Source organism: Bubalus kerabau, chromosome 8, assembly GCF_029407905.1.
Source record: "Bubalus kerabau isolate K-KA32 ecotype Philippines breed swamp buffalo chromosome 8, PCC_UOA_SB_1v2, whole genome shotgun sequence".
Classification (NCBI taxonomy): Eukaryota; Metazoa; Chordata; class Mammalia; order Artiodactyla; family Bovidae; genus Bubalus; species Bubalus kerabau.
The window spans coordinates 111,062,779-111,124,513 of NC_073631.1; the positions used below are offsets into that span (position 1 = coordinate 111,062,779).

A 61,735-nucleotide genomic window follows, 5' to 3' on the forward strand; every position below is an offset into this window, starting at 1 on the left:
AGGTTTCCCATTAGTCTTATGTAGTCTCCAGAAAATTAATACTATGTGCACACAGAGAAAATAAATGATAAGGCAAAATTGAAAAAACAATTTGGTAAAATCTATACAGTAGTATAGTTTATAGTCCCTGATACTTATCTGAAATTTTGGATTACTTCACATTAAAAAAAAAAAAAGGCGAAGAAACTTAGAAAAAACATCAGTAATGCAGGGATAAGCATACCAGCTTCCTCTTCATTCCTTTCAGATAAATAACTCCTATTTTCATTGTTATCCAGCTGTGACCTTACTGTCACACTTCACTCCTTGACAGACTGTCTTTAGGAATGGAGGGTAATCAATCATGGATTGCAGAATTCATCCTGGTAGGATTCCAACTCAATGAAGATTTGGAATTGGTCCTGTTTGGTACCTTCTCCCTGTTATATACCTTCAACCTGCTGGCGAATGGCATGATCTTGGGTCTCATCTGCCTCGACCCTAGACTGCACACCCCCATGTACTATTTCCTGTCTCATCTGGCCATCATTGACATATCCTATGCTTCTAGCAATTTGCCCAATTTGCTGGCAAATCTAGTGAAACACACAAAAAACATCTCCTTTGTCTTATGTACTTTGCAGATGATTTTTAATTTGACTTTTGCTTCAATAGAGTGTTTGATTTTGGTGGTGATGTCCTATGACAGGTTTGTGGCAATCTGCCATCCCCTGCAGTACACGGTCATCATGAACTGGAGGGTCTGCACGTTTCTGGCCATCGCTTGCTGGGCATGTGGATTTTCCCTGGCCATAGTACAAGTAAGTCTGTTTCTAAGGCTGCCTTTCTGTGGGCCCCAGAAGGTGAACCACTTTTTCTGTGAGATTCAATCTGTTCTCAAAGTGACCTGTGGTGACATCTGGATCAATGAAATGTTCCTCTTTGCTGAAGGTGTGTTTATTTTAGTTGGGCCCCTTTCCCTGATGTTGGTCTCCTATGTGCACATCCTCTGGGCAATCCTGAAGATCCAGTCAAAGGAGGGCCGCAAGAAAGCCTTCTCCACCTGCTCCTCCCACCTCTGTGTGGTTGGGTTCTACTTTGGCATAGCCATGATGGTGTACTTGGCCCCTGAGAGTAGCCACCGAGAGGAACAGAAGAAAATCCTTTTCCTGTTTTACACTCTATTCAACCCATTGCTGAACCCTCTTGTCTACAGTGTAAGGAATGCTCAAGTGAAGGCTGCCTTCCACAGAGTATTGCAGAAGAAAAGGACAGTGTGAGGGAGAGTATAGTTTTGGTTCAGTGCATGTTTCCCCCAGTGAGATGTGATTGCTGGTATAAAAAACTGAAGAAAATTTCCCAAGAAGATGCATGATTTCATGATGACAATTACTCAAGAGGAACATCAACATGATGGCTGAGTAAGATTCCCTAAGCCATTGCTCCTCCATGAAGATGGGAATATAGAGGCCATATTTCCTTTGTGAAAATAACAGAAGTCAGATAATAGGTGTCAGCACTCCAGACAAGCACAACGCCAAGAAGAGATACAGTAAGTGAAGTGTTTACGCAAATTGATGACACTTACCTCCCATAGCTACCTCCTCTTTCTACCACCATGTGTGCGGATCAGGAGAAAATTCCCAACTCCCATCTCTTCTTCAAGAGGGAAAAAGAAAAATGGACAATGGAGACTATTTTGTAGCTTTTCGGAGAGTGACCTGAAGTTAGTTGTCTCCCTTGTTTCAGAGCACTGATGGGAATGCCAATCTGGATTCCTTGTAGGGGCCACTGAGAAACATCGCAAACATTCCAACTATTTATAGCTATATAGAGATTGTAGCATGTCAGACAAACACCAGGTAGAGCAAGTCTGTACAGGCTTAAGGAAAAAAAAAATGGGCAAACCTCTTTAACTGAGAAAATACATAAACCAATTCAGAGAAGCTGCATCCACAGACAAGGCGAGGAGGTCCCTAGAGTCTCTAGGGGAGCTTGTTGCTGAAGATCTTCCCCTTCTCAAAGTCAGTCAATAGACTGGGAGAAGTAGCTGTTTTTCCAAACGCCCACATCTCAGCTAAAGTTCACAAGATATACAGTGAAACAGGGAAAACATGGACCAATTAAAGGAGCAAACTAAATCTCAAGAAACTATCCCTAATGAAATGTAGATATGAGTCACCTGGTGAAAATCCAAGATCATCATCTTAACAATATTGAATAATCTATAAAACATATAGACAACAAATAAAGCAAATGATACATGAACAAAATGAAAATACCACAAAGAGATAAAAACTATAAGAAGAATCAAACATAAATTCTTGGACTGGGTTGAAAAATTGATTAAAGGGCTTCAAGTGAGAAATTAGGAACTGGTTGGAGACTGATGAAAACAAGACACAACATGCCAAAAATGTGTGGCTGCAAAAACAGTACTACAGACTTCGTTTTCAGTAACATATCCTCATGCCTTTAAAAAGAGAAAAGATGGAAAATCAACACCCTCACTTTACATCTGAACTAGAAATAGAAGAAAAATCAACCCTAATATGGCATAAATAAGAAAGTAATAAATACTGGAATGTATATAAGCAAAGTAGAGAATAGAAAACAGCCAACTGGCAGAAAAAGAAGTCAATGAAACTAAGAAATGATATCCTGAGAAATTCAAAATATTGGCAAACCCTTATCTAAACTGAAATAAAAAGAGATATATGTAGGATATTCAGAGATACCTAGAAACATGAAGTAGAATAGTGGTTACAAGTGACTGGGAGACAAGAAAGAGAAGTTGTTTAATTGGTACAAAGTCTCAGTTTGAGGTGGGAAAGTTCTGGAGATGAATATTGATGATGGGTCCACACAGTGTTATTGACAATGTCATTGAAGTGTACATTTAAAAATTTTAGAAGACAAGTTCAAGACAGAAGAGTGGTAAGACCCTGAGTATATCTCCCATGAATATACTAAAGCTAAAACTACATATAAAAGAGCTCTCTTTGAGAACTAAAGTAGAACAACAACTTTTGTACAACCATGAATACAAAAGAACAAATAATTCCACACCAAACATGTAGGAGAGGGAGAGAAGCAATCTGGTTGGGACCCACACAGCCATTGAGCATCCTGGAAGGGGAGGAGGTTATCCCAAGACGGGCATCCTCCCCAAGGACCAAGGAGTTCAAGCACCATGTTGGGTACCCAAGCCCTGGGGCCCAGCACTAGCAAGACAAAATGCTTTTGCTGGTTTTGAAGCCAGTGAGGCTTATAACTGAGAGAGCCCAAGGGCTGTTAGAAGTCTAAATTTCCCTGTTAATGGGTGTACACATGGACTTGCTTCCTCCAAGGTCCTGTGCAGAAACAGCAAGATGAAAAGTACCTGCTGCTATGGCCAGCTTGCCAAGACCACCCCGGTGGGCCCCACCTCCCAGCCAGCATGGACTGTAGCTCTAGCCCCTCTGGCTCTGGCCATATATCCCACTAAGGCAGTGGCCACCAATACCCCTGCCCCCAGGAGAAGCAGCAGCTCTTCTCAGGCTCCAGCCCCAGCCACTCCATCTTTGGTCACACTCCCAGTCAAGGTAGTGGCCACAAGCACACACTGGTGGCTATCAGGTAATGGCTCCAATCTCTCTGGCTCCAGCTCTACAGCCACCAAAATGGTTATTTCACTGTGACCCAGGAGAAGCCTCAGCCCACAATGAATCCTAGGTCTAGTCCCCTGTATCAGCTCACTGCTCACTGAAGCAGGGCTCCCAATGTGCCCTCAAAAGGGCCTCAGCCCATGTCAGACTCTAGCTCTAGCCCCACCCAGCCCTGGCTCCAGTTCTGACCCCTACAAGTGGAGGTCCCAGCAGGCCCTAAAAAAAGCCTCAGCCCAGATTTGCATCACTTCCAGATCTTGCCCAAAGGCACTGGGCACATGTAGACTATATAAGGAGTCTCCCACACAAGACATGCCTTTAAGACTGAGATAGGAAATGATTCTGCCTAATTTGAAAGACAAAGTCGAACAAAATGAGAAGACAAAGAAATATGTTCCAAATGAGAGAACAAGATGAAAAACCAAAGGAAATCTTAATGACATGGAGATAAATACTTACCCCAAAAAAGAATTCAAACACTGGCTATAAAAATGGTCATTGAGCTCAGGAATAGAATAGAGGAACACTGTGAGAACTTACAAAAAAAAAAAAAAAAAAGAATAATATAAGAAATACAAATCAGAGCTGAAGAACACAATGCCTGAAATCAAAAATACACTAGGAGGAATCAACAGCACATTAGTAAATAGATTAGGTAATATAGATGCATAAGTGATCTGCAAGGTTGATTGAGAAATCACTCAACCAGAACAAAAACAAAGATAATTAAATCAGGATAGTTTAAGGGACCTGTGAAACAACAATAACCATACTAACATTTGCATTATAGGAGTCCCAGAAGGTGAAGAGAGAAAGGGGTAGAAAATGTACTTGATGACATAATGGCTAAAACATTCCCTAACCTAAAGGAACTAGATATACAGATCCAGGTACCACAGAGCAATATACACCAAGACATATCAATATTAAAATAGCAAAACTTAAAGAATCTCAAAGGCAACAAGAGAAAAACAAAGAGTCACATATAAAGGAAACTTCATAAGGCTATCAGTTGATTTTTCAGCAGAAAATTTGCAGGCCAGAAGGGAGTGGCATTATATAACGTGCTGAATAAAAACCTCTATGACCAAGGATCCTCTACCCAGCAAGGTTATCATTGATTTGAAGAAAAGAGTTTGTAGGATTGGGGGCAGGAGGAGAAGGGGACAACAGAGGATGAGATGGCTGGATTGTATCACCAACTTGATGGACATGAGTCTGAGTGAACTCTGCGAGTTGGTGGTAGACAGGGAGGCCTGGCGTGCCGTGATTCATGGGGTCGCAAAGAGTCGGACACGACTGAGCAACTGAACTGAACTGAACTGAACTGAACTGAGGCAAACAAAAACTGAGTTCATCACTACTGAACCAACCTTATAAGAAATGTTAAATGGCCTTCAAGTGAAAACAAAAAAACCATAACAAGAAATAAGAAAATACATGTATGAAAAATCTCCCTGATAGACGTAAATACACAGTAAAGACAGTGTATCAACCACTCAAACAAGGTAGTGTAAAACTCGAGAGACAAAAGCTATAAAATCAGCTGTACATATACACAATGGAGTATTACTCAGCCATTAAGAAGAATACATTTGAATCAGTTCTAATGAGGTGGATGAAACTGGAGCCTATTATACAGAGTGAAGTAAGCCAGAAAGAAAAACACCAATACAGTATACTAACGCATATATATGGAATTTAGAAAGCAAAAGAGACACTGATGTATAGAACAGTCTTTTGGACTCTGTGGGAGAGGGAGAGGGTGGGATGATTTGGGAGAATGGCATTGAAACATGTATAATATCGTATATGAAACGAGTCGCCAGTCCAGGTTCAATGCATGATACTGGATGCTTGGGGCTGGTGCACTGGGACGACCCAGAGGGATGGTACAGGGAGGGAGGAGGGTTCAGGATGGGGAACACGTGTATACCTGTGGCGGATTCATGTTGATATATAGCAAAACCAATACAATATTGTAAAGTTAAAAAATAAAAAAAAATAAAATCAACTATAATTAAAATAATCAATTAAGGGATGTGAAAAAACTTGTAAAATATGATACCAAAAGGCAAAACTTGTGGGAAAGGGAGTAAGTATGTAGAACCTTTAAAATGTTCAAACTTGAACAGCTATCAATATAAATATTGAAACATATTTTAAGCCCAAACATATATTTTGAGCCCAAAAAATAAAGTCTCTCACAGTTTCCATTGTTTCCCCATCTATTAGCCATATCTCCATAGTTTTACCTTTTCCGGAATGTCATATAGTTGAAATCATCCAATGTATATAGCATTTTCAATGTGACTTCTTTTACACAGCAATATTCATTTAAGGTTTCTCCATATTTTGGGGACTTAATAGGCCATTTCTTTTTATCACTGAATAATATGACTGATAAAATATTATTGTATTGGTGTACAGTTTGTTTATCCATTCACCTGTTGAAGGACATCATTGTTACTCCCAAGTTTGTTTGTTTGTTTTTTTAACTTTACAATATTGTATTGGTTTTGCCATACATCAACATGAATCTGCCACAGGTAAACACGTGTTCCCCATCCTGAACCCTCCCTCCCCGTACCATTCCTCTGGGTTGTCCCAGTGCACCAGCCCCAAGCATCCAGTATCGTGCATCGAACCTGGACTGCTGACTCGTTTCATATATGATATTATTAATTGTGAATAATGTTGCTATAAACATTTGTTTCTAGGGTTTGTGTGGACATATTTTCACCTCCTTTGAATGAATAAAAACCAAGTAGGGTGATTGGTAGTTCGTATAGTAAGAGTATGTTTAGTACTTTAAGAAACTATTAAACTGCCTTCCAAACTGACTCTACCAGGTTGCAGTGAATGAAAATGAATTCCCTTAGTAATGGATAAAGATTCCTGTTGGTCCACATCCTAAACAGTGTTTGATGTTGTCCATGTCTGGATTGTAGCCATTCTACTAAATCTATAGAGATGTCCCAGTCTTATTTCAATTTGCATTTCCGTGATGACATGGATGTGGAATATCATTTCATATGCTTATTTACCATCTGTATATTTTCTTTAAAGGAGTGTCTGTTAGGGACTTGACCCATTTCTAAATTGAGTTGTTCATTTTCTTATTGTGTTTTAGGGTTATTTGTGTATTTTGGAATCAAGTCATTTTTCCAACATGTGAACAGATTTTCTCATCTTTGGCTCAATGTTTAATATTTTTTCACAATGTCTTTCACAGAACAAAAGCTTTTTTTTTTATTTTAATGAAGTGCAGGTTATCAATTTTTTTAAATGATGAAGTGCTTTTCATTTTTTAGTTTCATTGCGTTTTAGCAAAGCTATATAGAATCAACTGTTATGTACTATGAATTGTGATATTTACCTCATGTTATAGCCTTTGAGATGTTTGAAAAATCTTCTTACAATCTGTGATAACATGTCTTCTCCTGACCTTCATTCGAATATTTCCTGCACAGACAGTCAAACACAGGCAATCTCTGTTTTCCTCCAGGGAGAATGTTCAGGAAAATGTTTTCTCTCAGGAAAGGTGTAATAATTAATGGGGCCCCTTGGAAAATCTAAATTCTCAAGAGAGTCATGAGAATTGTTTGTTTCAAACGGATGGTAAATACAAACTTTGGTAGATCTAAAACATTACATTTAGAATGGATAAGCAATAAAGTTCTACAATATAGCACAAGAGGAGAAGGCAATGGCAAGCCACTCCAGTACTCTTGCCTAGAAAATCCCATGGATGGAGGAACCTGGTGGGCTGCAGTCCATGGGGTCGCTAGAGTCAGACGCAACTGAGCGACTTCACTTTCACTTTTCACTTTCACACAATGGAGAAGGCAATGGCAACCTACTCCAGTGTTCTTGCATGGAGAATCCCAGGGACAGCAGAGCCTGGTGGGCTGCCGTCTGTGGGGTCGCACAGAGTCAGACACGACTGAAGCGACTTAGCAGCAGCAGCAGCAGCAGCAGCATATAGCACAAGGAACTGTATTCCATCCCCAGGGATAAACCATAATGGAAAGTAACATTTAAAAAAAGGATTTATGTGTCTGTAACTGAGTCACTTTGCTGTACAACAGAGATTGGCAAAATACTGTAAATCAGCTATCAGTTCAGTTCAGTTCAGTTGCTCAGTCGTGTCCGACTCTTTGCGACCCTATGAATCCCAGCACGCCAGGCCTCCCTGTCCATCACCAACTCCTGGAGTTCACCCAGACTCACGTCCATCTAGTCAGTGATGCCATCCAGCCATCTCATCCTCTGTCGTCCCCTTTTCCTCCTGCCCCCAATCCCTCCCAGCATCAGAGTCTTTTCCAATGAATCAACTCTTTGCATCAGGTGGCCAAAGTACTGGAGTTTCAGCTTTAGCATCATTCCTTCCAAAGAACACCCAGGACTGATCTCCTTTAGAATGACTGGTTGAATCCCCTTGCAGTCCAAGCCAAATCAACTATACTTCAGTTTAAAAAAAGAAAAAAAAAAAAAAAATACAGCCTTTGCTCCCAAAAGTGCAGACAGCAACATTTTTATTATTCTCTAACATCATCAGAAAGTGAAGTAAACATTTTTAACCCTGGAATTTATCACTACAGAAAGTGAAAGTGAAACCATTAGTTGCTCAGATCAGATCAGATGAGTCGCTCAGTCGTGTCCAATTCTTTGCCACCCCATGAATCGCAGCACGCCAGGCCTCCGTGTCCATCACCAACTCCCAGAGATCACGCAGACTCATGTCCATCGAGTCAGTGATGCCATCCAGCCATCTCATCCTCTGTCGTCCCCTTCTCCTCTTGCCCCCATCCCTCCCAGCATTAGAGTCTTTTCCAATGAGTCAACTCTTCGCATGAGGTGGCCAAAGTATTGGAGTTTCAGCTTTAGTATCATTCCTTCCAAAGAAATCCCAGGGCTGATCTCCTTCAGAATGGACTGATTGGATCTCCTTGCAGTCCAAGGGACTCTCAAGAGTCTTCTCCAACACCACAGTTCAAAAGCATCAATTCTTCGGCACTCAGCCGTCTTCACAGTCCAACTCTCACATCCATACATGACCACAGGAAAAACCATAGCCTTGACTAGACGGACCTTTGTTGGCAAAGTAATTTCTCTGCTTTTGAATATGCTATCTAGGTTAGTCATAACTTTCCTTCCAAGGAGTAAGCGTCTTTTAATTTCATGGCTGCAGTCACCATCTGCAGTGATTTTGGAGCCCAAAAAAATAAATTCTGACGCTGTTTCCACTGTTTCCCCATCTATCTCCCATGAAGTGATGGGACCAGATGCCATGATCTTTGTTTCCTGAATGTTGAACTTTAAGCCAACTTTTTCACTCTCCTCTTTCACTTTCATCAAGAGGCTCTGTAGTTCTTCTTTGCTTTCTGCCATAAGGGTGGTGTCATCTGCATATCTGAAGTTATTGGTATTTCTCCTGGCAATCTTGATTCCAGCTTGTGTTTCTTCCAGTCCAGCGTTTCTCATGATGTACTCTGCATAGAAGTTAAATAAACAGGGTGACAATATACAGCCTTGACGTACTCCTTTTCCTATTTGGAACCAGTCTGTTGTTCCATGTCCAGTTCTAACTGTTGCTTCCTGACCTGCATACAAATTTATCAAGAGGCAGATCAGGTGGTCTGGTATTCCCATATCTTTCAGAATGTTCCACAGTTTATTGTGATTCACACAGTAAAAGGCTTTGGCATAGTTAATAAAGCAGAAATAGATGTTTTTCTGGAACTCTCTTGCTTTTTCCATGATCCAGCGGATGTTGGCAATTTGATCTCTGGTTCCTCTGCCTTTTCTAAAACCAGCTTGAACATCAGGAAGTTCATGGTTCATATATTGCTGAAGCCTGGCTTGGAGAATTTTAAGCATTACTTTACTAGCATGTGAGATGAGTGCAATTGTGCGGTAGTTTGGGCATTCTTTGGCATTGCCTTTCTTTGGGATTGGAAGGAAAACTGACCTTTTCCAGTCCTGTGGCCACTGCTGAATTTTCCAAATTTCCTGGCATATCGAGTGCAGCACTTTCACAGCATCATCTTTCAGGATTTGTAATAGTTCAACTGGAATTCTATCACCTCCACTAGCTTTGTTCGTAGTGATGCTATCTAAGGCCCACTTGACTTCACATTCCAGGATGTCTGGCTCTAGGTCAGTGATCACACCATTGTGATTATCTGGGTCGTGAAGATCTTTTTTGTACAGTTCTCTGTGCATCAGTCCTGTCCAACTCTTTGTGACCTCATGGCAGATCCACCAGGGCTATTAGAAGAAGGAACAGTCTACCTTCTGTGGGATTGTCTCAAGGTTAAAGCAGACTATTAAGGTAACAGCCTACCCCTAACACCATCATGTGTAGCTGAGATCTGTCTGCCCTGATAAGTGGTTTGGGATAAGGATTATTGCATTAGGGTGAGGGCTATGGTGAGAGGAAGATTATGTCCTGGGTGTCTATCTTTCTGAGCCAGAGTTTGTATTCAGTGCAACTGGATTGGCAAATAAAGATGTTCTCATGGGGAGCTCTTCTTACCTGAGCTGTAAACATGACCCTCTTGGACCTGGTTCCCATCTTTCTCCACATTACTTCAATAATGTGATTAAGGATGGAGGCCAGAGCTGGCACTAATGAAAGGAGACAAAGAAAATGAGAGCCTCCTTGCCCAGGCTGTGACCTCTGCATGTGGCTCTCTGAACTCAGCCACAGAGGGAAAAGACTCTTTTAGGACTATGTTAAATACTTTTTACTTCCTTTATAAATGTGATTAAAATACTTGCTACATTCGGTTCAGTTCAGTTCAGTCACTCAGTCCTGTCTGACTCTTTGTGACCCCATGAACTGCAGCACACAGGCCTCCCTGTCCATCACCAACTCCTGGAGTTTACTCAGACTCATGTGCATTGAGTCAATGACGCCAACCATCTCATCCTCTGTCATCCCCTTCTCCTCCCACCTTCAATCTTTTCCAGCATCACAGTCTTTTCCAATGAGTCAGTTTTTCATATCAGGTGGCCAAACTATTGGAGTTTCAGCTTCAGCATCAGTCCTTCCAATGATTATTCAGGACTGATCTCCTTTAGGATTGACTGGTTGGATCTTCTTGCAGTCCAAGGGACTCTCAAGAGTCCTCTCCAACACTACAGTTCAAAAACATCAATTCTTCAGCTCTCAGCTTTCTTTATACTCCAACTCTCACATCCATACATGACTACTGGAAAAACCATAGCTTTGATTAGACGGACCTTTGTCGGCAAAGTAATGTCTCTGCTTTTTTTTTTTTTTTAATTTTATTTTATTTTTTAAACTTTACACTAGGAGGTTATGGTCACTGAAGAATTGACTGACTTTAACATAACTCATGACATAATCATGTTTAATGTGGATGTCAATTTGAACCTTTATAATGATGGATATTTCTTCTCAGGAAAAGAATTACCTATACCCATTACCCAAGATCCTCCAGTTTTACTTTCAAAAATGTGAGAAATGAATAAGAAATATCATGCTTCAATAAGCCTGGAGTCAGAGCTAATGCATTTCAATAATACTGAAGGGTATTTTCTAAAATTAGAATGTTGTTCAGTTGCTCAGTCATGTCTGACTCTGCATACAATGGACTGCAACAAGTATTCTCTGTCCTTCACCATCTCCCAAGTCAGTGATGCCATCTTGTCCTCTGTCATCCCCTTCTCCTCCTGCCTTCAATCTTTACCAGCATCAGGGTCTTTTCAATGAGTTGGCTCTTCAAATCAGGTGTCCAAAGTACTGGAGTTTCAGCTTCAGCATCAGTCCTTCCAATGAATATTCAGGACTGATTTCTTTTAGGATTGACTCCTTTGATCTCCTTGTAGTCCAAGGGACTCTCATCAACACTATAGTTCAAAAGCATCAGTTCTTCAACGCTCAGCCTTCTTTATGGTCCAACTCTCACATCCATACATAACTACTGGAAAAACCATAGCTTTGACTATACAGATCTTTTTCGGCAAAGTAATGTTCCTGCTTTTGAATACACTGTCTAGGTTCGTCATAACTTTTCTTCCAAGGAGAAAGCATCTTTTAATTTCATAGATGCAGTCACCATCTGCAGTGATTTTGGAGTCCAAGAAAATAAAGTCTGTCACTGTTTCTACTATTTCCCCATCTATTTCCCATGAAGTGATGGGGCCAGACGCCATGATCATAGTTTTTTAAATGTTGAGTTTTAAGGCAGCTTGTTCACTCTCCTTTCACTTTCATCAAAGGGTTCTTTAGTTCTTCTTGGCTTTCTGCCATAAGGGTGGTGTCATCTGCATATCTGTGGTTATTGATATTTCTCCCAGCAATCTTGATTCTGGCTTGTGCTTCACCCAGCCTGGCATTTTGCATGATGTACTCTTCATGTATGTTAAATAAACAGGATGACAATATACAGCCTTAAGGTACTCCTTTCCCAGTTTGGAACCAGTCCATTTTTCCATATCTGGTTCTAACTGTTGCTTCTTGACCTGCAACAGTTTTCTCAGGAGGCAGGTCAGGAGGCATTCCCATCTCTTGAAAAATTTCCCACAGTTTGTTGTGATCCACACAGTCAAAGGCATTAGCATAGACAATGAAGCAGAAGTAGATGTTTTTCTTGAATTCCCTTGCTTTTTCTGTAATCCAACAGATGTTGACAATTTGATCTCTGGTTCCTCTGCCACTTCTAAATCCAGGTTGTTCATCTGGATGTTCTCGGTTCACATACTGTTAAGGCCTAGCTTTAAGTATTTTGAGCATTACTTTGCAAGCATGTGAAATGAGCACAATTGTATGATAACTTGAACATGTCTACTTTGCATATGAGAACTTGTCACACCTGGCAATGTATTTTTGGCATGTTTATCATACATGGTGGAATTCTCCATGCAAGAATGCTGGAGTAGGTAGCCATTCCCTTCTCTAGGTGTTCTTCCCAACCCAGGGATTGAACCGTCATCTCCTGCATTGCAGGCAGTTTCTTTGCCATCTGAGCCACCTGGGAAGCCCAAATTTAGAAGAAATTGTGCCAAATAGGTCACAATTCTCATAATCAAATAGCAGTATCTACTAAGTAAACTTTCTCTTTCTTGCGCAGTGATCAGTAAGCAAATTCTGCTTTAAATTCTCATTTTTTAGTATTCCAAATGATACATTGAACTTTTGATCTTTCAACACATAATTACTCCAGAAATACACTTAATAAAAATATTTTACAATTGTCATTCTCCATGAATTACAATTCCAAGACTTTGATGACTTTCTGAAGATAGGTTCATCCTTGACTTGGATATTTATTTTATCAATTAAAAGCCACTAGTGGAGATTCCTTAAAAAACTGGAAATAGACATGCCTTATGATCCAGCAATCCCACTGCTGGGCATACACACTGAGAAAACCAGAAGGGAAAGAGACACGAGTACCCCAATGTTCATCGCAGCACTGTTTATAATAGCCAGGACATGGAAGCAACCTAGATGTCCATCAGCAGATGAATGGATAAGAAAGCTGTGGTACATATACACAATGGAGTATTATTCAGCCATTAAAAAGAATACATTTGAATCAGTTCTAATGAGGTGGATGAAACTGGAGCCTATTATACAGAGTGAAGTAAGCCAGAAAGAAAAACACCAATACAGTATACTAACGCATATATATGGAATTTAGAAAGATGGTAACAATAACCCTGTGTACGAGACAGCAGAAGAGACATTGATGTATAGAACAGTCTTATGGACTCTGTGGGAGAGGGAGAGGGTGGGAAGATTTGGGAGAATGGCATTGAAACATGTAAAATATCATGTATGAGATGAGTTGCCAGTCCAGGTTCGATGCACGATACTGGATGCTTGGGGCTGGTGCACTGGGACGACCCAGAGGGATGGAATGGGGAGGGAGGAGGGCGGAGGGTTCAGGATGGGGAACACATGTATACCTGTGGCAGATTCATTTTGATATTTGGCAAATCTAATACAGTTATGTTCAGTTTAAAAATAAAATAAAATTAAAAAAAAAAAAGCCACTAGTTATTTTTTTAAAAGCCACTAATTTGCAAACCAATTTTTAAGATAATTTGGGAGGTGTTTATATTATCAATGTGTTTATTTTTATTTATTCTACTTTCAAATGGAAATTATCTTCAAATCTCAGTGGACCTTCTTATAACCATAATAGTTATTGTTGCTGTTCAGTTGTAAGTTGAGTGCTACTCTTTGCGACCCCATGAACTGCAACGTCCCAGGCTTCCTGGTCCTTCACTATCTCCAGGAGTTTGCTCACACTCATGTCCATTGAGTCGATTATGCCATCCAACCATCTCATCCTCTGTCGCCCCCTTCTTCTCCTACCCTCAGTCTTTCCCAGCATCAGAATCTTAAGCTCAGTGATTATATAAAATGCCCAGTGCTGACAGATAATGTAAATATTTGAAAACATGTTTATTGTAATTAAAAGGTAACTATATTATGTATGTTATTTTCCTTTGTATGCATTTATGTTTTGTATATGGTAACTCTGATCACCTTTAGAAGTTGTCCATGCGTTAAAAGCTATGTCACCTTGATATGTAGAAAAAAATTATAATTTTGGAATGATACATTTCCCTATTTCCCCATCTATTTGCCATGAAGTGATGGGGTTCAGTATCATAAACATTTATATTTATTATTGTCTTAGTTAAATTTTAGTTAGTTAAATTTTTTAGTTAAATTTTTTACTTTTCATAATGGTCAAAAGAACATAGAAAACTATGTCCTAATCTGTTGTTTCCACAGTATTTTCATTTTTCTTTTATGTATTAGTTTCCTGATTTCCACATTTCTCCAGAGCAAATGAACACATAAACCATGTCATAATCTAGTGTTTTCACAATATTTGGGTTTTTATTTTATGTGTTGGCTTCCTGATTTCCACATTTCTGCAAGTCATCAAGAACATTAAAAGAAAGAAAGAAAAGTTCCAATATTTATGGATTGCCTAATATGCACCTGGAATTTCACACAAATAGGAGCCAGCTTTGGTATCCTCACATGTGTGTTACTTTTCACAGTAGGTCCGTAGAGCAGGAACACAGGTGGACACATTCTCAAAACTTGGTAACTGTGCCCACTTCACCCAAGTTTATGTCATGATCCTAGCAAGTTAGGAATCATGCTATGGTGCACTTATTAGTTCTTAAATTGCCTGATTGATTGATGTGAAATTTAAAAAATAGCATTTTAACTCCTTTATGTTCAGTAAAAGAATGCAGCAAAATACAAATAAATATGACAACATCTGAGATACAAAATATTCTCTAACTCCCAGAAGAGGCAGGAGATTGCTAAGGGAAGCTGTCTGGGGGAGGATCCTTTCCTCCACTCTTAGGGACTGGACTCTGAATGGAGATTAGAGATTCTCAGAAAATCCTCCCTTAGGTGGCATCTAATAAGTCCCTTGGGACACCTTGCCCCTTTGGACTCCTCAATCCATTCCCTGCCTCCATAACCAGCTCTCAGCAGCATCTCCACACCTTGATTTGTTACTTGGAATCAGCTGCTTTTTCAGGGTGCTTTTCCGCCCACCTCTCCTCAACACAAGGGACCCAGATTACACTGGGGAGAAGAGAAGCTGAACTACAGAGGTTAATGCCAGGAGCTTATTCCATGTCACACTGCTTCTGCTTCCTTATGGATTCAGCTGAACCATCTGGAGATTTGAGAACCACGGCAGTGCTGGGATTCATGAAATCCAAATAATGCCAAGTATTCAGGGACTGTAAGGAGTGCTGTTTTCTCAGGGGTGTGCCCTGGGGCTCTCTGTGTTTCCTAATCTTGTCCTGCTGGGGACGAGAAGGGAAACAGAAGAGGAGAGTGAGTTGCTCTGTCCCCCTCCCAGTGGAGGTGGTCATGCGCTACATGTCACAGCCACTCCTTCCAGTGAGCCCTCACGAGCTACAGCCAGGTTGAGCCCATCAGAGAATAAACCTCCTTTTCTTAGGATCTGGTCTCATTTCCAATCTGGAACAGAGGTGAGGGCTCTACAGCTCCCATAGAAGCTCGCCAAGGCAGGACCCCATCCAGCCTTCAGGTACTTTCCTCTTCTGAGGTCTTGAGTTCAAATGGGGGTGCTAACCAGGTTGCCTTATTTTATTTTACCATTTATTTCTCTTAGGTCTGCTATGGCATGTGGTTTTTTTTATTATTATTATTAGCTATCATTGTTACCACTACAAGTCTCAGAGAAATAAATATTCTCTGTTAATGCTAAAAATACATGCTCATCATTCATATTCTGTATGAGTAATTAGGTGCACATTTTATAAACCAAATATGCAAAGGTGTTTAGGATTTAGTTATTTTTGTGTTATTGGTGGAGAAATATCCATGCAATAAAGATTTACTTGAAAAGAAAGAAGTTTCTGTATTGTGGATTTAAATGGAACATTTGGAAATTTTCCAAGCCAAAGGAAACCATTGTAGGTATATTATGGAAAGGTGTTGCATTTCAGGATTATCAGCATATTAGTTATTGTATAAATTATGCACTTATATTATGGCAGGCATAGTCACAATATATACTAAATCTATGAGAACATATTTATTACAGTGTGTTATGAAGCCAAATGGACACTAAATCCATGTCTTATATTTATTTTTCATTAAGTGTAGCATTAAAAACTACCAGGCATCTAGAATGTACTCAATAAATATGAGTAACTTACATTTTCTGTAGGTTGGAGGATAAGTTTTTGTGATGGGGATGGAAAGAGTAAAGAAAGGAACCAAGATGTTAAGAAGTAGAATAGCAAGGAAGGAGAAGAATGAGATCATCAATAATTCTTTACCTTTTCTTTTTATAGGATGCTTCCATTTTATGTGCACATTTTTAATATATATCCCCACTCTTCCTCCTGAAGCATATTTTCAGTCATGTCTTCACAGAGCCCAGAACCATCAGCCTGCTTCACTATGTACTTCCACAGTATCTGGTATATCGGAAGCACTCAGTAGTATGATCAATTATTATTAACCTTTAACAGATTCTCAAATAGCCTTTCATTACAGGAAACTGACAGTCCTTTGTGCTCAGCAGTAGTTCTTATATCTGGGAAAAGTCACTTATCAGTCCTTACCCCATACAACAACTTTGCGAAGTCTTGGCTTAGCCCTACATAAGTATTAAGATGAATTAGCTTTCAGTTCATTCTTATTACGTGCAAGTGAACACCCTTACAGTTCAACTGAACTGTGGATAGACATGGGTGATCATCTTAGGAGTTCTTCTTCACACATGCCTACTACTTTAGAAAAGAAATTTCCAGCTCCCTATTGCCTCGAGATTTATTTTTTAGGATACAGATTTCATCAGGTTCTGATGTTTTATTTATATATGAAATGATTTCCTTCTTAAATATTTACTTTAGAACTTTAGAGTTGCCTGATTATTTATTAACCAGATAATAATTTGCCATTTTTTAACTCTGGAACCGTACATATATGAATTATAGACATCACTATGCTTATAAGGTATGCTTGGAACTATGATACTTCCCCTTTAACCGTACCAGCAGTTTAAGTTTAATCTGTTTGCATTCCATTTGACTGTTTTTAACTAATATTAGATATGTAGATAGTAAATAAAAATAAGAAAAAATAAAGAAGTCTATCCAAAATTTAATTACTTAAAACAATTTATAAATTCTTTAGTTATTCTTATTAACATTTTAAAATCCTATTTTAGTCCAAATCATCAGAGTGAAATTCTTTTGAATTTCTATACTTTGTTTGGGACTAATGAGCTGAACTTGAAATAGTCATAGTAGAACGTATTTTAAAAGACACCAGACCTGAGATAAGGACATCACAATGTAGATGTTTACTCATTTGTTTATTAACTGCCAGGGGTATAAAAATGAACAAGCCTATTGCTGTGCTTTAAAATAAATCAAATCTGAAATAAATATGGCTGCTGTGCTTTAAAGAATATACATGCATTCTGACCTTTTTCATCTGTCTTTCAATTTCACTAAAAAAATCATGATTTGTACTGTATTTCTTTTTCCATTTATATTTTCCTGTGAAGGAAAATTGGAAAAGGAAATTGCTGTTTTAGGAGGGGATGGATTCAAATATATTGTATATCTTTCACAGTCAAATATTCTTACATGTTTTATGTGCTTAAAAAATATAGAAACTTTGTTACGCATAGAAATATATAATATTAACATAAAGTCAAATAATCCCTGGTAATATATAACGACTTTTTATTGTATTAGTTAGATTACTTTTGTGTCCAGGCAATGTGACAACTTATGAATAATGTTTAGGAGGAAACAGACATCTCATCTGTTGTTGTTAGAAAGGGATCCATTTCTTTCCAAGTTTTGCTTTAGTGAGGTTACCTTCGTCTGGGGTCTAGTCCTCACTTTTTAGATCCAGCTTTGGAAAGTGTTCAGGAACTACATCACACTATGTAAACCACAATTGGATAATGCATAAACCAGAACATCTAAATGTTCATTCATTTAGAATTTGAAATGCAATTGCATAATAAGCAAACAACTTTGCTGATTGATGCCTTCATCTTATTCCCTGGTCAGCTGGTAAAGAATCCACCTGCAATGTGGAAGACCTGGGTTTGATCCCTGGCTTGGGAAGATCCCCTGGAGAAGGGAAAGGCTTCCCACTCCAGTATTCTGGCCTGGAGAATTCCATGGACTGAATTCCATGGGGTCCATGGGGTCATAAAGAGTCGGACACAACTGAGCATTCTCTTAAGTGTTAAGTTAAATGATGAATTGGTGAACACAAAATCAGAGCAGGAGGGCTAATCAGGGATCTTACTGACTAGCATTATTGAGTACTGGTTATCCAAACCATCCATCTAGACTGTGGACATAGAATTGCCTGATGCGTAGAATCCTGTGTGAACTGGTCAGGCTTCCCCTTCCCTGAAGGTCTTTAAGACGCACAGACAGTGCTGCCTCTCTGACCTTATATCTGTGCTCTGTACTGAGCAGCTCCTTTCTTTCACCCAGTCTTTCTCTAACACGTAACTCACTCAACTGAGTACATTTGGGTTCAAGCGCATCTTTCTGTCCTGTCTCCCTGATACTGTTTCAAAGCACCTTAGGTGGACTTCTGGATATTCCCAAAACTCTTAAGTCACGTGTTTCTTGATATTATCTTGTTTTTAACCTATGGGTTCTTATTCTCATCACTTCGGTTTATGTTTCCAAGTTTCTCTCTCAAAATTCAATTCTCTCTCTTACATCCATGTTGATATCTCCACAGGTATTGACGAAAGCTAAATTAGGCGTGGCCAAAAACAGCACCTTTTTCAACACTAATCCTAAAAGTGTAGCTAAACCTCAAGTTACTTGTTTTTGCAATGGCACTGGCAAATGTTTGCACTAGAAATAATGTTGAATTTTGACATACTGTATAGAGGAAACTATCATCCAAGATACAAGGTAGGAAAAAAAAGTTTAATTTACCAAACCACAAATTCATAGACTAGATACCTTACCACTAACATACTAATGCTGCCATTTGTCAAGAGGCAAGCTGAATTTATCATTGTTTCTGTTAGATACTTATAAAGTATGTATTAATCCTTACTGCTGATTTCAGTCACTATTTTTTTTGTTTAAATGGTAATATGTTTTGGATTTCAGATATAAAACATTTCCCAAATATGAAGGATTGAATCAATAGTAAGATGGGTCTAGTTCCTGATTCTAGGCTATGATCAATCTTATTCTCTTTTAAAAACTGTTTTCCAGTTTTATTGAGATATCATTAACATACAGTATTATCTAAATTTAAGGTATACACTGTAATGATTTGACTTGCAAATATTGTACAATGATAACCACAATAAATCTAGTAAATATCTATCATAGCATATAGCTAATTGGTACTCTAGCATAAATTTTGTTTTAATTTTAAAATTAAAAAATAAATTTAAAAATCCATCTCACATATTAATAACCATAAAAAGAGAAACTGCTTTTTTTTTCTTGTGGTTAGAAGTCATAGGGTCATTACTCTCTTGCACCTTTTAAATATACCATAGAGTAATGTTAATTATATTCATTATGTTAGCTATAGTCACTAGTACTTATTTACCTTATAACTAGAAGTTTGTCCCTTTTGAGTATGTTCATCTAGTTTCCGCTCCATACGTACCCTTCAATCCTTAACCACAAATTTAATTCCTGTCTATAAGTTTGGTGTTTGGTTTTTAGCTCCCACATATAAATGAGATCATGCAGTATTTGTCTTTCTCTGTCTCATTTATCTCACTAAGCAGAATGCCCTCCAGGTCCATTCATGTCACAAATGTCAGGACTCCCTTCTTTTTGTGGCTGAACACACACACACACTCTCTCTACTTCTTATCCTCTCGTCTGCTGGTGAACACTTAGGTGGTTTCCTTTTCTTGACTATTGTGAGTAATGCTGGTATGAACACGGGGGCACAGATAACTTTTTGAGTTAGTGTTTATTTTCCTTCAGATAAATGCCCAGGATAAATTGCTAGATCGTATGGTAATTCCATTTTTATTTTCAGGGAAAACTTCCATATTGTTTTTCACATTAACTGTAACAATTTTCACTTCCACCAACAGTGTAAAAGGGTTCCCTTTTCTTCACATCTTTGTCAACATTTGTCATCTCTTATCTTTTTGATCATAACCATTCTAACGGGCATGATGTGATATGTCACTGTGATATTGATTTGCATTTGTCTGATATTGAGTGATACTGAGTAACTTGTCAGGTGCCTTTGGTTATCTGTATGTATTCTTTGAGTAGATGTCCATTCAGATTGCTTATTCACATTTAGATTGGATTATTGGCAACAAAGGTCCATCTAGTCATGGCTTTGGTTTTTCCAGTAGTCATGTATGGATGTGAGAGTTGGACTATAAAGAAAGCTGAGTGCCGAAGAATTGATGCTTTTGAACTGTAGTATTGGAGAAGACTCTTAAGAGTCACTTGAACTTCAAGGAGATCCAACCAGTCCATCCTAGGAGATCAGTCCTGGGTGTTCATTGGAAGGACTGATGTTGAAGCTGAAACTCCAATACTTTGGCCACCTGATGTGAAGAGCTGACTCATTTGAGAAGACCCTGATGCTGGGAAAGATTGAGGGCAGGAGGAGAAGGGGATGACAGAGGATGAGATGGTTGGATGGCATCATCAACTCAATGGACATGAGTTTGGGTAGGCTCCTGAAGTTGGTGATGGACAGGGAGGCCTGGCATGTTGCAGTTCATGGGGTCACAAAGAGTTGGACATGACTGAGCAACTGAACTGATTGGCTTTTTTGCTGCTGAGTTGTATGGGTTTTTTAAAATATATATTTTGAATATTAACCTCTTGCTCAATATATATGGTTTACAAGTATCTTTTCCCATGCCTTATGTTGTCTTTTCATTGTGTTAATTTTTTTTATTTCTTTGCTGTGCAGAACCTTTTTAGTTGAGGTAGTTCCACTTATTTATTTTTTATTTTGTTAGATGTTATGTCAAAAAATTCATTTCCAAAAGCCAGGTCAAGGATCGTTTATTTTATGTTTTATTTATTTCTTTGTAGTTTCAGTTCTTTTGTTTAAGACTTTAATCCACTGTGTGCTAATTTTTGTGAGTGGTGTAAGATAGGAGTCTAATTTCATTCTTTTATATATGAATATCCAATGTGCACATTTACTGAAGAGACTGTCCTTTCCCCACTGAGTATTCTTGGCTCCCTTGTTAAATATTAGTTGAACATATTTGCAGGGATTTATTTCTGTGCCCTGAATCCTGTTTAATTGGCCTGTGTTTCTGTTTTTATGCCAGTAATGTATTGTTTTGACTACTGTAACTTTGTAATACAGCTTGAGATCTAGAAGTAGAAAGCCTGAAGCTTTGATCTTCTTTCTCAGGATTGCCTTGGCTCTTCTGGGATTTTGGTGATTCCTTAAAAATCTAGGATTATTTTTCTAGTTCTGTTAGAAATACCATGGGAATTTTGATAGGGGTTCCATTGAATCCATCTATGGCTTTTGGCAGCATGTACTAATTCTTCCAATCTGTGAACATGGGCTTTAAATACCAGTTACTTCTGATTCTTTCTACTACCAGGTGGTTCTCCCACTGATTTGGACATAAGCAGCTCTTAGACAATCCATATTCCATGATTGTTTTCTCGTAATCTGGTTTGATATTTCTTAATTTCAGGACAGTGTCAGTGGCTCTAAGTAAGTCTTTATTGATGACATATTTCTCCTCTGTAAAATTGAATATTAGATAGAAATTTAGTTTATTGAACACTTAACTTTATTTAGATAGACAAGTCTGTCTGTCTTTCTTTTTTGCTTCCTTCTTCCTTCCTTTCCCCTTCCCTAGCCTTTCTATTCTTTCTTTCCTTATTTATAATTCAATGAATTCTTAAAGATGTTTATTAATAGTTATCCATATACCAAAAATATATGAAGTATTAAATAAAATCGCTGTCACATAGCTGTCTGGTTCTCTCTTAATAGTGAAATGGAGAAAAATCAGATGATGGTTACAGAGTTCATCCTACTAGGGTTTTGTCTTGGTCCAAGGATCCGCTTATTCCCTTTTGGGCTCTTCTCCCTGTTCTATGTTCTCACCCTGCTAGGGAACGGGGTCATCCTGGGGCTCATCTCACTGGACTTCAGACTGCACACCCCCATGTCCTTCTTCCTGTCACACCTGGCCATCATTGACATGGCCTACGCCTGCAGCATGGTGCCCCAGATGCTGGTCAGCCTCCTGAGTCCAGCCAAGCCCATCTCCTTTGCTGGCTGCATCACACAGACCTTTCTCTTTTTGAGTTTCGCTCATACCGAATGTCTGCTCCTGGTGGTGATGTCCTATGATCGGTGTGTGGCCATCTGCCACCCACTCTGATATTCTGTCATTGTGAGCTGGAGAGTTGGCATCAGCCTGGTGGGGACTTCCTGGGCATGTGGCTTCCTCCTGGCCCTGGTCCACATGGGTCTTGTCCTGAGGCTGCCCTTCTGTGGGCCTCATGAAATCAACTACTTCTTCTGTGAAATCCTGTCTGTTCTCAAGCTGGCCTGTGCTGACACTAAGCTCAACCAACTTGTCATTTTTGCTGCTTCCGTGTTTGTCTTCGTCTGGCCCCTCTGCCTCCTGCTGGGCTCCTATGTGTGCATCCTGGCCACCATCCTGAGGATCCAGTCAGCTGAGGGCCCAGGAAGGCCTTCTCCACCTGCTCCTCCCACCTCTGCATGGTCGGGCTCTTCTTTGGCAGTGCCATCATCATGTCCATGACCCCCAAGTCCCTCCACCCTGAGAAGCAGCAGAAGACCCTTTTTCTGTTTTATAGTCTTCTCAACCCCATGATGAACCTGCTGATCTACAGCCTTAGGAACAAAGAGGTCAAGGGTGCCCTGGGAGAGCACTGTTCAAGGAGAGTCATTTCTAACTGGTGATATTTAAATCCAAAAAAGTTCTCTGCTCTCTTATGTACGCCTTGATGACACAAGAATAAAGCTTCTTTCTTCCTTTGAAGGAAAATTTTTAGCTATACTGCATTCATTGATTTGTCTTTCAGATGTGATTTTATTGTTATTGTTAAGTCACTAAGCATGTTCCATGAATTTCATGAACTGCACTCCAGGCTTCCCTGTCTTTCACTATCTCCCAGAGTTTGCTTAAGTTCATATTCATTGAGTCAGTGATGCTATCCCACCATCTCATCTCTGTCGCCCACTTCTCCTGTCCTCAGTCTTTCCCAGCATCAGAGTCTTCCAATGAGTCAGCTCTTCACATCAGGTGGCCAAAGTATTGGAGTTTCAACTTCAGCATCAGTGCTTCCAGTCAATATTCAAGGTTGATTTCCTTTGGGATTTACTGGTTTGATCTCCTTGCAGTCCAAGGGACTCTCCAGAGTTTTCTCCAACAACACACTACAAAAGCATTAGTTCTTTGGCACTCACCCGTCTTTATGGTCCAACTCTCATATCAGTACATGACTACTGGAAAATCCATAGCTTGGATTATACTATGATCTTTTTCTTTGATTGCTCTGAATTTAATATTTCTGAAATTAACATTTATTTAAATTGATTTCCTGAGTCTACACAGTTCAATACATTCTTTCTGCTTTCCTGCCCAATTGTATAGGTCACAAGATTTGAAAGAAAATAGAAAGTTATAAAGGGAAGTGATCTTCAAAAGCCTAGAAGCACACTTGTCCACTCTCAAAAATTGCACTCCCCCTGTTCAAGAGTAAGTCAGAGATGTCTAGCTGGTTGTGCTCCATAATGTTGAAAAATCTCATATGAAAATTGTTGAGTCATATTAGAGAGCAGGCTGATTGAAGGAACATAATTAATACAAGGTATTTTGGAGATCCAAACCAGTCAATCCAAAAGGAATTGGACTGCAAGGAGATCCAACTAGTCAATCCTAAAGGAAATCAGCCCTGAATATTCATTGGAAGGATTGATGCTGAAGCTAAAACTCCAATACTTTGGCTACCTGATGTGAAGAACTAACTCCTTGGGAAAGACCCTGATGCTGGGAAAGATTGAAGGCAGGAGAAAGAGACAACAGAGGATGAGATGGTTGGATTGCATCACCTACACGATGGACATGAGTTTGAGCAAGCTCTGGGAGTTAGTGATGGACAGGGAAGCCTGGAGTGCTGCAGTCCATGGGGTCACAAAGAGTCAAACATGACTGAGTGACTAAACTGAACTGAACTGATTTTGGAGAAAGCAGGGAAGATAAAGGAAAAGCTTGCTGATGGGGTGGAAATAGTATGTTGTTTATAGCTTTGGGGGTAAACTGATTAGCTCATGGCTACTAAAAGAATAAAACTAGGTGGAAAATGGGTACAAACAAATATTTTCTGTTGTTTTTTAGATTCCCAGAAAATTTTGTGTGTTGAATGTAAGTTATGTAGATGTACAGACTGTCTCTGTATATTATTTTCTAGTGTCTTTTCAACAGTAATTTCATAGGAAATTTTACCTGATAGTATAAGTGGCTAGTATGGTATGACTGGCTCTTCTGCCTTGTGGTAATTAATTCTGTTTTACAAACCCAATGGTCAGAGTTGAGTCCCATATGTTTGAAATAATTTTTTCAGAGTGTTACTTTTACATCCACTTTATAACTTGCCCTGAGACAAGGATGGCCACTTTCCTCCAGACTCTTCCTCAATTTCACAGTGACAGTGAACAGGAGGGTTGTTCAGTAGAATAAGGGTGTGTCCTTCATTTGGGGTTTAGTAACTTCTCAACCCTACTCTTAATCACTGTGAGTGGGCAACAGTGCTTACTGAATGTAGAAACAAAATGGGTTTTTACAAAAAGAGTTAAGGTTTGAATTAATCACTCAGTGCTGTACACTTCATATTTATATCGATCATTTACATGGATCATCTCATTCAGTCATCATAACATATCCCAGAAGAGGGTCCTATTATCGGTCTATTTTATGTATGCATGTACCAGAAAAACAGTGTCAGACTTTAACCTGGACAGTCTGACTCCCAAGCCTTGTGTACTTAACTATAACAATGTCATAGGTCAATATCATTGTAATTCAATAAAGAAGAAGTTTAAGGTATCTCAAGGAAGAATATGTTAACTGAAGAAGTATCTCTGCACTGTCTCACATATGCAAAGTGAGCTACTCTTTGCTCTCCAATGCCTGGAAGATCAGAGACCGTTTATGAGAGGTCGGTTGTTCTGGACAGTAAAACCTATGGACAGAGTTGCAAAAGGTATTGCACTTCTAGAGGAATAAAGACTATAAAGAAGGTAAGAATTAAGTCTACTCTCACTGAGATTGGTGATTTAGTTCAGCTAAGATCAAAAGCAGTTTTTCAAGCTGGTTTTAGAAAAGGCAGAGGAACCAGAGATCAAATTGCCAACATCCGCTGGATCATCAAAAAAGCAAGAGAGTTCCAGAAAAACATCTATTTCTGCTTTATTGACTATGCCAAAGCCTTTGACTGTGTGGATCACAATAAACTGTGGAAAATTCTGAAAGAGATGGAAATACCAGACCACCTGACCTGCCTCTTGAGAAACCTATATGTAGGTCAGGAAGCCACAGCTAGAACTGGACATGGAAAAACAGACTGGTTCCAAATAGGAAAAGGAGTACGTCAAGGCTGTATATTGTCACCCTGCTTATGCAACTTCTATGCAGAGTACCTCATGAGAAATGCTGGACTGGAAGAAGCACAAGCTGGAATCAAGATTGCAGGGAGAAATATCAATAACCTCAGATATGCAGATGACACCACCCTTATGGCAGAAAGTGAAGAGGAACTAAAAAGCCACTTGATGAAAGTGAAAGAGGAGAGTGAAAAAGTTGGCTTAAAGCTCAACATTCAGAAAACTAAGATCATGGCATTTGGTCCTATCACTTCATGGGAAATAGATGGGGAAACAGTGGAAACAGTGTCAGACTTTATCTTTTTGGGCTTCAAAATCACTGCAGATGGTGACTGCAGCCATGAAATTAAAAGACGCTTACTCCTTGGAAGAAAAGTTATGACCAACCAAGATAGCATATTGAAAAGCAGAGACATTACTTTGCCAACAAAGGTCCGTCTAGTCAAGGCTCTGGTTTTTCCAGTGGTCATTTATTGATGCGAGAGTTGGACTGTGAAGAAAGCTGAGTGCCGAAGAATTGATGCTTTTGAATTGTGGTGTTGGAGAAGACTCTTGAGAGTCCCTTGGACTGCAAGGAGATCCAACTAGTCCATTCTGAAGGAGATCAGCCCTGGGATTTCTTTGGAAGGAATCATGCTAAAGCTGAAACTCCAGTACTTTGGCCACCTCATACCAAGAGTTGACTCATTGGAAAAGACTCTGATGTTGGGAGGGATTGGGGGCAGGAGGAGAAGGTGACGACAGAGGATGAGATGGCTGGATGGCATCACCGACTCGATGGACGTGAGTTTGAGTGAACTCCAGGAGATGGTGACAGACAGGGAGGCCTGGCATGCTGCAATTCATGGGGTCGCAAAGAGTAGGACACAACTGAGTGACTGAACTGAACTGAAGATCAAAAATCATTACAAAGACATCAACACCCTCTGTCTTTCTCTCTCTCTATCTCCATCTCTGATTTTGTCTCTCTGTTTCTCTCACTACAGGCCAGGCACTGCACTTTACAAGAATTATTTCATTTCATCCTCAAAATAGCCCTTTGAGGCAAGAGACAATCCCCATTTTACACATAAGGAAATGGAGGCAGAGGGACTGAGTAACTCACCCAGTTCACAGCGAATGACAATCCAGTTCAGGATTGTACTAAGGCAGTGTGATTCTTGACCCTATAATCATTACCACTGGGTAATGGCCTCTTTAGAGCATACCTATGGGAGAAGGCAATGGCACCCCACTCCAGTACTCTTGCCTGGAAAATCCCATGGATGGAGGAGTCCTGTCTGACTGAGCAACTTCACTTTCACTTTTCACTTTCATGCATTGGAGAAGGAAATGGCAACCTACTCCAGTGTTCTTACCTGGAGAATCCCAGGGACAGGGGAGCCTGTTGGGCTGCCGTTTTCGGACGTGACTGACATGACTTAGCAGCAGCATGGGTAAAAATCAGGGAAATCGAGAGGCTGAATCAAAGCAAGTGACTCAAACCAGTGAGGGCACTGGGCTTTCGAAAGAAAGGACTTGCATTTGCTAGAGATAGCAGCTTGACTCCAAAGTGAGATGTGAACAGTGGGTGTAGTAACAAGGAAGAACTGTGGCTCCAAGGGTCAGAGAAGGAGGCGGTTCTCTGGAAATGAGCTGAGAAGTGAAAGAGAACCAGTGCAAGAGAAGACTGATGCCACAGTTTCTTACTGGTTCCTCACCAGCAGAGGACAGGCAGAATGGATGTTTGATAGTATTTTGTCTAAAAAGAGCCTTTTCCCAAGACAAAGGAATCCAGATTTCATTTGTGGCATTCCCAGTGGTTAAAAGGGTGGTATTTACAGAACCTTGCTCAGGTAGGTATCATGTTTCACCTGTAAGATGAAGAGCTCCCCAAGGGCAGGAACTGGACTCTGTTTATCACTTTTCACCAACACTAGCGCCCTGCCTAGCACAGAGTGAGTACTCTACAATCGCCGTTCATGTGAATTTATAAGCCTTATCAGTTAACGACTTACACATAATTTTCAGTGTTAAACTATCTTCTCATTTTTTTTTTTACATTTTAAAATTGTTCTCATTTGCAGAACATAGTATGTGGAAAATAATTATAGCTAAAATGTATTTAGTACTGCCTGTGTACCAAACACTATATTAAAATCTTTAGATTGTAATCATCACATCAAATTGTGAAGTAAGTACTAAGTGTATCTCAGTTATAAAAATTGAAGTTTAGAGAGTCAACACATTCATTGTCACTAAAAATCAAAACGTGAAATCAGAATTCAAATTGAGTCAATCTGATCTAGAGGAGGGGCACAGTGGTAAAGAATCTGTCTGCCAAGGCAGGAGATGCAAGTTCGATACCTGGGTTGGGAAGACCTCCTGGAGAAGGAAATGGCAACCCACTCCAGTCTTCTTGCCTGGAGAATCCCATGGGCAGATGAGCCTGGTGGGCTACAGTCCAGGAATTTGCAAAGTGCTGGACATGACTGAGCAACTGAGCACACACAATCTAGATTAATTGCAAACCATTCTTTTGTAAGGGACCTTCTGATATTTACATCTTCGATGGCTTTACCAGTCCTGTTCTATAGTAGACACTCAGGAAATGACTAAATAAAATATGATCATTTAGTCAAAACTCCTATCCAAAAAAAGGTAAGTACCTCCATAAAACATGTGCCTTAAATATGGCAACCATTAATCTTTCAAAGTTAGATATCTTACTGACCATTAAATAATTTTAGTTCCATATGCACTTTGTTCTTGCAAAAGTTTCTTATGGGAAGAATATGAATAATTACATCCCATTTGCCAGTGATTCAGAGCTATTGCCAATATATTAAGATTGCCTAATTTAAAAAGAGCTGTGTATATTCATTTCTATCATGTAGAACAAAGGTTATGTCCCTTTCAAAAAGAGCACGCCAAATAGCTAAACCAGGATGGTGCTTATACTATAGCACAGTAGATACACAGAATGTGTTAACCCTTCTGTGTCTTGTGTGATATGGTGAAGAATTAGGGGCTATAACTACTGCAGGTGATAGGGATGGGACGTGGGGTGGAAACAAGTTCAGAAGCCACTAGAAATTGGAAAGCCTTGGTGTCCTTGGCATATCACATGGGCACTGCCAACTACTGACCGATAGGACACTGTTCATTGCTAGGTATATAGATTTGTGCTTTTCTGGTGTCAATGTTGATACAAGTCATCTGTTGTGGTTCAGTTGCTCAGTCATGTCCAACACTTTGTGACCCCATGGAGTGCAGCATGCCAGGCTTCCTTGTCCTTCACCATCTCCCAGAGCTTGCTCACTCATGTCCATTAAGTTGGTGATGCCATCCAACCATCTCATCCTCTGTCATCCCCTTCTCCTCCTACCTTCAGTCTTTCCCAACATCAGCATCTTTTCAAATGAGTCAGTTCTTCACATCAGGTGGCCAAAGTATTGGAATTTCAGCTTCAGCATCAGTCCTTCCAATGAATATTCAGAGCTGATTTCCTTTGGAATTGACTGTTGGATCTCCCTGAAGTCCAAAGGACTGTCAAGAATCTTCTCCAACACCACAGTTAAAAAGCATCAGTTCTTCGGTGCTCACCCTTCTTTATGGTTGAACTCTTACATCAGTACATGACTACTAGAAAAACCATAACTTTGACTAGACAGACCTGTTCCAGCAAAATGTTTCTGTTTTTGAATATGATGTATAGGTTTGTCATAGCTTTTCTTCCAAGGAGAAAACCTCTTTTAATTTCATGGCTGCAGTCAGCATACACCATGATTTTGGAACCCAAGTATATAAAGTCTGTCACTGTTTCCATTGTTTCCCCATCTATTGCCATGAAATTATGGGACTGGATGGCATGGACTTAGTAATTTGAAAGTTGAGTTTTAAGCCAGCTTTTTCACTCTCTTCATCAAGAGGCTCTTTAGTTCCTCTTTGCTTTCTGCCATAAGGTTGGTGCCATCTGCATATCTGAGGTTACTCATATTTCTCCCTGCAATTTTGATTCCAGTTTTTGCTTCATCCAGCCCAGCATTTTGAACGATGTACCCTACATATAAGTTAAATATACAGCCTTGACATATACTCCTTGACAAGAAGTCTGAGCATCTTGAATAAATACTGGTTCTGATTCAGCAGGTGTGAATGTGATGGGCAGAGATTGCATTTCTGACAACTTCTCCTATCTTGCTGATGGTGCTGATCTACAGACCACTTTGAATATTTATGATATGGAGAAGCTTTGGTAAATCTATGGTTCCTAGGAGGAAGAGGGAGAAAAATGAAAGAAGAGATTGAAGATGGTCTCACAGGATGTTATGGTTGTGATGCTTTATCACAGATTACGGGAAGACATCATTTGCCTTGCTTTCTTGATGAACTTTGACGAGAGCTCTGGACTCACTTTGGTCTAGTTCATTTGTTTTATTTTTTGCTTGTTCTCTGTTGTTTGTTTTTAATTTGGGTAACCGTTTTAGGCCAGGGAGCAAGGTGCATCGTTGAGCATAGTCTGGTTTAGTCCTCAGAGGCCTGACTCACAGCCAGGACATCTAGCTTCTTATGCCGATTCTACCAGGCCACTGTGTGCCTTTCAGAAAGTCACTTAATTGCCGTGGACATCGGTTTCCCACTGTAAGATGAAATGTTGGACCAGATGACCTATAAGTTCCTCCCAGATCTCTAATTTTATGCCTTTCTGCTAGCTTTCTAGAATGAAGGGTTTTTTTTTTTTTCTTTTACATGAAAACAAAATAAAGTCAATTGTCTTGAGAATTGAATAAATTTAATTCCTGAGCCTTACACATAGTAGAAGTTCAAAAGTAACCACCAACTTAAGAATACTAATACATATCTAAGAACTATGAATGGCATAATGTGTGGAGAATTAAGATATAAGATATTCCACATGAACTGTCCTCCCTAAGAAAAAAAGGATTTTGATAGTCTGTTTACAAAGGATTAAAATATCATTTATTTGCAAAGCATCCCAGATCTCTAAGTCTGCTGATGTTGCATCACAAGTATTAATAGTTTGCATTTATTGGGTGCTTATTCCATATCAAGTACTGTTCTATGAGGACACAGCCATTAATACCAATCTAATCTTCACAACAATTGCCGGAGGAAGGTTTTACTACTATATTCAGTTTATACTTTGAAAAGAATCAAGGCACAGAGAAGTTCAGTACCCCTCAGGGATCACATGGTTACTGAGTGGCAGAGTAGGACTCGCCCAGATCCTCCAAAGGCAGTGACTGTGTCTGTAAAGTAAGAGACTGGGGGATGCAGCCATGTGCTGGCAGTTACATCCCAGAGACAACTGCATAAGGAAGAAACTCACACATCTTCTACTGTCTTAGTTAAGGGAAGTGCTGTGCTGTGCTGTGCTGTACTTAGTCATTCAGCCGTGTCCAACTCTGCAACCCCATGGACTGTGGCCCACCAGGCTCTGTCTGTGGGGATTCTCTAGGCAAGAATACTGGAGTGGGTTGCCATGCCCTCCTCCAGGGGATCTTCCCAACCCAGGTCTCCCATATTGCAGGTGGATTATTTACCATCTGACCCTAAGGTAACACTAGTAGCTGACATTAAAAAAACAAAAACCTATCAATAGTCTTATTAAATTCTGCCTCTTCCTTCTCTGTTGTTAAGGATCCCAAACAAATTCTGTCCCTTTAATTCATAATTACTTAAGAAATATACTTCGGAGCATTGTCATTTTCATTCTTTGCCATCGTTTCTGTCGCAACCCCGAAGATACATTCACTGGTGTCTTGGGTAGTTTTCACAATTTAGTTTCTGGTCTTTTATAGATTTACTTTGAAAGGCAATGGAATCCACCCATTTTATGCTGATCTTTATCTGTATTGTGTTCAACTGAACTCTAAAATCGAATGCCAGCAGCATATTTATTGTAGGCATCAAATTATAAATTTATAAACTTTATAAATCAAGTTATAAAATTATAAATGTCTAATGAAAGCAATGCCCAATGCTAACAAATAATGTAAATGTTTTCATTTCACCTAATACTGACTGTGTTGTCTGTCTGCTGAGTTCTATCATACACTTACATCATTTTTACTCTCTTTAAACAATAAACACTATAAAGATAGTTACTACAGTTTAATTTTAACAGAATATAGACAATTTTGAGCTGTAGATATTTATCTTTATGTTCCTAACAGACTTTTAGAAGTTTTAATTTTTGTGAAAATCCCAAATCTTATATTTAATTACTGGTTGTCTTACTTTTAAGTTTTATTTTTTATGAAAATGTCCATTTATAACCAATATTTCTAAGTTTAGATATATTTCTCTAAACTGTTCTTTACACAAGTTTATAGTTTACTACTTGTTCATGAAAGGCGGTTTCCTGATTTCTACATGCTGACATAGAGTGTAAACATTTGAGAGCATATCCATGTCAAATAAGATATGACCAATCTCACTGTATTATTAATAGGCTCTTTTGTATACATTTATCTGGGCTTCCCTGGTGGTTCAGTTGGTAAAGAATCTACCTGCAATGCGGGAGACCTGGGTTTGATTCCTGGGTTGTGAAGATTCCTTAGAGGAGGGCATTGCAACCCACTCCAGTATTCTTGCCTGGAGAATCCCATGGACAGAGGAGCCTGGCAGGCTACATACAGGCTATGGGGTCGCAAAGAGTCTGACACGACTGAGCAACTAAGTACACACATTTATGTCTTGTATTTGTTCACATTTCACTCTGACCACTTTTACAAGCTGTCCACAGGTTAAAAGTTGTATCAACTTAACATGTAATAGAAAATACTGTATTTTGAAGTGATGTATTTCCAAAATTTTATACTTCTAATTATTACTTAAAAGTTTTTGTTTTTATATCCTAAACTGACTTTTTATAAGTGATGTTTATGTGATGTTAAATATTGAAAGACATGTCCTAAAACATTATTTTCATGAAATTTAGCAGGATTTTTGTAGTTTACATTACTTCTCCATTTTTCAGATGTTCTGCAGTTCACCTGGAGAAAGGAAAGGAGAAATCAAGAAGAAAGTAGTCTTAATATTTATGGGTTGCCTGCTATGTACCAACTTTATTATATAATCAGGAGCACTTACCCCGTCCCTAAATAAATACATCGTTCTTCTCATAATGGACACACACCTGTGGAGCACAGGTAAGCATGTTTTCAAAATGTGATAATCTGTGAAAGATTATGTTTATGCCTCACTCCCAGCATATCAGAGGTCACGCTATAAAAACTCATTCATTTGTAAATTTCACAATTGCTTGATATGAAATTTATAAACTCAAATGTCCAGTATAAGACAAAAGGACAAATAAACATGAGGATACCTTAGGCAACAGTTGTCTCCACGCTCCTGGAAGAGGTGATGGTTTCTGGAGAAAGCCCAAGTCCTCCCCCTTCTCCTGAAGGAGAAGACTCTTCAGCACCTCTTCAGAGCAGAGACTAGAAAGTAATTCCAGTGGTCGACCTACGTTGATGGCTTGTGTCTTAGAAAATCCTTCCCTAAGCAGTGTCTAATAAGCCCCCCTAGGACACCTTGCCTCTTTGGACCTCCTAATCCATTTCCTGCCTCTATAAGCAACTCTCAGCAGCATCTACACGTCTTGAGTTGTTACTTGGAATCAGCTGCTTTTTTCAGGGTGCTTTCTGCTCACCTCTGCTAACACAAGGGACCCAGATCACACTGGGGAGAAGAGAAACTATACAACTTAATGCCAGGAGCTTATTCGATGTCTTACTGGTTCAGGTTCCTTATGGGTTCAGCTGAAGCATCTGGAGATTTGAGAACCACGGCAGTGCTGGGATTCATGAAATCCAAATAATGCCAAGTATTCAGGGACTGTAAGGAGTGCTGTTTTCTCAGGGGTGTGCCCTGGGCTGTCTGTGTTTCCTAATCTTGTCCTGCTGGGGACGAGAAGGGAAACAGAAAAGGAGAGTTGCTCTGTCCCCCTCCCAGTGGAGGTGGTCATGCACTACATGTCATAGCCACTCCTTCCAGTGAGCCCTCAAGAGCTACAGCCAGGTTGAGCCCATCAGAGAAAAAGCCTCCTTTTCTTAGGATCTGGTCTCATTTCCAATCTGGAACAGAGGTGAGGGCTCTACAGCTCCCGTAGAAGCTCGCCAAGGCAGGACCCCATCCAGCCTTCAGGTGCTTTTCTCTTCTGAGACCCTGAGTCCAAATATGGGTGTGAACCAGGTGGCTGTATTTTATTTTACCATCAATTCCTCTTGTACATGTGTAACATCTAGTATTTTGGTTTTGTTTTTTAATCTGATTTTTATTTTATATTAGTGTATAGTTGATTTACAATTTGTGTTCATTTTAGGTGTACAGCAATGTGATTCAGTTATACATATATCTATTCTTTTTCAGATTCATTTCCCATATAGGTTATTGCAAAATATTGAGTAGAATCCCCTGTGCTATACAGCAGGTCCTTGTTGGTTATCTGTTTTATATACAGTAATGTGTATATGTTAATCCCAAATTCTTAACTCTCACTTTTATACTGCTCTTCTTTTTAAGCACAGATAAGGAAATTCAGTCTTCTATAAATATGGGCTAATAATTATTCTTCTATAAATACGGGCTAATAATTATTCTGCTGTGGGGATAGTTTGAAGAAAAATTAATGCTAACTTTTTAACATATTCCTCACAAATAGTGTAAGTATATATTTAATTTCATTCTATACAGTGGATAAGTAGCTGTATGAAACCTATAACTTCGCTAGAAGTTGCAAACCTCTGATGCTAGATAAAAGAATAAGAAAATCCTGGGTGTTGGATTTAGGTTAAATATATGGAATAATTTTTATAAACAGATTTTTCTAGGATATATTAGGGTGTGATCTTTCATTTCAGGGAAACTGACCTTACTTCAGTCTTTATGTTTATGTCTCATCAATAGAACCACAATATATAATCTATGAAGCCCATACATATCTCATCCATTACCCATAACTTGGAGAACAGTGTCAGGCACGCAGAAAACACTTTATATATTAGACTTTCCCAAATCTAGAGTGTACATGAATGAAAGTGAATGTATGTGTGTGTGGTAGTGTGTGTATATGTATATGTGTGGTTGAGGAAAATGCAGAAAAGCAAGAGTTGCTACTTAAAGGATAATCTCTTTAGTTTTTAATAGAATTGTCAGCTTTAAGCCCTTTTTAATCCCCAATATCTCTTAAACTAATCATGCACTTTCCAAATAAAGACATTGAAGGTCAGAAGCCAAAACCTGCCCTACTGATCCTTCAACTGTATATTATCCACAAAAGGACATTGTTGACTTACACTGTAATACAGTCACTGTTTAGTAGAAATATGCTTAATTTTTACCTCAATTAATTCATTTAACTATTTAACGTGTATTACCCCAATTTTCACAACAACCTCATGTAATAGATACTGTCACTTTTCTTTCAAAAATTTTAATACTAGGGCTTGAGAGGTTAAGAACTCAGAATCATACAAGTAGTAAATGCATGTCTGATCCTTAAATTTATGCTCTTTAATTACTACTCCATCTTGCTTTTCTATGATAAATGATCAATCCAGAGGTTAGAAAATCTGTAAGGATATAGCTGAACACCATCCACCAACTAGACACCTAGAGACTACTTCATCCACAGCAAAATACACATTCTTCTCAAGCTCACATGTAACATTCACCAAGATAGAGCACATTTAGGGCCAAAAAATACACCTAAACAAATTTGAAAGAATAGAAATCACACAATGACTGTTCTTAGATCAAAACTGAATTAAAATGGAAATCATTAACAGATTTAGCTGGAAAATCCCCCAAATATTTGGGGATTACACAATCACTTTCTAAGTAACACATGGGTCAAGGAAGAAAGATCAACAGAAATGCTAAAATATTTTGATCTAGAAAAGAATCAAAGAAGGGCTCTACTGAGTACGTTAACTGTAACAGATATTTCTTATAACTTGGAAGTAAGCATGCAGCACTTCGGTTGAAGTGGGGGTTTAAAAATAGCTTTCGTTTTTAGGAATGCTCTGTGACTCACACCCACAACATTAGAAAAGAGTTTGTCAGCCCACCAGATCTTAAATTTTACTTTTTGAAACAGAGGCCCCATATAGTGCTGACAGGTTTGTTCATGTATAAAGAAATGATTCCAATCTTAGATATTTACTTTGAAACCACAGAGATCCTGGATAATGTATTAGTCATCAAACAATTTGCCAATTTTTAAATTGCTAACTTGTACATACATATCAGATGCATCATTATAGCATAAAATGATGCTTGAATGTTGTATTTGAAATTGGGATGTATTTCATTTCTTTCTTAGTCTCATCTTTCAGTTCTCATAATCTTTAGTAAACTAATCCATTTGAGTTCAGGTAAGAGACTTCTAATGCCATGTAGAATGAAAATAGGGCTTTCCTGGTGGCTCAATTGGTAAAGAATCTGCCTGCAAGGCAGGAGACGCAGGTTCAACCCTTGGGTTGGAAGATCCCCTGGAGAAAGAAATGGCAACCCACCCCAGTATTCTTGCCTGGATATCCAATGAACAGAGGAGACTGGCAGGCTGTAGTACATGGGGTCATAAAGAGTTGGACACAACTTAGTGATTAAACCACCACCAGCATAAAATATGAGGGAAAAAAGAAAGTAGAAGTGTTTTTCAGGTGTTCAATGCTTAAATATTTTGGAGATTCTACACTTGTTATTACCAAACTTCAGACAGCATTCTTTTTGGCCTTGGGAAGAATGTCCTTAATTTGATATGATTATTCTCAACGCCAGAGGATGAGATGGTTGGATGGCATCACCAACTCCATGGACATGAGTTTGAGCAAGCTCTGGGAGTTGGTGATGGACAGGGAAGCCTGGCGTGCTGCAGTCCATGGAATCACAAAGAGTTGGACATAACTGAGTGACTGAACTGAACTGATGCTCAGAAAAATTTAAGCAATTCTGAAGTACCAGACCCAGTTCAAGGATGGTCCAAGCATTCAATATTTAGGCATTCATTCACTCATGTGTCTCATTCATTCATTTGTTCACTCAGTAAACATTTGCTAAGTGCCAGAATTTAAAAAATGGATACACCTGTTCTTTGTTCACAAGGGATGTGTTACAATCCAGTTAACAATTCTTCATAAAGAATTTTAATATAGTCAATAGGCCTCCTTCCTCCTGTGTCTGCCTTTAGGTTTCAAAGAGATTCCTACTTTGTAAGCAGTGTTTCTTTTTTCTTTATGTAATTAACTTGGAAGTTACAAAAGGAAATAAAAGAGGACTTTAAAAAGAGATTAAGCATTTTATAAGAAGTAGATTCAGATGCATTTTCACAGCTAAATGTTTTATTATGTTTTATGTATTTTCCAAATAAATTTAAAAGGTTGTCCTAAAACAATGATTTTTAATATAATCCTGAAAAAAATAAGCCTTCATCATGTGTTAGAAATTCATAGTACAGTTGATTTAATTGTGTCTTGCTAATAACTTATTGATGTGTTAGTTGGTCAGTCGTGTTAGACTCTCTGCGACCCCATGGACTGTAGCCCACCAGGCTCCTCTTTCCATGGGATTTTCCAGGCATAAATAACCCTGAATGGAATTATTTGTTATAACAAATTGGCAAGAACTTTGATTATCAGCGCATCCTCTTTGTCAAAATGTCTGCATAAGAAGGCAAATCAATATCTCCTGGTTGGTTGGAGAGCATGGAATCAGGGTGGGAGGTGGGGAGGTGCTTAACTGGAGGTCTTACCAGTGAGAATATTGATCCCTAATCACTGAAGCCATCTGACCTGTAGACACAGACCTGCTGCAGGACAGCACGCTCATCCCATCAGGCCAGACACCCGAGGACACTGCTGAAGATGTGCTGATAACCACTGTCCCATGGATCACTGCCTGCTTTATTCCTCAGTCTTTCCACAGACAAGGACCTCACACAATTGTTATATTTGGATTCCTGAGTCACAGTCAGATCCTCTCTTCCTTCTTCCATGAAAAACAATGAAGTGAAAGTGTTAGTCGCTCAGTTGTGTCCTACTCTTTGCCACCCCATGGACTGTAGCTTACCAGCCTCCTCTGAAAATGGGATTTCTGAGGCAAGAATACTGGAGTGGGTTACCATTTCTGTTTCCAGGAGATCTTCCCGACCCAGGAACTGAACCCAGGTCTCTTGCATTGCATGCAGATTCTTTACCACACAGAGCCACCAGGGAAGCCCTTCCTCCAAGAGATTGCATCAAAGCTCCTTGAGTGGAGTTTTTTGCATGCACTTAGAATTCTCCAGTTATATGTCTACACAGTTCTCTTGTTTTCCTTCTCCAGTTCTCTCCATTCACGATGAGTGGACTTTACAAGTTTTATTCCTCTTTTTTCCGAGTTCCTCAAGGAGTATCTCATTATTGTCTCCATTGGTATTAATGACTGGTGTTAATTTATATTAATGACAACTAGACCAGGATATTATCAACAAAAGCACTTTTCTGTACATTAATCCTGGAGAAGCTGCTTCTTCCAAAATGAGCAGGCCCAAGTTCAATGGATCAGCCTCAGGTCATGTTTGCCTAGCAGTAAGGTGCTAACTAAATGTTTGCACCAGCAAAGATGTTATATTTGTACATGGTATTTTGCAGAAGCTGTAATCCAGGACTTAGGACAAATAAACATCACACGTTCACAGAAGCATCAAATACTGAACCACCAAATGAATGCTATACACATCTCTAAAATGACAAATTCACTAAATTACTTTTCAAAAACAATTGGCTATCTGTAAAGCAGATATCAGTTCTTGTGTTGCTGAAGTAGGACCAAGTTGATTTTTTAATGAATTGTCATGTCTTGTCTTTTTGAATTTCACATATGGTACATGATGCAAATGCTAAACCATCACACAAACACTGAAGCCTACCACACACTTGTTCCAGGTATGGCCTTTCCCACTTATTCTATGACCTAGATTTTCTCTTTTAATAGGAGTAGAGTAGTAGGGTTACAGGTAGCACATGGGAAGCTACATCTTCAAGTGTTTCACCTGCATCCACACACACTTATCACAGCCTTCAAAGCAACGTGTGAGTGCTGACTTTACGGTGATTTACACCCTTGCACAAAAGGTCTAGATTCACAATACACAAATGCCATACAGCACTCCCAAACCCAATTCCTACAAATTGTAGAGGTTGTTATTCACAACAGTTGCTTGGTAAATTAGTAACTATGATGGCATCAGTACATTCACAGCCAATGGTTGGTTTGATTTCATCACTCATTGTAACATACAGGTATTCACTAGAGTTCATGTGGAGCATATCCACTGATTCCTTCTTAGCAACTTAAACAATCACATTGTCATAAAAGTTGCCATTTATCTTTTCGTTCCTCCTGTTATCATGTAAACTGCTCTACATCTAGAGAGCAAAGGTTGATTTGCTGAAGGCAACACAGTTGATATTTCCGTTGAGAAACTGGAATTACATTTCCTCTCTAGGACTACTCTAATTCTCATCTTTGGTGTTCATCCTTTACTGATTACTTCTACATTCCAGAAATTCTCTTAGTAACAGATGTGCAGCTTAGCAACTTGTCATCATTTAGGAATGTGCCTTAGTAACTTGACACATGCAGCTTCAGAAGGATTCCTATGTCGTGGTTATTTTATCTTCTCTTTTGATTGGACATTCTTTCTGCCCATCACGCATCAGTGGCTCTAGGTAACCTATCATGGTGACACAATCCCTTTCTGTAAAACTGTATGTCAGGTTATATGATTAACTTAATGTATAACTAGTCATCATCTTAACCCACTCCAGTGTTCTTGCCTGGAGAATCCCAGGGACGGGGGAGCCTGGTGGGCTGCCGTCTATGGGGTCGCACAGAATGGGACACGACTGACGCGACTTAGCAGCAGCAGTCATCATCTTGAAATCATGTCCCTTAACAATGCTATTCTTTGAAATAATGTCTAGAGGTTTTCAACAATTCTGTTCTAAGTGATCCTGTTTTATAGTTTTCATAGTGAAATGGGAGGAAATCAGACAATAGTTACAGAGTTCATTCTACTGGGACTTTGTCTTGGCCCAAGGATTCAGATGCTCCTCTTTGGGCTCTTCTCCCTGTTCTATGTCCTCACCCTGCTGGGGAACGGGGTCATCCTGGGGCTCACCTCACTGGACTGCAGACTGCACACCCCCATGTCCTTCTTCCTGTCACACCTGGCCATCGCTGACATGGCCTACGCCTGCAGCATGGTGCCCCAGATGCTGGTCAGCCTCCTGAGTCCAGCCAAGCCCATCTCCTTTCTGGCTGCATCACACAGACCTTTCTCTTTGTGAGTTTCGCTCACACCAAGTGTCTGCTCCTGGTGGTGATGTCCTATGATTGGTGTGTAGCCATCTGCCACCCCCTCCGATATTCTGTCATTGTGAGCTGGAGAGTTGTCATCAGCCTGGTGGGGACTTCCTGGGCATGTGGCTCCCTCCTGGTCCTGGTCCATGTGGGTCTCGTCCTGAGGCTGCCCTACTGTGGGCCTCATGAAATCAACCACTTCTGTGAAATCTTGTCTGTCCTCAAGCTGGCCTGTGCTGATATCGGGGCTCAACCAATTTGTCCTCTTTGTTGTCTGCATATTTGTCTTAGTCGGGCCCCTCTGCCTGCTGCTGGGCTCCTACGTGCGCATCCTGGCGGCCATCCTGAGGATCCAGTCCACTGAGGGCCGCAGCAAGGCCTTCTCCACCTGCTCCTCCCACCTCTGCGTGGTCGGGCTCTTCTTTGGCAGTGCCATCATCATGTCCATGACCCCCAAGTCCCGCCACCCTGAGGAGCAGCAGAAGAGCCTTTCCCTGTTTCACAGTTTCTTCAACCCCATGCTGAACCCACTCATCTACAGCCTGAGGAATGCAGAGGTCAAGGGTGCCCTGAGGAGAGTGCTGTTCAAGGAGAGTCATTTCCTGTTGGAGTGACATTTGAATCACTGCCCCCGCCTGAAGAGTTCACTTGGAACTTCGGTACTGAGTATCTACCAAAGCTCATCACTCTGTGTCTCCGAGACTAAGTCATCCAAGACACTCTGTAAAGAACTCTCTTTTCCTCCCCATAAATTAGTTAGGTTTTGCTGCATTCATTATATTTAATTCTATCAACCGTATTTACTTTTTCATTTAATTACTTATTTACTTTTTCATTTAACTACTTGGTGAATTAAGATGATCCAGAGGGGGGGAAAATTATTTTATCCACTGCTAAGGAGCCCAAAAGGTTAAAATAGACACTCTACCTCTGACTCCACCAGGCGTGTGCAATAATAGCAGAACAACAGGCGTTAGTGATATAACCACATACATAACAATTTTTAAAATACTGTTGCTACAGCCAGAGATGCAGAATCCATGAATAACTTTGTCCATTGTCATCCCACACTCAGATGTTTCCTCTCAATTGTAAATCCTCTTAAAAACAGTGAAGTGTAGTTTGTCACTCATGTACGACTCTTTGCGATCCCACTGACTGTAGTCTACCACACTCCTCCAACCATGGAATTTTCCAGGCAAGAGTACTGGAGTGGATTGTCATTTCCTTCTCCAAGGTATACCCAGGGATTGAACCCAGTTCTCCTGCATTGCATACAGACACTTTACCCTCTGAGCCACCAGGGAAGCTGTACCAAAATGCCTACTTAGACTTAGGGGAAATTGATTTTGCTGATCAAATCCTGTAATCTGCCTTACAATTTCTGTGATCAGAAATTGAGTCTCATATATAGCTGGCATCCCAGGGAACTGCCCAACAAAACCCATTGTCCAGTCTCTGCTGGTCTTTTGATGGCCACTTATTTCCAAACTCTCCTCATCTTCTCAATAAAAATATCTATGATTCTCTCTGAATTATACACTCTTCACTAAGGAGGAGTTAGCAAGTGCTGCAGCCCAACTTTCAATTGCTGGATATGAACGGAGAGCCCTACACAGAGGAAACTGAATGGAAAAAGGGGTGTAATAACAATAGTTAAAAGTATTATTAAGTACTCCATGCCACCTGCTTCACATTGATTGATACTTTATAGAGACCATCTCCTTTTATCACCATAACAAATGCATTTTTCATTATCATCCCATTTTATAGATGCAAACATTAAGGCAATGGCAAATGTGAGACTCATATCCCAACAATATGACTCCCAAGTCTTTTCTACTAACAGGACAATGTAGTACCTCACTATCAGTTATTAAATTAAGAATAAGGTGAACCTTATTCTTAGGATATGTTGGGAAGCTTTGTGTTTCTTCTCAGCCCAATGTGTGCCACAGTGAATCTGGGAGAGCTAGGTATTATTTATTGAAGGCTTCTGGTCCTGGTCAGAGAGTTCTGTGGGTATAGTTGCTAAAAATGTTCAAAATTTTGTAGCAACACAAAGAGGGTGGGAATGGAGGCTATTGAAATTAGAGGTTTGGTTTAGACTTGCATGGTGTGAAGACCCAGAACTAGGACATTCCTAGTGTCACATACACCACTCACGTGTTCATACACATGTGTGTACATGTATGCACACATATTTACTGAGTGTTCACTATGGTGAGGCTCTGTTCTAAGCATCTTATGAGTATTACCTTTTCAAATCTTCATAGTAGCCCTATAAGATAGAGACTATTCACCACTTCTTAGATGAAGAAACAGAGGCACAAAGAGATTAAGTAACTTAACTAAAGTCTCACAGCTAATAAGTACCTAGTCCAGAATCAGACCTAGGCAATCTGATTACCAAACCCAGAGACATACCTATATATAAAAATCAAATAGTGTGTGATATTCCGGGAGAAGGAGGAAGCGGAGGAAAAGAAAAACTTTCAATATCCAGTCAAAGATAGGCCTTGAGCTTCACGAAGAAAAAGTACTTAAGTTTGTTAAAGAAAGCAATTTCACTTTATACTGGTGTGAAAATGAGGGAGCAAGAAAGGATTGGGACTCCAAGGGTCCAGGGTAGAGGAAGAGCCTGTCAACTAGGATAGTGAAACAGAGAAAAGCACAAGAAAGAGGTAACAATGAAGCTTTAAACTGATGGCTCGCCAAATTCAAGAGCATTAGAAAGAGTGCTTGTAATTTGTCCAACATGGATATAATTTTTAGTTCCAATAATTCCTAACACAGTCTTTAAATGGTTGTTTCTTTTCATGACGGATGTTGCATACTACATTGCCATGTGCAGAAGCATATCCCCTTTAGCAGCAGAGGGGACCACTCAGCCTTGGAGGGAACAACGTGATAAAGGCTCCCAGCCAGAGCTCAGATTCAGCGGCCCCTTAATGAGTCAGTTGGCAGAGGCTCCAGGGGACTGACATCTCTCCCTTTGAACCTGTTCCTAGACAACCAAATACTAAGAAAACACGTGAGACCTTCCCTTGAGCAAAGAGATTCACATTTTGTTTTTTTATTTCCAACATTTTCTGATCTTTCACCTGGGATCTACAGAACATTTCTCAATTACATATCACCTCTTCATGTGGGGAAGGACAAGTATCAGTTTCTCTCTTTATCCTTACTGCCTTAATGCTCCTAACACAGAATAAGCACTCAGCAATCAGCTGCATTTCCAAATTTTAGTGGAGTATCTTCTGATTGCTAATCTTCCTAAAGTCTCTAATTGTGAGTTATAGTTACAAAGTTTAATCGTATCTGATAATTATGAAGTGCTTACTCTATGGTAAGAGCTATATAAAATACTTTCAAATAATCTTTGCATCAAAATCTGTAGAGTGGGTACAATTGTTATCCTTATATAATGATGAGGAAAATGAACTTCAGGAAAGTGAATTGATTTACCCAAGGACACAAAATAAAATAAATAAATAAATTTTATTTCCTTTAATTTTATTTATTTTAAAATTCAAGGAAATAAAATTCAAGGTCAGGCAGTTTGGCTTTAAAATAATTCTAAACCACTCTTTTGTAGAGGATCTGCTGATATTCATAAACTGAATGGCTGGCATCATAGTAGACCCTCAGTAAACTGAATGAACAAATCATAGTCCCTGTGTCCAAATTTCTACCCATATCTTACAGGCCTGGGAATGTGTTACCTTGTATCTGTTTAAGTCAAAGATCATACTATCCCTTAGATTTATCCAGTTCTTATTTTTAGTGTATTCTTATTTGATGAATATTAATAATCAAGAATGTAGTATTGGTCTAGGATCACAGATAGGAAAGGAAACACATTTGGGTAGAAATTTAGCATTTAGTTGGAGAAGGAAATGGCAACCCACTCCAGTACTCTTGCCTGGAGAATCCCATGGATGGAGGAGCCTGATGGGCTACAGTCCATGGGGTAGCAAAGAGTCGGACACAACTGAGCGACTTGCTTTGCCTTTAGCATTTACTGTAAAAACTTCTAGTACTGTTTCTTCATTTCTATCACAGGAAACAGTGGTTATTCGCTTTGCAGAGGAGCATATCCACCTGCTGAACCTGTGATTCTGGAAGGCCAGGATGAGACTGATGCTGGATGGAAAGGAATGGGAGGTGCTGTCCTTAAAAAACCCAGGCAAGAGGGTGGAGACTGTTATCAGTAATAGCTGCAGTAATGATAGGAACGGGAATTCATGTGTGGCGGCGGGCTCATTTGCAGCCTGAAATTGGCACCTGCAGCATATTTGGCATGTGGACTGGGGACTGCCAACCACAGACCTGTAGGATTGCTGTTTACCACTTACTGTAAATGTAGATTATCGTTGTTAATATGGGCTGTTGAGAGAGGGCAAAAACAAATGAGCGGAGAGCTGGAATGCTGTCCGACTGGGTGAAAACATGGGTATGTTTTTCCAACCAGCAAGGGGAGTGTCTTATACTTCTTATTTTCTTGACAAACTTTGAATAGCATTGGCTCATTTTGATCTTTCTTTAACCTGTGTTTCTCTTTGTTTCTAATTTTTGAAGTTTGTGTTGGGCCAAAAGTAGAGGTGGATCCTTGAATACAGTGTGATTCAGTCAACAGAGCACTGGCTTAGATTCAGGACATCCCAGTTCCCCCACTGACTCACTTGTGACCTTGGAGAAGTTTTTCACTCCTCTAGCCTATAGTTTCCTCATCTATAAAATGAGAAGTTGAACTAGACAATCTTTGCGGGTCTTTCTGATTTTCTACTTCCTGTCTCTCTGTTAGTTTCCTCACGTTTCATTGAAATTTGGATGTTCAATTTTCCCAAAGGAATACAGAATGAGTTCCATGCAGAGAAAATGAAGTGGATTCTTAAGATAATTGAATATCTTGGGCTCTAAACATAGTGGGAACACAAGAGTAAAGGCTGAATTAATAAATGAGTTGAACATTTTAGTGTTCCAGGAAATAGGAATTGTATAAGGCTGGCTGAAGCATAAGGTGAAATGCCCACTCTAAGAAAAGTTAAATTTTATTAGCCTTCTCAGATGTTGTTAAGAGTAATTTCACTGGATAAGTTCTGGGACCTGGAATAAACTTAAATAATGTCTAATTTTGTATCTCTAAAATAATAATTTTAATTTATAATATTTATTGAGCATTATTAAGTTTCAGGTATTGTGGTGACATGCATGCATTATGTTTTTTATGGCTGAGCACCTTTGCTGTCCACCTGAAACTATCACAACAGTGTTTTTTTAATTTATTTATTTTTTAATTGAAGGATAATTCCTTTACAGAATTGTGTTGCTTTCTGCCAAACATCAACAGAGATACGTGCATTATTATCTTGTCTAAGCTTCGTAACAGTTCTGAGTTTAGTACTTTTATTACAGTCATTTTTAAAAAGAAGAAATGGAGGCACAGGGATGGTAAGAGTTATAGGAAAGTGTATGACACAATCTGAGTTCTAATCTAGGTCAGCCTGACACCACGACCACACCCATAATCACTAAGCAGGCTGCCTCCCTGTAGCCTGGACTTCGGGAATCTTTCTCTACATACAGTAAACTTAGACTCAAGAAAATCACCCTGAATATTCTGAAATTCCATTTTAAGAAAAAGATAAAAATATAGCTAACAGAGTTTCAAAATAAATATAACAAACAAAGTAGTAATATACAAACAAATTGTTTAACTGAGCAAAAATTCCTGGATACAGTAGAGACAAATGAACCATACAGAGGAGAACAAGTGAAAACCACTAATGAATATGATGAGAGATGTACAGCCTCTCTAGTGATTAGAGAAATTTATTTTAAAGCATGGGATACCATTTGTTTGCCCATCAGCTGGACAAAAAGAAAAAGATTGATACGTTATAGTGTGGCTGAGCATATGGGCAATTAGGAATTTCCCCATAGTCTTGGTGGAAGTATAAATTGATTTCATGGTTATTTGGGAATATGTCTTCCAAAATTAAAATTTGCACACCTGGTATGCAGCAATTCCAATTCTAGAAACATATCCTATAGAAATATTCACATATACATGTTAAAAATATGTATGTGTAAATTTATTTTAAATTGAAAATTTTGTAATAGCAAAATGCCACAAATAACCTTATATCCTTCAACAGTCCAGTTGTTAAACATTATATAAGTCTACATTATGAAATATTTTATAACTATTATAATAAACAAGTTTTAGTAATTAAGTTTAGTATAGTTAAACAAGTAATATTTGGAAGATTCTCATAAGTAAGAAAAAGTCATATTGATATAGTACTTGATCATAAAAAAACACAAAGAAGTCTGGGATATATGGTCAGCGTATGTTATTTCCCAGGAATAATAGGAAATGGTTTTGTTAACCATCTAGCAGTCTCTGCCACAAGTAATCAGAGGCTCTGAGTTCCTAACTCTCTGGCCTTTTAGGACATCAGTGAAATTTGAGAGACCTGGTGGTACTAAAGGCTGGAGAAGAGAGACTTGAGCCTCCTCCCAGGTCCTCAGCAGCAGCACTGCCAGTGATACAGATGGATTTGTGTTTAATGTCATGTGAAATACAATCCAAATAAAGCTTCAAGGCAAATCCTCTAGGTCCTACTACAGCAGACATTCTGAACTGCTAATACTCCCCAGATCACTTCCTGGTATCAGCCTTGATCATCAAATCTTTAGATAGTAGGAAATCCCATGGACCTGAGTTCAAGTATACCATGATCAGTTTTTGTTTTTTTTTTTTTTTCGGGGGTGGGGGGGTTGCCCCATCTTTGAAGTGTTAATAAGATGCCACCCACCCTGTCTGTTCCAAAGAGGAGCTGGGAATTCCAAAATGGTAATATACATATCAACAATTTTTAAGCTGAAAAGTACTAAACATTATTTTTAGATCTATAAAATTGAAAATCATTAGTTCTTTCCTCTCACCTTATTTCTTTTCTCCTCCCCCACTTTCTCTATGTACTTTTTCAGTTCAGTCGCTCAGTTGTGTCTGACTCTTTGTACCCCATGGACTGCAGCACACCAGGCTTCCCTGTCCATCACCAAACTCAGAGCTTGCTCAAACTCATGTCCATAGAGTTGGTGATGCCATCCAACCATCTCATCCTCTGTCGTCCCCTTCTCCTCCCACCTTCAATCTTTCCAGCATCAGGGTCTTTTCCAATGAGTCAATTCTTTGCATCAGGTGGCCAAAGTATTGGAGTTTCAGCTTCAACATCAGTTCTTCCAATCAATATTCAGGACTGATTTCCTTTAGGATGGACTGGTTGGATCTCCTTGCAGCCCAAGGGACTCTCAAGAGTCTTCTCCAACATCACAGTTCAAAAGCATCAATTCTTGGCTCTCAGCTTTCTTTGTAGTCCAACTCTCACATGCATACATGACTAGTGGAAAAACCATAGTTTTGACCAGATGGACCTTTGTCGGCAAAATAATGTCTCTGCTTTAGGCATCAGTACTTTTTACCTGACCCCTTATAAAACACACAGGATTTAAAATGTGCTCTCTTTAACTAAAACCCACTATAATTCGATTCTATAGAAGATATTGGGGAAGATCCAAAGAAGATTGTCTGAACAAAAGTTATAACTGGGCAAAGGGTTAGATTTTGGATAACCCATTAGACAGATAAATGATACTTTCTTCCTAGAAGGCAGGATATAATAGGAGATTGGACACTCATGCTTGAAGATGGTGGAGAGAGTGGAGAAGTCCGCATTTCCAGTTATCCAAAATGCTTTTCCCATGTTGTTCGTATTGAACTGGAAGAGCAGAAAGGAACTAGACAGTGAAGTTGGTAAAAAGTCAAGATGCTAAATGATTGAATCTTCCAGTGTTCAGTAGTCATCCAGTACTCCGTGCCTGGATCCCTCTCCATGGAATTCAGCAGAACAAATTATTAGTGTGTGTGCAGTGGGAATCTTTCTGTGGGCTTCAGTAATGCTACTGATAGAGTAATATGGACGTCCTGAGCTATTTTTCCTTTTATGAAGCCAAGGCCTACCCAGTAGGATTTTAGAGGCACCCTAGGCTTACAATGATCTCTTCCTCTTGCCTTCAGATACTCAGAATTTCTTTACCAAGACTGTCCTTTGTTTCACAATCACAAATAAGCATGCAGATGTATATATTCATGCTAGATTGTAAATAGTAGGTATTAGGGAACCTGTTTTGATAAGAGTTACAGTCCTGGATACCTAGAGACTAACACTCCTCTTGCCAATTTCACCTATTTTAATCCTCACCTCTTCTGAAACCAGTGGCCACAGGAGATTTTCAGCTACCATCTAAGTCCAGCCTAGACAGCATATTAAAAAGCAGAGACATTACTTTGCCAACAAAGGTCCATCTAGTCAAAGCTATGGTTTTTCCAGTGGTCATGTATGGATGTGAGCGTTGGACTATAAAGAAAGCTGAGAGCTAAAGAATTGATGCTTTTGAACTGTGGTATTGGAGGAGACTCTTGAGAGTCCTTTGGACTGCAAGGAGATCCAACCAGCCCATCCTAAAGGAAATCAGTCCTGAATATTCATTGGAAGGACTGAAGCTGAAGCTCCAATACTTTGGCCACCTGATGCGAATAACTGACTCACTGGAAAAGAGCCTGATGCTGGGAGGTATTGGGGGCAGGAGGAGAAGGGGACAACAGAGGATGAGATGGTTGGAAGGCATCACTGACTCGATGGACATGAGTTTGAGCAAGCTCCGGGAGTTGGTGATGGACAGGAAAGCTTGGTGTGCTTCAGTCCATGGGGTCACAAAGAGTCGGACACGACTGAGTGACTGAACTGAACTGAAGTCTCTAAAGTCTCTGAAACCTGCAAGAAGACAAGAAAATGGCAAAAACAAAACCACACAAAACAAATATCCATTAAGTTTCACAAGTGGGGGCCAATTACATAAAGAGCAGTAACCCCCACCCCCATACAATGGAAGGTCATGCAGTTAGCACCAAACAAAAAACAATGTGGAGGAACTTGCCTGGTGGTCCAGTGGCTAAGAGTCTCTGCTCCCAATGCAGGGGGCCCAGGTTCAGTCCCTGGTCAGGGAACTAGATTCCACATGCCGCAATAAGACCTGGCATGGCAAAAAATAGAACAAACAATGTGGATGCTCTTCTGTATCTTATATAGAAAAATCTCCAAGATACATTAAGAAAAGCAAGTAATAGGAGGTGTGGATAATCTATGGCCATATGTGCTTATATGTACATAAAATAACTCTGGAGGGATACATAAGAGACAAAAGAGAGAGGCTGGAAACTGGAATGATGGTGACAAGCAACAGCATAACTAGGCTGAAGTTTATAAAACTTCAACTTCTTTAGGAAAAAGAACATACATTTATGACTATAAAATTAGTTCTGGCCTTGAAAGGGGCCCTTGGTAGGGACACTGAAGCTTAAGTTTCACCAGCATCACAGTAAATCTGCCTCTTAAAACAAGTAAAGGAAGCAGAACGTCAAGAAAAACTTTTGAAAGCTGTTTACCATTTGAGCCACTTTTACCTACTGAACAGCTAAATTAACAAAACAATCTATAAATTGTAGCAATATTTCCTCAGATCAGTCTCCCAAGGCAAAAGAATTAAAAGTAAAATAAACAAATGGGACCATATCAACTTATAAGCTTTTGCGCAGCACAGGAAACCATCAACAAAATTAAAAGACAACCTACGCAATGGGAGAAAATATTTGCAAAAAATGAAACCAAGTGGTTAACATCCAAAATACGTAAATAGCTCCTACAGCTCAATATCAAGAAAAAACAAGCAACCCATCAAAAAACGGGTAGAAGACCTAAATAGGCATTTCTCCAAAGAAGATATCAGTTCAGTTCAGTTCAGTCGCTCAGTCGTGTCTGACTCTTTGTGACCCCATGAATCGCAGCACATCAGGCCTCCCTGTCCATCACCAACTCCCAGAGTTCACTCAGACTCATGTCCATCGAGTTGATGATGCCATCCAGCCATCTCATCCTCTGTCATCCCCTTTTCCTCCTGCCCCCAATCCCTCCCAGCATCAGAGTCTTTTCCAATGAGTCAACTCTTCACATGAGGTGGCCAAAGTACTGGAGTTTCAGCTTTAGCATCATTCCTTCCAAAGAACACCCAGGACTGATCTCCTTTAGAATGGACGGGTTGGATCTCCTTGCAGTCCAAGGGACTCTCAAGAGTCTTCTCCAACACCACAGTTCAAAAGCATCAATTCTTTGGTGCTCAGCTTTCTTCACAGTCCAAGTCTCACATCCATACATGACCACTGGAGAAACCATAGCCTTGACTAGATGGACCTTTGTTGGCAAAGTAATGTCTCTGCTTTTCAATATGCTGTCTAGGTTGGTCATAATTTTCCTTCCAAGGAGTAAGCGTCTTTTAATTTCATGGCTGCAGTCACCATCTGCAGTGATTTTGGAGCCCCCCAAAAAATAAAGTCTGACACTGTTTCCACTGTTTCCCCATCTATTTCCCATGAAGTGATGGGACCAGATGCCATGATTTTCATTTTCTGAATGTTGAGCTTTAAGCCAACTTTTTCACTCTCCTCTTTCACTTTCATCAAGAGGCTTTTTAGTTCCTCTTCACTTTCTGCCATAAGGGTGGTGTCATCTGCATATCTGAAGTTATTGATATTTCTCGAAGATATACAGATGGCCAAAAGCACATGAAAAGGTGCTCAACTAATTATTAAATCAAAATTACAATGATGTATCACCTCACCAATCAGACTTGCTATCGAGTCTAAAAGTCTACAAATAATAGATGTTGGAGAGGGCATGGAGAAAAAGGATCCCTCCTCCACTGTTGGTGAAAATGTAAACTGCTGTAACCACTATGGATTATAGGACTATAGAGTTTCCTTAGAAAACTAAAAATAGAGCGACCGTGTAATCTAGCAATCCCACTCCTGGTCATTTAACCAGGACTTATATAAAAGGAGGGGCTTGCAGGTGGCTCTAGTGGAAGCGCACCTGCCTGCCAATGACACAAAGGCATAAAAGATGCAGGTTCCATCCCTGGGTCAAGACGATCCCCTGGAGAAGGCATGGCAACCCACTCCAGTGTTCTTGCCTGGAGAATTCCATGGGCAGAGGAGCCTGGCAGGCTACGGACCATAGGGTCGCACAAAGTCGGACATAACTGAAGCAACTTAGCATGCAAAGTATATCAAAGGATAAGTTTTATACCTTTAAATTTCAAAACATGTCAATGTGTCACACATGATTTTTTAAAAATCATATTTTGAGAAAGTTATGACAGATTTTTACACAAAATTCACACTAACCTAAAACTCTAAAGCAGCCTGAAACTGTTTAGAGGACAGCCTGTTGAAGTCCCAAACCTTTACAGGGAGAATCAAATCCATATTTGATGTAGACCAAACCAGAGTAAAGAGAGATTGAGAAGCAGAATTCTCACATTCAAAAGTTTCAGTAGTTATTCAATGTTGCAATGCATTTATTCTTTGAATTAAAACATAGTCCCAGGGATTTTTTTTTTTTTTTTTTAGTGGAACCAATAAAATTTCTAGAAAACGATTCTGTAAGCTCCTGGCAACTATTAATTCTTCCATGAGCTCACCATCACAATGTTTTAGCTTCTTTACTATAAGGGACCTCCTTTTTCCAACTCCTCTGGAGAAGACTGAAAAGAGCCATTCAGTCAGCGTTTCTTCCTTTTATTTTCTTTGGGGATTTAGAGTTGCTTTGGTAAATTCAAAGAGGACAGGATCCCTTGTTGTTCAGTGGCTAAGTATGTCTGACTCTGTGACTCCATGAACTGCAGCGTTCCAGGCTTCCATGTCCTTCACTATCTCCTGGAGTTTACTCAAACTTATGTCTATTGAGTTAGTGATGCCATCCAACCATCTCATCCTCTGTCACTTCCTTCTCCTCTTGCCCTCAATCTTTCCCATGAACACAATGAAAAGGATCCCTTGGGACATGTTTAAAACCCAAATCTGAGGATGCAGAGCCTAAAAGAAACAATTCTGAGATAAGAGAACGGTGGTGGTGGTGGTGGTTTAGTTGCTAAGTCGTGTCCGACTCTTGCGACCCCGTGGACTGTAGCCTGCCAGCCTCCTCTGTCCATGGGGATTCTCTAGGCAAGAATACTGGAGTGGGTTGCCAGTTCCTCCTCCAGGGGCTTCCCAACCCAGGAATCGAACCCAGGTCTTCTGCATTGCAGGCAGATTCTTTACCAACTGAGCTATGAAGGAAGCTAAGAGTATAGTGAACCCTATGGTATGGAATTATTATACCCTGCTGCTACTGCTAAGTCACTTCAGTCGTGTCCGACTCTGTGCAACCCCATAGATGGCAGCCCACCAGGCTCTGCTGTCCCTGGGATTCTCCAAGCAAGAACACTGAAGTGGGTTGCCATTTCCTTAAGTATATGGAATTATTCTGAAAATGAGAAAGCTGCCACTGATTAAGAGCTGATAACTTAACCATTAGAATATATGAGATCAAGATTTAGAATATATGAGAAACCTTTTGTTACTTAAAAATGGTGTGTTCCTAGCATGATTTAGAGCCAAGATAGCATTTCAAGATTGATCTGTGCAAAGACAGCTTCTGTGACCAGAAAGACTTGTGACCTAAAGCATTTATTTCCACCAGATGGTGCTATAGCTTCTGCCAAGCAGAAGATTCAGGTTTCCTTCAGGAACTAGGAATCCTAAGTATGCTGGGACTGGGGACCAAATTGGTTGATGAGTCTTTCAAAGAAACACTTGGTAGAAAGACATTCTGGTGGAGCTTGATGCGTGCTACGAGGGTGAAGGTTGTTTCAGACGATCATGGTTCCACCACCTCCACACATACCCGGGTCAATGTCTCAGGGCTCATGCTCACCTGCTGCCCACGCCTTTCCAAAATGCTGCTCTAACCCCTCTTAGGCCTGTGTCAGGAATGGAACATGCGTATTAAGGACTGGTGTAGAGTGTCAGCGATCATGGGAATCTATCTCCCACACCCACCCACACTTTCTATCCAGGGGCAGCTCAAGACTCAGCCTTTCTTTACCACTTTACTCATACTTTCCTTTAAGTTTCCCTGGGTTGGTATTTGTAATCTCTCTTTGGGCTTATCAGAGGCTGCTTTAGAATATTATCATTTGCATCTAAATTCACCAACTTCTTCTGGGACAGAGTCCACGTCATAATCACCCTTTGCCTATCCCACAATGAGTACCTTACCTTGAATTCATGCACAGTCGTCATACACGAATGCAGACCGTCTAAAGAAAGTGCCCCGTTGCCTTGGCAGCCTGAGTAATCAGGCGGATGCGAACCACCTGGCCACTACCTAGGAGCTAGGGGTGTGATGTCTTAAGTCACAACCTCTCTGGAACTCTTTGATCACCACCAAAAGGATAGGATTGAACTTTCCACCTAACTCTCAAATGTTTTACTTCCGTATTTTTAATGGCTTCAGTATCCCTGTCTTGAGGGAGCCATGGAAGCAGGACTGTCTGTATCATAAGGGAATTAGGACTTTTCTGCTAAAGTGAATAGCATCTCTCTCTCCATCTTTATTCTCGTCTCCATTTTTCTGTCTCCCATTCCGTGCCTTGGCAACCAAAACTGGGACACAGCAATACATGGCTGGTCACTCCCTCTCCCTCTTGTTGCCGCAACCTCTCTGCCCCCACAGGGAGTTACAGGCAGGTAAGTGGGAACCTAGGGGTGCAATGTCAACAGGATGCTCTGGGTCTGCTCTTAGGAGTAAGACAGAAAAACTGCTGTGCGGCTAAAGGAGTCTTGGCTGCCTTCTGAAGAAGAATGGAATAATATGAGTAAAGGTAGAAGAGTTACACTTACACCTAAGGACAATCTCTGGGGACTTTGAGACCTGGAGCAAGATACTTCGAGAATTAGACATTAAGGACTTGAGATTAAGAATGAGGCCAATAACAAGGTTATCAGTTTTTACCGTCAGAAGGAGAGGTGATACACAAAAACCCAACTCTTTCTTTTAATAATATGATGAGATTTTCATCTAAAAAAGACAAAATATAAAAAAAAGATACAATGCACATTTCCCAGCTTCTCCTAAATAAGAAAAAAAATCAAATATATATCTACAAAATGATAGAAGAAATATTTGACTTTAAGCCCACATCACAGGAATTCTTGGGACCCTAAGTCCCTCATCCTGCCACTGTTAAGAGCTGTATAAAAATTTATGTACATATGAGCACGTATTTGTATACACATGTACAAAAAGAATATAATATGGCTCATAAACATATATATGCACACACACATTCACACAAAAGGTAAAATTAAAGGTGGGTAAAAGAATAGGGCTAAAGCAAAATAAAAGTAGAAAGGATCAGTTCAGTCTAGTCGCTCAGTCGTGTCCGACTCTTTGCGACCCCATGAACTGCACCATGCCAGGCCTCCCTGTCCATCAACAATTCCCAGAGTTTACCCAAACTCATGTCCATTGAGTCTGTGATGCCATCTAATCATCTCATCTTCTGTCATCCCCTTCTCCGCCTGCCCTCAATTTTTCCCAGCATCAGGGTCTTTTCAAATGAGTCAGCTCTTTGCATCAGGTGGCCAAAGTATTGCAGTTTCAGCTTCAGCATCATTCCTTCCAAAGAACACCCAGGACTGATCTCCTTTAGGATGGACTGGATTGATCTCTTTGCAGCCCAAGGGACTCTCAAGAGTCTTCTCCAACACCACAATTCAAAAGCATCAATTCTTCGGTGCTCAGCTTTCTTTATAGTCTAACTCTCACATGCATACACGACCACTGGAAAAACCATAGCCTTGACTATACTGATCTTTGTTGACAAAGTAATGTCTCTGTTTTTTAAAATGCTGTCTAGGTTGGTCATAACTTTCCTTCCAAGAAGTAAGCGTCTTTTAACTTTGTGGCTGCAATCACCATCTGCAGTGATTTTGGAGCCCCAAAAAATAAAGTTAGCTGCTGTTTCCACTGTTTCCCCATCTATTTGCCATGAAGTGATGGGACTGGCTGCCATGATCTACGTTTTCTGAATGTTGAGCTTTAAGCTAACTTTTTCCCTCTCCTCTTTCACCTTCATCAAGAGGCTCTTTAGTTCCTCTTCACTTTCTGCCATAAGGGTGGTGTAAGGGTTCACAAAGAAAAATGACTAGACCTTCAAAATTTATTCTGATTGGGAAAAGTGAAAATCATAAAGAGTTGATAGCACAACAGCATTTATGTAAACTAAAAATACCAACAACACAGAGTTCATTTCTATAATACAAAAGGAGTAAAGATCCAAAACAAAGGAGGAAACTCGAAACCAAAGGAACAAGAGGAGACAGTGTGCCTTGAAGAGTGTAATCAATCCACTTTCTGCACCCGCCCACCCCAAATCAAAGTTAAACAGGTAAATTATAGTAAAAAAAACTTAGGAAGTGCCATTATGGAGATTAGCTCCAAAGGGTGTGGAAGTTTGGAATAGAGAAGAGGGAAACTTCACCAAATAAAGTGACCTTAATGTTGAATCTTGAAAGGATGTGTAAGAGTTTGCAAAAAGTAGGAGAAGGGAAAGTATAAGCTAAGGGCGATGGAAAAGCAGGTTTCTAAGTACAATCAAAAGATAAGAAAGGAAAGATTAGAGATCATTTGTTATACTCTTTTTTTTTCTTTTTAATATTTATTTGCGCCAGGGCTTAGTTGTGTCATGTTGGATCTCCGATCTTGTTTATAGGATGTGGGATCTCTAGTCGGTTGGCTTATGGGATCTAGTTCCCTGACCAGGGATCAAACCTGGGCCCCCTGCACTGGGAGTGCAGAGTCTTAGCCACTGGATCACCAGGGAAGTCTCAGTTTGTTATACTCTTAAGTGACCATGTTGAGATGCAGATCTGGCCCTTAATCCCTGCTTTAGATCCTTCCATGGCTTCCCCTGCCGTCAGGATAAAGACTCAGATCCTAACTGTGATCCAGCCAGGCACCCCAGGATCTCTGGTCTCCACTCACATCACAGTTTCATTTTGTGCCAGTGTCCCCCCCCCATCCTCTAGATCAGAAACACTCTAGCTTTTGTTCAGTTCCTAAAATGAGCCAGTGACCTTCCAGCCTTGGGGTTTTCAAATCCTTCACCTCCACCTGAAACCCTCTTCCCCATCTTCTTTGCCTAGTTCCTTTCTTTTCATCCTTCAGAGTCAGCTGAAGTATTACTCCCAAACTATTGATTTCCCCAACTCCACAGACTTATTCTCTTAAGTTAAACATATAAATATTCTGCACCAATTAAAATTATAATAGCCATTAAGTAATCACTTGTTTAATGTTTATGTGCTGTCGTAATATAAGCTGATCAAATTTGCCTGTTATTCCAGGTATCTCTTGACTTCCTACTTTTGCATTCTAATCCCTGATGATGAAAAGGACATCTTTTTTTTTTTTTTTTTTTTTTGGTGTTCTAGAGGTGTAGGTCTTCATAGAACCATTCAACTTCAGCTTCTTCAGCATTAGTGGTTGGGGCAGAGACTTGGATCACTGCAATGTTGAATGGTTTGCCTTGTTAGCGAAACGGGATCATTCTGTTGTTTTTGAGATTGCATCCAAGTACTACATTTCAGACTCTTTCACTAACTACGAGAGCTGCTCTATTTCTTCTAAGGGATTCTTGCCCACAGTAGTAGATATAATGGTCATCTGAATTAAATTTGCCTGCTCCCATCCATTTTAGTTCACTGACTCCTAAGATGTCAGTGTTCATTCTTGCCATCTCCTGCTTGAACACATCCAATTTACATTAATTCATGGAGTTTGTAGCTTTGGACTTTACTTTCACCACCAGACACATCCACAACTGAGCATTGTTTCCACTGTGGCCCAGCTTCTTCATTCTTTCTGGAGCTATTTCTCCACTCTTCTCCAGTAGCATATTGGACACCTACCAACCTCGGAGACGCATCTTCCAGTGTCATATCTTTTTGCCTTTTCATACTGTTCAGACACAACTTAGCGACTGAACAAGAACAACAATATAAGCTGACATGGTAAGGAGTATGTGGACCATAATATCTTCAGCCTCTTATTCAATGCCTTGCACAAAATGGAAACACAACAAATATTATGTTGAATAATTAAGGAAATTAAATAATTGAATGAGAGTGCCTACTTGGGTTGAAGAGGGTGACTCTGCTTGTAGACTAACTATTGGAGATGGTAAAATTTAAGAGTTGAGGTCCAACCAAGGAAATATTGACCCCATTCTTTCTAAGAGTTGAGGTCCAACCAAGGAACGAAAGGATATCGACAGCAGGATGCTCAGTGGATCTACTGGGAGAATGGGATGAAAATATTAGAACTTTTCATTATATTTATTTTCATCTCATTATTTTAAATATCTGTTTTCTATATTATAAAGTACCTGTATATTATTTGGCTTCCTTGGTGGCTCACACGGTAAAGAGTCTGCCTACAATGCGGGAGACCCAGGTTCAATCCCTGGGTCAGGAAGATCCCCTGGAGAAGGAAATGGCAACCCACTCCAGTACTCTTGCCTGGAAAATACCATGGACAGAGGAGCCTGGTAGGCTGCAGTCCATGGGGTCGCAAAGAGCTGTCCACCACTGAGCGACTTCACTTTCACTTTGTATATTATTTACAATGGAATAAAACACACTGTAACCATTCTAGGAAAAGATGTGGTCATTCTCAGATATTATTTTCCAGGTGTTTTGTCCATGGGATTTCCCAGGCAAGAATACTGGAGTGGGCTGCCATTTCCTCCTCCAGGTGGTTGTTGTTGTTCAGTCGCTCAGTCGTGTGTGACTCTTTGCGACCCCATGAACTGCAGCATGCCAGGCCTCCCTGTCCATCACCAACTCCCAGAGTCCACCCAAACCCATGTCCATTGAGTCAGTGATGCCATCCAGCCATCTCATCTTCTGTCGTTCCCTTCTCCTCCTGCTCTCAATCTTTCCCAGCATCAGGGTCTTTTCAAATGAGTCAGCTCTTTGCATCAGGTAGCCAAAGTATTGGAGTTTCAGCTTCACCATCAGTCTTTCCAATGAAAATTCAGGACTGATTTCCTTTAGGATGGATGGGTTGCATCTCCTTGCAGTCCAAGGGACTCTCAAGAGTCTTCTCCAATACCACCATTCAAAAGCATCAATTCTTTGGTGCTCAGCTTTCTTTATAGTCCAACTCTCACATGCATACATGGCCACTGGAAAAACCATAGCCTTGACTAGACGGACCTTTGTTGACAAAGTAATGTCTCTGCTATCCCCCTCCTCCAGGGGATCTTCCCAACTCAGAGATCAAACCTGTATCTCCTGTGTCTCCTGCATTGCAGGTGGATTTTTTGCCTGCTGAGCCATTGAGGAAGCCCAAATAAGATGCAGAGGTCTATATATTAATATTATCCTATGATATATGTGCCCAAGCTAAAAATACCTATAGGTAAAATTTCAAGAACTGTGAACCTCTAGAGACCTAGGGAGAGTGTGAAGTCAAGCCATGAACGATCTTGAAGGTCATACAGGCTACTGAATTTGGACTTTATGCTTCCAGAGATGGGGCTCTTCTAAAGGGTTTTGTTCAGTTTTATTGAGGATAATGGACAAATAAAAATTGTATATGTTTAAGGTACACAACTTGATGTTTCAATATACATACACATTATGAAATGATCACCACAATGCAGCTTATTAACGTTCATCACCTTACATAGTTACCACTTCTTTTTTCTTTTTCTTCTCTGCTAATTCTTTACCACACTTCATGGTGAAAGGGGCTTCCCTGGGGCTTATGCTTCTATTTTGGCATATTCCATTCCTGCTATTGGTATGCCTTTCCTCCTCTCCACCATGAAACAGAATACTTTTTAAAGACAAGTCAACTCAAACACCATCTTATCCATGAAGCCTTTTCCTACTCTCCAAGCAGTACTCTCTCCTTTATGCCTGCATCACACTTTGTGTGGGTCCCAACATAATACTCCTCACACTCTGTTATCCTTATTTGCTACTTTTTCTCCTCAATTAGATTGAGAGTTCTTTTGGGGGCAGAGAGTTGGGTTTTGTATATTGAGTTCTAAAAAAAATGCATATTAAGTAAATGAAGGGAAAAAAAGTGTAGGCAATCACTATTTATACCTTGAATAGCATTACATTCAGGCTAGAGCCAATGTGCAAAGTTTGAGAAAAGAAATAAAGGGAAACCAAGGGTGAGGAAGAAAAACATGTTCATCAGAATAGAACAGGATAGTTAAAAACCACACTGGTCAAGTCAGGGTGGATTTAAAGGAGAAAGATGGAGAGACCACAGTTAGTCAAATTAAGAAAAGAACTGAGTTCAAAATCATTCAAAGGTGGGTCGGGGATCAGGTAGAAAGCAGAATTGGAAAGGCCAGAGAAGTATAGAAAGAACTGATCCTGGATGAGCTGAGGGTCATTTAACTAAGTGGGAGGCCACAGAGCCAACACTGTGGGATGGTGGGACCGGGAGAACATCTGGTCAGGTCAGCGACAGCCCGGGGGAGAAATCTGATGCTTCAGAAGGTCACTATAATAAGCCCTTTGCTCTCAAAACCTAGAACTACACAGGACAGTTCTCTGTCCTTCCCACACCCTGCTGGATCTCAAAGGCAGTGACTCCAGTTAAAATGCACCACCTTCCCCAAATCCAGAACCTTTTTTCCCCCCATTGAATACATCTCTCATTTTAAAATAACTTTACTTTGAATTAGTTTACCTTTCCCAGCTCTTATCGCTTTCTTATTGTAAATGCATTTAACATGCATAACTATCAGGCACTGTTAGGAAAGAAAACCAGCCCATATCAATCACCTTCTACCCTTGTACTAAGGTGATTCTATATATTAGCTTAGTGAATCACCACAACAACCTAGGGAGGCAGGTATTATTAAATATTACTTTCCCCACATAAGACAGTAGAAAAATGAAGCCTAGAAAGACAAAGAGGAAGCACAGGAAGGTTAATAATGCCAAATTTTTGCATTAAGTAAGTGGTGAGCTGTGCTGCGTGTTCTCAGTCATGTCTGAGTCTTTACGACCCACTGGACTGTAGCCCACCAGGCTCTTCTGTCCATGGGATTTTTCAGGCAAGAATATTGGAGTGGGTTGCCATTTCCTTCTCCAGGGGATCTTCCTTGGCCCAGAGACTGAACCGGCATCTCTTGTGTTTCCTGCTTTGCTGGTGGATTCTATACCTGCTGAGCCACTGAAAAGTGGTGAAGGTGGGATTCAAATCCACCCCTATCTGAATCTAAATTCCATCCTCTTTCTACTATATCATTCTCTCTCGTTTCTGGTCCTTTATAGAGGAAACGGCCCAAGCAAAATATCAAGATCTTGGAATAGGATGACTGGCCTTATTAAGAAGCCCACTCACCAAGAACATGGAAAAGAAAAAAGGAAGAAGAATGCTATGCACAGTGAAGGGAAGAGAAAACTGGAGTGCTGGGTGATTCCCACATTGCAAACACCCTGCAGACAGTGTTGCTCCATCGGGAGAATCAACTCCCTAAGTGGTAATTTTCAGCTTTCCTACATCTTACTACTAGTTGAAAAGTCAGGTCAAGCCTTGTATGCCTAACTCTCAATGACCCCAAGATCACTGACTCAAGGGTAGTGACTTAAAAAAAAAAAAAAAAAAAAAAACCGCCGATAGGTCAAAGCTGGCAGATTAAGAGAAGGTCAAGTCTCTGAGACTTGACACTCAGAGAAGATGAAGGGCTAGAAGGAGAACCAAGGGAACTCGGAGTGGAGCAGGAAGAATAATCAGGCTGGTTTAGAAGGCAGTGCCAGGAACTTCCATGGTGGTCTAGTGATAAGACTCTGTGCTTCCAATGCAGGGAGCATGAGTTTGATCTCTGGTTGGGGAAATAAGATCCTACATCCCATGTGCTGCGTGGCGCAGCCAAAAGATTAAAGAAGAAGGCAGTCCAGCACCTCTGACCACACTACCCACTCCCAGGAGATAGGACGAAACAGCAGAGAGCAGTCACTTCTGCCCAGGATCCAACTGGCTCAGCTCAGCCATTAGAAATCAAGGGCTATCTCACACTCTGGACTGAATTCTCTCTCCCAGTTGAGAAATAGACAGTTCTAGCTTAAACTTTTTGACTAACTGCATTCCCCAATCTTCTCATCTTGCTGAGCGTATGGCAAGTGAGAGACCTGTGCTTACACACCTTAACTCTGAGTCCTGGTTTTCCCCATGTCCACCCACACCTTACACAGCAGCTCAGAGTAGGTTAAAGGTTTCTGGACTACTCAGGGCTTAACTCCTCAGAGTAATACAGCCAAAGTAGCACATTCTTTAAATATAGAGATGTATCAGGACCCTATTGGAGAAGAGACCAAGTGGCATTCTGTCCTAAAGCCTGTTCCAATGCTGGTAGGCCTGGTCAGCTGGGATCAGTGCAGTAGCCAATGGGCACAGTAATCTGGAAATGGTCTAACCAACTAGCTGTTGGGCTTATAGACCATGGCAGTCCTAAGAACAAAACAGTCAGAAAGCCCATTAAGATTCTACTTACCTTCTCAAGTGATGCTAGTGGTAAAGAATCCACCTGCCAATGCAGG

General features: G+C 40.0%; 2 protein-coding genes and 1 pseudogene across 2 annotated transcripts; all 3 read left to right on the forward strand.

The window, feature by feature from the left end:
* Positions 1–326: 326 nt before the first annotated feature.
* On the forward strand, positions 327–1,259 carry LOC129658745 (olfactory receptor 2A2-like). Its single transcript, XM_055589592.1, has one exon. It carries the CDS (start codon positions 327–329, stop codon positions 1,257–1,259), a length of 933 nt encoding a protein of 310 aa, XP_055445567.1.
* Positions 1,260–22,153: 20,894 nt separating this feature from the next.
* Positions 22,154–23,084, forward strand: LOC129658746 (olfactory receptor 2A1/2A42-like; annotated as a pseudogene).
* Positions 23,085–39,827: 16,743 nt separating this feature from the next.
* Positions 39,828–40,876, forward strand: LOC129658747 (olfactory receptor 2A1/2A42-like). Its single transcript, XM_055589593.1, is given in 3 exon segments — positions 39,828–40,104; positions 40,107–40,393; positions 40,395–40,876. Coding segments are annotated over 3 exon segments (936 nt in total). The 3' UTR covers positions 40,767–40,876.
* Positions 40,877–61,735: the final 20,859 nt, after the last annotated feature.

Excerpts from the sequence above, each read along its gene's own strand:
- LOC129658745 (XM_055589592.1), top strand. The coding sequence starts at position 327 with ATGGAGGGTAATCAATCATGGATTGCAGAATTCATCCTGGTAGGATTC.